The sequence below is a fragment of the Trichomycterus rosablanca genome, chromosome 14, assembly GCF_030014385.1.
Source record: "Trichomycterus rosablanca isolate fTriRos1 chromosome 14, fTriRos1.hap1, whole genome shotgun sequence".
Lineage (NCBI taxonomy): Eukaryota > Metazoa > Chordata > Actinopteri > Siluriformes > Trichomycteridae > Trichomycterus > Trichomycterus rosablanca.
Window position 1 is genome coordinate 19,780,241 of NC_086001.1, and position 60,948 is coordinate 19,841,188.

The 60,948-nt window shown below is 40.9% G+C and overlaps 2 protein-coding genes and 13 non-coding genes across 15 annotated transcripts; 10 read left to right on the top strand and 5 right to left on the bottom strand.

Moving 5' to 3' along the window:
* Nucleotides 1–5,193: 5,193 nt before the first annotated feature.
* On the bottom strand, nt 5,194–7,849 carry LOC134326944 (serine/threonine-protein kinase pim-3-like). The gene is made up of 8 exons (XM_063009034.1): nt 7,785–7,849; nt 7,322–7,697; nt 7,074–7,250; nt 6,309–6,466; nt 6,128–6,226; nt 5,895–5,972; nt 5,679–5,798; nt 5,194–5,596 (listed from the first exon to the last, which is right to left on the bottom strand). Exons 2-4 carry the CDS (start codon nt 7,656–7,658, stop codon nt 6,372–6,374), a joined length of 609 nt encoding a protein of 202 aa, XP_062865104.1. The 5' UTR covers nt 7,659–7,697; nt 7,785–7,849; the 3' UTR covers nt 5,194–5,596; nt 5,679–5,798; nt 5,895–5,972; nt 6,128–6,226; nt 6,309–6,371.
* Nucleotides 7,850–7,987: 138 nt separating this feature from the next.
* On the bottom strand, nt 7,988–9,049 carry LOC134326170 (uncharacterized). Its single transcript, XM_063008368.1, has 4 exons — nt 8,978–9,049; nt 8,852–8,899; nt 8,311–8,768; nt 7,988–8,153 (listed from the first exon to the last, which is right to left on the bottom strand). The coding sequence occupies exons 2-4, from the start codon at nt 8,867–8,869 to the stop codon at nt 7,988–7,990; spliced, it is 642 nt and encodes a 213-aa protein (XP_062864438.1). The 5' UTR covers nt 8,870–8,899; nt 8,978–9,049.
* Nucleotides 9,050–17,000: 7,951 nt separating this feature from the next.
* trnaq-cug (transfer RNA glutamine (anticodon CUG)) lies at nt 17,001–17,072 on the bottom strand. The gene has a single exon. It is a non-coding gene; the product is annotated as a tRNA-Gln (tRNA).
* A 359-nt stretch (nt 17,073–17,431) lies between these two features.
* trnaq-cug (transfer RNA glutamine (anticodon CUG)) lies at nt 17,432–17,503 on the bottom strand. Its single transcript has one exon. It is a non-coding gene; the product is annotated as a tRNA-Gln (tRNA).
* Nucleotides 17,504–19,481: 1,978 nt separating this feature from the next.
* Nucleotides 19,482–19,553, bottom strand: trnaq-cug (transfer RNA glutamine (anticodon CUG)). The gene has a single exon. It is a non-coding gene; the product is annotated as a tRNA-Gln (tRNA).
* A 17,497-nt stretch (nt 19,554–37,050) lies between these two features.
* Nucleotides 37,051–37,124, top strand: trnan-guu (transfer RNA asparagine (anticodon GUU)). The gene has a single exon. It is a non-coding gene; the product is annotated as a tRNA-Asn (tRNA).
* Nucleotides 37,125–47,540: 10,416 nt separating this feature from the next.
* On the top strand, nt 47,541–47,612 carry trnaa-ugc (transfer RNA alanine (anticodon UGC)). The gene has a single exon. It is a non-coding gene; the product is annotated as a tRNA-Ala (tRNA).
* A 1,933-nt stretch (nt 47,613–49,545) lies between these two features.
* trnaa-cgc (transfer RNA alanine (anticodon CGC)) lies at nt 49,546–49,621 on the top strand. The gene has a single exon. It is a non-coding gene; the product is annotated as a tRNA-Ala (tRNA).
* Nucleotides 49,622–49,712: 91 nt separating this feature from the next.
* trnaa-ugc (transfer RNA alanine (anticodon UGC)) lies at nt 49,713–49,784 on the top strand. The gene has a single exon. It is a non-coding gene; the product is annotated as a tRNA-Ala (tRNA).
* An 898-nt stretch (nt 49,785–50,682) lies between these two features.
* Nucleotides 50,683–50,754, top strand: trnaa-ugc (transfer RNA alanine (anticodon UGC)). Its single transcript has one exon. It is a non-coding gene; the product is annotated as a tRNA-Ala (tRNA).
* A 921-nt stretch (nt 50,755–51,675) lies between these two features.
* On the top strand, nt 51,676–51,747 carry trnaa-ugc (transfer RNA alanine (anticodon UGC)). The gene has a single exon. It is a non-coding gene; the product is annotated as a tRNA-Ala (tRNA).
* Nucleotides 51,748–51,934: 187 nt separating this feature from the next.
* Nucleotides 51,935–52,007, top strand: trnat-cgu (transfer RNA threonine (anticodon CGU)). Its single transcript has one exon. It is a non-coding gene; the product is annotated as a tRNA-Thr (tRNA).
* A 2,912-nt stretch (nt 52,008–54,919) lies between these two features.
* On the top strand, nt 54,920–54,992 carry trnaa-ugc (transfer RNA alanine (anticodon UGC)). Its single transcript has one exon. It is a non-coding gene; the product is annotated as a tRNA-Ala (tRNA).
* Nucleotides 54,993–55,178: 186 nt separating this feature from the next.
* trnat-cgu (transfer RNA threonine (anticodon CGU)) lies at nt 55,179–55,250 on the top strand. Its single transcript has one exon. It is a non-coding gene; the product is annotated as a tRNA-Thr (tRNA).
* A 456-nt stretch (nt 55,251–55,706) lies between these two features.
* Nucleotides 55,707–55,778, top strand: trnaa-ugc (transfer RNA alanine (anticodon UGC)). Its single transcript has one exon. It is a non-coding gene; the product is annotated as a tRNA-Ala (tRNA).
* The last annotated feature ends 5,170 nt before the right edge of the window (nt 55,779–60,948 follow it).

Consider the following 60,948-nt stretch of genomic DNA (forward strand, 5'->3'; position numbering starts at 1 on the left):
GCATTAAAATGTGGGTATGCCCTTCAGACGGAAAATGTACAAAAATAGGCTGGACGGCCAAGGGGTTAATCAACTGAGTAATCTCAAAAAACACCAGCGCATTCACATTTTACAGAAATGATGCTCACAGTGTTGAAGCTGCTTTGCTTATTAATCAGCACTTAGACACAAGTGTGACTTATCAGATTGTACCAAACAAGCTAAAATATAAAAATATAAAATATAGTGAGTGATAGGGGTGTGCTATATCGTATCGTTCACGATAATACCGGTATAATTTTTAAAACGATACAAAAAATACCATATCGTAATAAATGTAATATTCTGCATACTTTACGTAATGACGTCACACAGCTACGCAAATGCCGTACGTTCGTTACGTTGATCATTTGGGTACAGTAACAAGTATGGCGGAACGCGGCTCTGCGGTGGAGGAGCTCGTTCCAAAAACTCCAAGTCCACCATAAATTAATCTTTGGCAACCCAAACCCCAATCACCGCTTTGCCGGCAACTTCTTTGCGAAAGTATTTCTGCACGCAATTCAACAGCGCACCTCCACCAAACAGTGCAGGAATACTCTTAACATTAATGTCCACCACCAACACAGATGTACAGGGGTTGGACAAAATAACTGAAACACCTGGTTTTAGACCACAATAATTTATTAGTATGGTGTAGGGCCTCCTTTTGCGGCCAATACAGCGTCAATTCGTCTTGGAAATGACATATACAAGTCCTGCACAGTGGTCAGAGGGATTTTAAGCCATTCTTCTTGCAGGATAGTGGCCAGGTCACTACGTGATGCTGGTGGAGGAAAACGTTTCCTGACTCGCTTCTCCAAAACACCCCAAAGTGGCTCAATAATATTTAGATCTGGTGACTGTGCAGGCCATGGGAGATGTTCAACTTCACTTTCATGTTCATCAAACCAATCTTTCACCAGTCTTGCTGTGTGTATTGGTGCATTGTCATCCTGATACACGGCACCGCCATTGGATGCACATGGTCCTCCAGAATGGTTCGGTAGTCCTTGGCAGTGACGCGCCCATCTAGCACAAGTATTGGGCCAAGGGAATGCCATGATATGGCAGCCCAAACCATCACTGATCCACCCCCATGCTTCACTCTGGGCATGCAACAGTCTGGGTGGTACGCTTCTTTGGGGCTTCTCCACACCGTAACTCTCCCGGATGTGGGGAAAACAGTAAAGGTGGACTCATCAGAGAACAATACATGTTTCACATTGTCCACAGCCCAAGATTTGCGCTCCTTGCACCATTGAAACTGACGTTTGGCATTGGCACGAGTGACCAAAGGTTTGGCTATAGCAGCCCGGCCGTGTATATTGACCCTGTGGAGCTCCCGACGGACAGTTCTGGTGGAAACAGGAGAGTTGAGGTGCACATTTAATTCTGCCGTGATTTGGGCAGCCGTGGTTTTATGTTTTTTGGATAGAATCCGGGTTAGCACCCGAACATCCCTTTCAGACAGCTTCCTCTTGCGTCCACAGTTAATCCTGTTGGATGTGGTTTGTCCTTCTTGGTGGTATGCTGACATTACCCTGGATACCGTGGCTCTTGATACATCACAAAGACTTGCTGTCTTGGTCACAGATGCGCCAGCAAGACGTGCACCAACAATTTGTCCTCTTTTGAACTCTGGTATGTCACCCATAATGTTGTGTGCATTGCAATATTTTGAGCAAAACTGTGCTCTTACCCTGCTAATTGAACCTTCACACTCTGCTCTTACTGGTGCAATGTGCAATTAATGAAGATTGGCCACCAGACTGGTCCAATTTAGCCATGAAACCTCCCACACTAAAATGACAGGTGTTTCAGTTATTTTGTCCAACCCCTGTAGTACTACTATTACTTAGTACTATTACTACTACTGTACGTAGTAGTAATTGTGGCGCGCTACGAGTAAAGGCCCACCGGGCTCTGCGCGTTCTAGTGTTGCCAGGTTGGGCGGTTATCCGCCAAACAATTTAATAGCAGTTAAATAACACTTCTGTTTAAAAGAAAATATTCAGTTTTAAAAAGCTCCAGCATTGAAGAAGGTTATTAAAAGTAAAGTCAATTTTTAATGCTGATTTGGCTTAATAGTGTTGGTCAGTCTGTATCATATTGTTGAAAGAAAATTATTTTTCCATGTATTCACACTGGCATGTTCTGGGGTTCAACTGAGTGTCATCATTACACACAAGTTGGCAGCCACATGATAAAGTATTGCAAAGGAATATCTTTGAAATTCTTTCTCATAATGTTAAGGTTGCTATATATTTTTTTATTTGTCAGGGAAAAAAGAGAAAAAAAAGCTTATCATTAGTATGCGGGTCTTCTTGATGTAATTCTACATGGCACTCACTGTCTGTATAGGTAAATAAATGAGTGACCACATAAAAAAAGGTATCAGTTTCTGTGAGACCCCTGTGTGAGCAATGGTCTCAGTCTGGCCACCCCATGGAAATTGTCTGACTTCGCCATTACATTATGTTACATTATTTTTACTGGAAAGATAAAATAAAGAAAAGTGTGTGTAATTCTTACATACTTCCTACGTTTTTTACGATGTGTTAACTTACATTAATTCTAAATAAAACCTGAACATTATTTTTTTGCAATAGTGTTTTCTCTAAATAAATAAAATATTTTTCAGTGTTTTGCCAAAAATATCGTTATCACATAGCACATGCGCAAGTACAGCACAGCGCTTGTGGGGTGTAGACCACGATTACTTGTGCTAGTTCTGTCGACCAAGCAGATCACCATTCAGGAAGGTATATCAGTGCCAAAATACGAGCCAGTTTGTTCAGTAAAACTTTATAAGCCAACAGCAGCGAATAAACTCAAGAGTCACCTTAGATTACATGTTAACTTCCATCTATCCATCCAGCTTAAATACCATAAACACTACGTACAAAACATGTGGAGCTATTCTTACTACAGTAAAACACACTGAACTGACTTTTAAATTGAAGTTCTAAATGTTGTACAGAGATCGTTCCCATCTAGTGGTGCTAGATAAATTACAGCTTGTTGCTTGGGTACAGATTTGTGACATTATTATTGAATTGTTTGTTGTTGTGTTTGTTGTTATTTTTTGAAACTGTAAAGTTTTTATTTATTTATTTTAGTTTCAATACAATGTGACACCGGCAAGATAAAGAAAGCAAAAATAAAGTGTCCCAAGTGTTTTTGTAACATGTTGTAGACCTGCAATGGCGTTTACTTGCAATGGTTTTTGGTATACAGGAAAGAAAAGGCAAAATGCAGGTGAAAATGTGTTATTTGGCAACCAGCACTGTGTAAATATTGGACAGAACACATGATGGGTTATTTTAACTTGTTGGGTTGTGCAGTTTAACCATTGTGCTGGATTAAATACATGTAAGAAAATACAGCATTAAAGCATAATCTCAATAAAATACGCTACAATTTAACACTATAATATAATACAATACAGCAACAGTACGTCTGTGTCTGTTTCTGTTACTTATTCTGAATTGTGTTTGTTTGTAAACTGTGAATTAGTTCTTAATCTGGTCGTGATGTTAGTGAATTAAACCTACATCTCTCTGATGGTCTGATCGATGAGCTGTCTGTTCTGACCTGCTGCTTAAGCCTGGCTAGCTCAGACGGTAGAGCATGAGACTCTTAATCTCAGGGTCGTGGGTTCGAGCCCCATGTTGGGCGAGTATCTTCATTTAACATCTACGGAAACCAAAAGGACGTTTTTCCACTTTGGACAGCTGGTCTCCAGTGACTTATCAGGTGGATGTTTGTGCTTGTAGGACTGTTGTTTACTGGATGTTTTTCAGTTACTTATTTCCACTATTCTGTGGAGCTACACATTGTTGTGTCTCATATCCGTTTCATCAACAGGCAGGTTGTGCAATAAAAGGCACTCGTCCCTGGGTGGGCTCGAACCACCAACCTTTCGTTTAACAGCTGAATGCGCTAACCGATTGCGCCACAGAGACACGTGCACTGCACTCTCACTGGACGGTACACACAGGTCACATGACTTGCTAACTTTTACAGCAGGGCAGTTAAGTTTGGCTAATTGAAATAGTGGCATGTTTCTGACCTGAATGATCGGGGCATTAAAAAGATCTCACACTTGTCAGAGACAACGTTTTAAGCTCAGGTCAATAGGACCTGCTAGTTAGAGAAGGTTCACTTGTTTGTAAGTTTAAGTCCAAAAGTGGGTGTGGCCCATACAGGGATCGAACCCATGACCTTGGCGTTATTAGCGCCACGCTCTAACCATCTGAGCTAACCAGCCAGCTCAGCTATTTTCTGTAGATCTTTGTACATAATTCTACACTAAACTTTAATTCAATTTAAATTTTTTAGCAGGAGAAATAACTCAAAGCATGAACAAATTGAGACGTGTCCTGAGGCAGCTGAGGTAAACCGTACAGACTTCTCTATACTACCTGATTACAGTTTTACCTCACTCACTTTTAATTACTTCATTTTCTTTATTCTTTCACACTATTGTAAATTGTTCCACACTAACACACCATGTCAGTGTCACTGCAGTGCTGAGAATGATCCACCACCTAAATAATACTTGCTTTGTTTTTCAATGTGACCATTGACCAGGTGGACTACAGTCAGTAATTGTAGAACTAAATAGACTACACTGATCATTCATAACAATAAAACCACCTCCTTGTTTCTACACTCACTGTCCACTGTGTAGTGTTAACTGAACAGAGATCTGAACACAGTCGTGTAGTGTGAACTTGGTATTAGTGGTTAAGGTACTGGGCTAGCAATCAAAAGGTTGCAGGTTCAAGCCACACCATTGGTGGATTGTCTCCGTTGGGTCCCTGAGTGAGGCCCTTAACTCTCAATTACTAGAACTGGGGTAAGTGTAAGTATAAAATAGGAGCAGTAAATTGGTTCCTTTGCCATGTAGAGCCTCTTTTCCTCAAATATCTGGACACCTTTACTTCCTCTGTATTGTGTCCACATTCCAGTTCCCAGTTTGTTCCCACATCTCACAACTCAGATTCCCTCAAAATAAAGAGCAGCATGGAAAGCAACTGTAACTTCAATCTTCTATAAACCTTCCACTCTTATTCTGCCTCTGTCCCAACTTTTTATAGCAATCAGTGAAATAATTGGAAATCTTTTCTTTTAGAGAATAAAGACACCAGAGAATGAATGAATCACAGTTCCTTCTTTTTTTATTAAATTTTTACAGAACATCAGCTTTTTACACATCTGGATCTGGTCCACAAAGTCATACGGGCGTTGTCTATCAGAAATCCAATACACGCTTCCACATCGGTGGTATCTTCACACGTCTCCCATGTCTTGGGTCCTGACGCACCTCCACAGGTATACAAACTGTGAACACACATGAAAAACACGTCAACCACCAGACCTGCATCCCTGACAGTTAAATAAAGGTTCTAATCAGGGTTGGCCTTTAGATATCCTCTGTTTCCAGCCTTTCATGAAACCGTCGGAGGCTCCGCCATAAAAGCGTCTCCAGTGCAGCAGCCAGGGCTTCAGGTTTTGCGTACAAAGACTCGTCCAGAGTGAAGATTTCATCCAGGAAGCTCAGCATCTCAGTCTGAGAGAGAGAAAAAGAATAAATAACAGATTACTAGCAGACAGTTTTTTTCGAGATCATTTGTGGTGTAAAGAACACGCACCTGAAGATGGAATAAATAACGCTCCGTGTACTGCCGTTCAGTCCTTCTGGGCGTAACACACGAATAGATGAGAGCAATCAGCCGGTCCAGAAAGAGCCTTCATCTCCGGTACTGCGTCAACTAAACAATGTAAGAAAAGCCACATGGGTGTGTTTGACTACACTTGTAGTGCAGAACAGATTAATTCTAGACTCTATAGAGCACAGACTCTCTTACTGAAATAATTTGATGCATCGCTCTTCCCAGAAGCAGCACCAGCTCAAAGACGATGTCCATAAAGTTGACATGTTGGATCTGTGAGTAGAAGAAAAGTAGATTGTCTATTAGAATGGTAGGAATGTGGTTCTGACTGATGGCGTAGTCGCTATGGGTAACCGCATGGGTGGCATCCGGCAGTCGACACATATAGTAGTAAATATAGTGCCAGGTTCAGACTGAGTCAAACTCACCCCGATCTGTGTCAGCTCCACTTCGGCCCACATCCGATTAGTCCGATTCTCCAGCATCTGTATCAGCCAGTCGTACCTTCGCTGGAAGACTCGCAGATCCTAGGAGAGAAACGCCCAAGACGTTATTAAATCATTCGTACATCGCTTGAATTATTTGATACGTGTTTTTCTGTCATGTTACCCTCTTTTTTGCAGCCGCCAGTACGAGTGTAAAGATCTACACCGTCTGGACCTAGTCTTCAGGCTACTCATGGAACCACCCGTGCAGGAGGATCTGCCCGAGGGTGAGGCGCTTGCTGGGCTTCTTCTTGAGGCATTGTTCGATCAGATGGCAGCAGGCTGGCGAGTGCGACAATGCAGATTCAAATTATACGGTGTTTAGATCTGAAGAAGATACACTGATCAGGCATAACATTATGACCACCTTCCTGATAATGTGGCCTCCATGGACTTGTTTGTCCAGCACATCTCACGGATGCTCGGTTGAATCGAGATCTGGAGAATCCATGGAAGGGTGGATGTGGTCCTCAAATGCTTAGGTAGGAACTACGTGTCAGAGTGACCCAACCCAAAGTTTCCCAGCAGAATGTTGGCAGAACTTCTTCCCATAGTGCATCCTGGTGCCATGTGTTCCCCCAGGTGAGCGATGTGGACAGGGGTCACCATGGGCATCCTGACTGGTCTGCTGCTACCTTTGAGCTACAGGAGCTCTTCTGCCGGATCGGGGGCCACAGATGCATCAGCGAGCCTTGGCTGCCCATGACCCTGTCACTGGTTTACCACTCTACCCTCCCTGGACCACCCCACAAGAGCTGCAGATTTGGAGATGCTCTGACCCAGTCATCTATCCATCACGATTCACTCCTTGAGTCACTTCACCTGTCAGTGGTCATAATGTTATGCCTCGTCAGCGTATGTGCAGGTCTTAATGTATATATTTCCTTACCATGAGACACACCAGGTTTGAACACTAGATGCCCTTTGGTGATCTCCTTCTTAGACCGAAATGGCAGGCGTCCACAAACCAAGAAAAACAGCAGTACGCCCAGACTCCAGACTGTCGCAGGGCAGCCATAGTACTTCTTCTTGGTTATCCACTCGGGTGGCGAGTATACCCACGTGCCTACATGAACAAAGAAGACAAACTCGTACCCAAAGTCCAAACCAAAGTACCCAAAGTTGGTGCACAGTTACCTGAATACGTGTAGTACGGAGTATCCTTCAACAGGTCGCCGCATCCGAAGTCTATCAGCTTCACCTCCAGCGTCTCTGTGTTCAGAAGGATGTTCTGGAGCTTAATGTCCCTGTGCAGGACCCCGCGGTCGCGGCAGTGGAGCACCGCCAGGACAACCCGCCGCATGACGTGCTGGGCGAATGGCATCCTCAGCCTGCCCTTCTCGAGCATCAGCTGGTAGAGGTCTACGCAGGGGACGGGGCGCTCCAGAATCAGGACGCAGCGCTCGGGCGTGTCGAACCACTCCAGGAGCTTCAGCACGTACGGGCTGATGGGTGGCCTGGACACCATGCGCATCAGGGCCACCTCGACGGGGAGCAACTCTGTCTCGCCGGGCTGATGGTAGAAGAGACAAGGTCAAATGATTTAATGTGTATCCAGTCTATACGGTATTTACTTCATCTGAAAGGTAAAGTCACTTACAATCCTGGTAAATCTGAGGTGCTCATCCTTCACCACGTATTTGATGGCAACCTAAACACACAAGTAAATGATCATTAGTAGATTTTTAATACAAGGGTTGGGAGAGACTTGATAAGGTCCTGGTAGGTCTCCACGGGTGTCTGGAGCCGTGCTGACTGCACTTGCTCGAGGCGCTCCACAGGGTTCAAGTCTGGGAAGCCAGATCACAAAACAAGACCTTCTTCAGGAGTAACTCGGACCGCCGACACGTGGACTCCACGAGACATCCGAAGGCATCCTGTGGTATCCGGTATCACCAGGGACTCAGACCTTCTTAGTGTGCATCCCGGGTTTGTCTCAATAATGTCCCGGTAGGTTGTAGGGAGGATCCTGGGGAGGATCCATAGATTGGGAACAAAGGGAATTTAGGGGGCCAGGGTGTTACTCGGAAGTCTCCGTGAACCTATAAGGTCCTGGAAGGTCATCACAGGTATCTGGAGCCATAGGAGGACCCAGGGGAGGATCAACACAACAAACTGACACTCACCTGGTTCCCGTCCACCTTACGGACGCCTTCGTAGACCGAACCGCAGCCTCCCTTTCCCAGCAGCTCTCCGACGGTGTATCGGCTCTCAAAGCTGTCCGGGTTCGTGTCGGTCGTCTTCTCCTCTTCACGTCCTCCATCGGCGGTTTCTCCTTTAGCGGTTTCTCCTTCACCGGGTTCTCTTTCAGTGGGTTCTCCTTCAGCGGGTTGTCCTTTAGCAGTTTCTTCTTTAGCGGGGTCTCCTTCCGTGGGTTCTCCTTTAGCAGTTTCTTCTTTAGCGGGTTCTCCTTCAGTGGGTTCTCCTTTAGCAGTTTCTTCTTTAGCGGGGTCTCCTTCAGTGGGTTCTCCTTTAGCAGTTTCTTCTTTAGCGGGGTCTCCTTCAGTGGGTTCTCCTTTAGTGGTTTCTCCTTTATCAGTTTCTCCTTTACCGGGGTCTCCTTCAGTGGGTTCTTCTTCAGCATCTTTAACCCAAGTATCACCAATGATGCTTCATGTGTCATGTGGACCAAAAATAAGGGTCCAAGTAAAGGTTCGGCGTACTCACCCTTGTTATTGGGAGCATCACAGACGATTTCTCTAGAACTGATCCCACCTACGAACCCCAAGGGTTAAATATATAGTCACTAGAGTTCAATAGTGTGGGACTCGAATGTGGTGGTGTTAAGGTTACCTGGAGCTTCAGAAGACGCCCGCGGTTCCTGTGAGTCCTCCAACTGAATCTCCCTGTCCAATAACGTCTCACTGGAGCCTGATTTCAAATCGTCCTCATACCCCTTCTGATTCAGACACATTAAACTGGTGTTACAGAGACGAGAACCAAACCCCTCCCCTCCCGGAGTATAGTGGTGATGATAATTCACCTCGCTCTCGACTGTTCCTTCTTCTCTCTCAGTCAGGTTCTGAATGGCGCTGATCCACGCCCGTCTACCTGCCTCACAGTCGGCCTGGAACGTACAGCTCCTGTACACACACGGTGATTGATACAGATTATATAGGATGCAGACAGATAGACAGATTGAGTAGATAGATAAACAGATAGATAGACAGACATTCAGACAGACAGATGGATAGACACATAAATAAATAGTATGTCTATTGATCTGTCTATTGATCATCTATCTGTCTGTCTATCAGTTATCTATTTATCTATAATCTATCTTTTTGTCTATCTGTCTATCTAGCATCTATCTGTCTGTCTGCTTATTGATCATCTGTCTGTATGTCTATTGATCATCTATCTTGCAGTCTGTCTATCTATTTTTCTTTCAATCATCCTGTCTATCAATTGTCTGTCTATTGATTATCTATTCATCTATAATCTGTCTTCTTGTCTATCTGTCTATCTAGCATCTGTCTGTCTGTTTATTGATAATCTGTATGTCTGTCTATTGATCATCTATCTTTCTGTCTGGCTATCCATTTGTCTGTCTAATATTTGTTTGTCTATCCATATGTCTATCTAGCATGTCTGTCTGCTTCGTGATCATCTGTCTATCTGTCTATTGATCATCTATCTGTCTGTCTATCAATAATCTTGTCTATCTATCTATTGTCTGTCTATTGATCATCTATCTATCTGCCTGTCTGTCTTTCTATCTGTCTGTCTGACTATCTATTTGTCTAATATGTGTGTCTGTCTACTGATCATCTATCTGTCTGTCTATCTGTCCGTCTGCCTATCTATCTGTCTATTGACCATGTCTGTCTGTCTATTGATCATCTGTCTGTCTGTCTGTCTGTCTATCTCTGATGATTATAGATCTGGACTTACCTTGTGGGCGTGACCACCCGGAAGCAGAAGCGTCGCCCGGCGTCCTTGCAGCTCTGGACCGAACAGAGCTGCAGGTCTTCCGCCAGCACCGTGAAGTCACGCTGGGGGAATAGAACATAAAACCTTCTTATTTATACAGTCGATGATATAAACGCCGGTGAAATCATCCCAGACTTAAACACGACGGGGGCGATTAGGGGCGCATCCCGGCACAGAAGTCGACCTCTGCTGTGATGCACCTCAATTATGAGGGGCGTAAGACTGCGGTGCATTATGGGTATTTCACAGAGTCCAGGAGAGAGCTGATTTAGATCATGTAAAGTCATGTGACCTACCTTAAACCTCTTCTTGTAGAGAAGCTGATCGTTTTGTATGATGAACCACCGCCTGCAGAGATCAAACACATCATATATATATATATAATATTGAGTGTATATACAGTGTATCACGAAAGTGAGTACACCCCTCACATTTCTGCAAATATTTCATTATATCTTTTCATGGGGCAACACTATAGACATGAAACTTGGATATAACTTAGAGTAGTCAGTGTACAACTTGTATAGCAGTGTAGATTTACTGTCTTCTGAAAATAACTCAACACACAGCCATTAATGTCTAAATGGCTGGCAACATAAGTGAGTACACCCCACAGTGAACATGTCCAAATTGTGCCCAAAGTGTCAATATTTTGTGTGACCACCATTATTATCACTGCCTTAACCCTCCTGGGCATGGAATTCACCAGAGCTGCACAGGTTGCTACTGGAATCCTCTTCCACTCCTCCGTGATGACATCACGGAGCTAGTGGATGTTAGACACCTTAAACTCCTCCACCTTATACTTGAGGATGCGCCACAGGTGCTCAATTGGGTTTAGTCCATCACCTTTACCTTCAGCTTCCTCAGCAAGGCAGTTGTCATCTTGGAGGTTGTGTTTGGGGTCGTTATCCTGTTGGAAAACTGCCATGAGGCCCTGTTTTTGAAGGAAGGGGATCATGCTCTGTTTCAGAATGTCACAGTACATGTTGGAATTCATGTTTCCCTCAATGAACTGCAGCTCCCCAGTGCCAGCAACACTCATGCAGCCCAAGACCATGATGCTACCACCACCATGCTAGACTGTAGGTAAGATACAGTTGTCTTGGTACTTCTCACCAGGGCGCCGCCACACATGCTGGACACCATCTGAGCCAAACAAGTTTATCTTGGTCTCGTCAGACCACAGGGCATTCCAGTAATCCATGTTCTTGGACTGCTTGTCTTCAGCAAACTGTTTGCTGGCTTTCTTGTGCGTCAGCTTCCTTCTGGGATGACGACCATGCAGACCGAGTTGATGCAGTGTGCGGCGTATGGTCTGAGCACTGACAGGCTGACCTCCCACGTCTTCAACCTCTGCAGCAATGCTGGCAGCACTCATGTGTCTATTTTTTAAAGCCAACCTCTGGATATGACGCCGAACACGTGGACTCAACTTCTTTGGTCGACCCTGGCGAAGCCTGTTCCGAGTGGAACCTGTCCTGGAAAACCGCTGTATGACCTTGGCCACCATGCTGTAGCTCAGTTTCAGGGTGTTAGCAATCTTCTTATAGCCCAGGCCATCTTTGTGGAGAGCAACAATTCTATTTCTCACATCCTCAGAGAGTTCTTTGCCATGAGGTGCCATGTTGAATATCCAGTGGCCAGTATGAGAGAATTGTACCCAAAACACCAAATTTAACAGCCCTGCTCCCCATTTACACCTGGGACCTTGACACATGACACCAGGGAGGGACAACGACACATTTGGGCACAATTTGGACATGTTCACTGTGGGGTGTACTCACTTATGTTGCCAGCTATTTAGACATTAATGGCTGTGTGTTGAGTTATTTTCAGAAGACAGTAAATCTACACTGCTATACAAGCTGTACACTGACTACTCCAAGTTATATCCAAGTTTCATGTCTATAGTGTTGTCCCATGAAAAGATATAATGAAATATTTGCAGAAATGTGAGGGGTGTACTCACTTTCGTGATACACTGTATATATATAACATTGTGTATACATAATATTGATAATTATTCCTTATATATATATAGAATTCCTAATAGATACATAAGCATCAGTGTACAGACCTGTTCCAGGTTTTAAACACACTCCTGGTCCTCTTAAACAGAAACCCCTCCATCAGGAGTGCTTCCTGGGCCCCTGTGCCACCCCCGTGACCCGGGTCGCCCCCGGAGGATGCCCGGGGAGGCACCCCGCAACACAGCACACGCAGAAACCTCTGTCTCAGAGAAGCAGCCATCGTAAATGAGGAGAGAATCTAAATGCTGCTGCTGAAGAGCACAGGTCCACATTGTGATGTCACAGCGTTCCGAGGGAGCAGAGTGAATTTACCTTTACCATATATGGGCATGACTGGATTCATGTGACTGCACATATACTGACTTGATTTCCACTGTGGGACGGCTTCTGGAGGGTCCTGGGTTCGATTACCGGGTGAAGTTTGCATGTTCTCCCCATGTTCTGGGGATAATGGGGTACCCTAGGTATAAGTGTGTGTGTGACACACCCTGGTACTGACACACCTCATACCATGACACCCCCTGGTACTGGTACTGACACCCCCATACCATGACACACCCTCGTATTGACACACCCCCATACCATGACACACCCTGGTACTGACACACCCCCATACGATGACACACCCTGGTACTGGTACTGACACACACCCATACCATGACACACCCTCGTATTGACACACCCCCATACCATGACACACCCTGGTACTGACACACCCCCATTCCATAACACACCCTGGAACTGACACACCCCCATACCATGATACACCCTGGTACTGACACACCCCCATACCATGACACACCCTCGTATTGACACACCCCCATACCATGACACACCCTCGTATTGACACACCACCATACCATGACACACCCTGGGACTGGCACACCCCCATACCATGACACACCCTGGTACTGACACACCCCCATACCATGATACACCCTGGTACTGACACACCCCCATACCATGACACACCCTGGTACTGGTACTGACACACCCCATACCATGACACACCCTGGTACTGTTACTGACAAACCCCCATACCATGACACACCCTGGTACTGGTACTGACACACCCCCATACCATGACACACCCTGGTACTGGTACTGACACACCCCATACCATGACACACCCTGGTACTGGTACTGACACACCCTCATACCATGACACACCCTGGTACTGTTACTGACACACCCCCATACCATGACACACCCTGGTACTGGTACTGACACACCCCATACCATGACACACCCTGGTACTGGTACTGACACACCCCCATACCATTACACACCCTTGTACTTGTACTGACACACCCCATACCATGACACACCCTGGTACTGGTACTGACACACCCCATACCATGACACACCCTGGTACTGGTACTGACACACCCCATACCATGACACACCCTGGTACTGACATACCCCATACCATGACACACCCTGGTACTGACACACCCCATACCATGACACACCCTGGTACTTGTACTGACACACCCCATTCCATGACACACCCTGGTACTGGTACTGACACACCCCATACCATGACACACCCTAGTACTGGTACACCCCAATACTTTTAACTTTTAATAGTGAGCGCAACATTAGAAAATTTTAGAACCTCATCACTTTCATGCACGTATCTTTCTTTTACAGATTGAGTGTTTTGGTTTGTGTGGAGGTACGACTGGTTTCGATTCCCGGGTGAAGTTTGCATGTTCTCCCCATGTCCTGGGGATAATGGGGTACCCTAGGTATAAGTGTGTGTGTGACACACCCTGGTACTGACACACCTCATACCATGACACACCCTGGTACTGGTGCTGACACACCCCATACCATGACACTCCCTGGTACTGACACACCCCCATACCATGACACACCCTGGTACTGACACACCCCCATACCATGATACACCCTGGTACTGACACACCCCCATACCATGATACACCCTGGTACTGACACACCCCCATACCATGACACACCCTGGTACTGTTACTGACACACCCCATACCATGACACACCCTGGTACTGGTACTGACACACCCCCATTCCATGACACACCCTGGTACTTGTACTGACACACCCCATACCATGACACACCCTGGTACTGGTACTGACACACCCCATACCATGACACACCCTGGTACTGGTACTGACACACCCCATACCATGACACACCCTGGTACTGGTACTGACACACCCCATACCATGACACACCCTGGTACTGGTACTGACATACCCCATACCATGACACACCCTGGTACTGGTACTGACACACCCCATACCATGACACACCCTGGTACTTGTACTGACACACCCCATTCCATGACACACCCTGGTACTGGTACTGACACACCCCATACCATGACACACCCTGGTACTGACACACCCCCGTACCATGACACACCCTGGTACTTGTACTGACACACCCCATTCCATGACACACCCTGGTACTGGTACTGACACACCCCATACCATGACACACCCTGGTACTGGTACTGACATACCCCATACCATGACACACCCTGGTACTGGTACTGACACACCCCATACCATGACACACCCTGGTACTTGTACTGACACACCCCATTCCATGACACACCCTGGTACTGGTACTGACACACCCCATACCATGACACACCCTGGTACTGACACACCCCCGTACCATGACACACCCTGGTACTTGTACTGACACACCCCATTCCATGACACACCCTGGTACTGGTACTGACACACCCCATACCATGACACACCCTAGTACTGGTACACCCCAATACTTTTTTACTTTTAATAGTGAGCGCAATATTAGAAAATTTTAGAACCTCATCACTTTCATGCACGTATCTTTCTTTTACAGATTGAGTGTTTTGGTTAGTGTGGAGGTACGACTGGAAAGGTTTTTTTAAATTAATATTTACATTTACATTACATTTTATGTAATGTAAAATGTAAAATGTGGAGGTACGACTGGAAAGGTTTTTTTAAATTAATATTTAAACTGAATTCATTCATTAAGTCTCCTCTACTACAGCCGAGACGAACTTGAGAACAACAGTAAAGCTCTCCATCGTTTCTGTGTGGCAGGTCCTTAACTAAAGGGCTGTCAGTGTAGAATCGGGTATGTGGGTATATGCCCTGCCCTTGTGCATAGGCCAGTTAGCTCAGTTGGTTAGAGTGTGGTTCTAATAACACCAAGGTCGCAGGTTCGGTCCCTGTGCTGGCCACACCCACCATTGTATTTAAACTAACAAACAAGTGAGCCTTCTCTAACTAGCAGGTCCTATTGACCTGGGATCTTTTTAATGCCCCTTTCATTCAGGTCAGACACATGTGATTATTTTAATTTGCCAAACTTAAATGCCCTGCTGTAAAAGTTAGCAAGTCATGTGACTTGTGTGTACCATCCAATGAAATGTCTCTTTTTGTGTGTCTCTGTGGCGCAATCGGTTAGCACGTTTGGCTGTTTTCCTGAAAAGGTTGGTGGTTCGAGCCAACCCAAAGACGAGTGTCTTTTATTGCACAACCTGCCTGTTGATCAAACGGATATGAGACACAACAATGTGTAGTCCCACAGAATAGTGGAAATAAGTAACTGAAAACATCCAGTAAACAACAGTCCTGCAAGCACAAATATCCACCTGATAAGATTGGGACACTTTATTTTTACTTTTTTTTAATCTTGTCGGTGTCACGTTGTATTGAAACTAAAATAAATAATTAAAAACTTAAAATTTAAAAGCAAGTGTTTAGGTTCATTCATCATCTTAAATATTACAAACTAATCAGGCTCGTCAGATTTCAGACATTGTTCACGTAAACAAAAATCTCAAGTGGAAGCACAAGGTGATTCATTTTTAACATGAACAGTTAAAAAATAACAACAAACACAACAATAACAACAATTTAATAATAATGTCACAAATCTGTACCCAAGTAACAAGCTGTAATTTATCTAGCACCACTAGATGGGAACGATCTCTGTACAACATTTTGAACTTCACTTTAAAAGTCAGTTCAGTGTGTTTTACTGTAGTAAGAACAGCTCCACATGTTTTGTACGTAGTGTTTATGGTATTTAAGCTGGATGGATAGATGAAAGTTAACATGTAATCTAAGGTGACTCTTAAGTTTATTCGCTGCTGTTGGCTTATAAAGTTTTACTGAACAAACTGGCTCGTATTTTGGCACTGATATACCGTCCTGAATGGTGATCTGCTTGGTTGACACAACTAGCACAAGTAATCGCGGTCTACACCCCACAAGTGCTCTGTTGTACTTGCACATGCGCTGAACGCTACCATCCTGAAACTGCTAACGTTTCTAAACCTTTAGGTAGATGGCGCTGTAAACAATGATTGGCCCTTTGGTGTTACAATTTGGCATAGAGCAGTCATATGTGGAACACTATTCTCTACTCAGCATTGATAACAGTGTTTTTACCTAAATAAAATCAGGTTCCACCTTGATTTAAACTCCGATCACTGGATTCCAAGTCCAGAGTGCTAACCATTACACCATGGAACCACAAAGTGAGGTCTTATTTAAGCCCAAAAGTTAATAATTAGTCATTTAAGAGCAAGTTGGCTGTTAGATGACGCTGTAAACAATGATTAGCGATTATATTTTGGGATGGAGCAGTCACATGTGGAACACTATAACACTACTAGTGCTATTATGATATTCAAGCTGGATGAATGGATGGAAATTAACATGTCATTTAAGGTGACTCTAAACTAGCACAAGCAATTGTGATGCTCTGTTGTACTGCACATGTGCTGAATGCTACTATCCTGAAACTGCTACTGTTTCTCAATCTTGGACCTCACACCGGGCCCCAAATAAAAGCAGTAAGGTCCCACCGAGATTTGAACTCAGATCACTGGATTCAGAGTCCAGAGTGCTAACCTTTACACCATGGAACCCTGATACCACAGATACTAAACGTAATGATTCACCATTTGCTAAGTAAATACAGCAAAAATACACAACTTCAGACTTTACATGTGATTGACATAATTGACTGAAATCAATTAAAAAAACTGAGGTAATTAAGAAGTTTTAAACACTAAATAAAAGTAATTGTAGTTAAACATTGCCACCCAAGTATCAAAATCACAACAAAACGTTCCACTGTTGGAAAACTGCACTAAGGTCAGGACGCAGTTGGCCGGTAGATGGCGCGGTAAACAATGACTTGCTGCTTTGTGTTCGTTCTAATTTCATATGTGGAACACTATTCTCTACTCAGCATTGATAACAGTGTTTTTACCTAAACCAAGGCAGGTTCCACCGAGATTTGAACTCAGATCACTGGATTCAGAGTCCAGAGTGCTAACCATTACACCATGGAACCACAGAAGACATGGTTTTTTTTTAAAGAATTGAGCACAAAGGTTAATAATTACACCAATAACTCCACATGTTTTTATGTAGTGTTTATGGAATTTAAGCTGGATGAATAGATGAAAGTTAACATGTTAGATATCCCAAGTTGCAAAAACTCATTTCAGGGAAAAAAAAAAGCTAAAAACCTCTCGCACACAGCAAAGGATATGGGTGATAACAACATTTTTTGAAGCTGCTAACTGACCTGTGTACTACAATAAATTTAGACCGTGTAGAATAAAAGTATTAGGAATGTATGAGGTTAAAAGCATCAGCTTTTATTTATTCTTAAAAGAAAAATACATGAACCTCAGTCATCTCACACAAAGATCTGTTCTGCTCAACAACAGTAAAGCTCTCCATCGTTTCTGTGTGGCAGCTCCATAACTGAAGGGCTGTCAGTGTAGAATCGGGTATGTGGGTATATGCCCTGTCTTTGCACATCGGCCGGTTAGCTCAGTTGTTTAGAGCGTGGAGCTAATAACGCCAAGGTCGTTGGTTCAACTCCTGTATGAGCCAAACCCACTTTAGGACTTAAGCTAACAAACAAGTGATCCTTCTCTAACTAACAGGTCCTATTGACCTGGGCTTCAAACGTTGTCTCTGACAAGTGTGAGATATTTTTAATGCTGCTCTCATTCAGGTCAGAAACATGCCATTATTTCAATCTGCCAAACTTAATTGCCCTTCTGTAAAAGTTAGCAAGTCATGTGACCCGTGTGTACCGTCCAATAAAACAACTGTAACTCTGTCTCTGTGACGCAATTGCAGCATGTCAGAACAGACAGCTCATCGATCAGACCATCAGAGAGATGTAGGTTTAATTCACTAACATCACGACCAGATTAAGAACTAATTCACAGTTTACAAACAAACACAATTCAGAATAAGTAACAGAAACAGACACAGACTTACTGTCGCTGTATTGTATTGTATTATAGGGTTAAATTGTAGCGTATTTTAATGAGATTATGCTTTAATGCTGTATTTTCTTAAATGTATTTAATCCAGCACAATGGTTAAACTGCACAACCCAACAAGTTAAAATAACCCATCATGTGTTCTGTCTAATATTTACACAGTGCTGGTTGCCAAATAACACATTTTCACCTGCATTCGGCCTTTTCTTTCCCGTATACCAAAACAGTCGCCATTGCAGGTCTACAACATGTTACAAAAACACTTGGGACACTTTATTTTTGCTTTCTTTATCTTGCCGGTGTCACGTTGTATTGAAACTAAAATAAATAAATAAAAACTTAAAATTTCAGACATTGTTCACGTAAACGAAAATCTCAAGTGGAAGCACAAGATTCATTTATTTATAGACGGTGCTGTTTATGGTTTTACATTTAAAAACTTGAACAGTTAAAAAATAACAACAAACACAACAACCACAATGTAATAATAATGACCCAAGCAACAAGCTGTAATTTATCTAGCACCACTAGATGGGAACGATCTCTGTACAACATTTTGAACTTCACTTTAAAAGTCAGTTCAGTGTGTTTTACTGTAGTAAGAACAGCTCCACATGTTTTGTATGTAGTGTTTATGGTATTTACTGTAAGCTGGATGGATAGATGGAAGTTAACATGTAATCTAAGGTGACTCTTGAGTTTATTCGCTGCTGTTGGCTTATAAAGTTTTACTGAACAAACTGGCTCGTATTTTGGCACTGATATACCTTCCTGAATGGTGATCTGTTTGGTCGACACAACTAGCACAAGTAATCGTGGTCTACACCCCACAAGCGCTCTGCTGTACTTGCACATGCGCTGAACGCTACCATCCTGAAACTGCTAAAGTTTCTAAACCTTGGAACTCACACCGGCTCCCAAATGAAACTTGCCATTTGCTGAGTAAATAAAGCCAAAAAGTTAATAATTAGTCATTTAAGAGCAAGTTGGCTGTTAGATGGCGCTGTAAACAATGATTTAGCAGTAAGGTCCCACCGAGATTTGAACTCAGATCACTGGATTCAGAGTCCAGAGTGCTAACCATTACACCATGGAACCCTGACACCACAAAAACTAAACGTAATGATTCTCCATTTGCTGAGTAAATAATGCAAAAATATTCAACTTCAGACTTTACTTTTACATCTCAAGTGATTTAAACTTACGTGATTGATATAATTGACTGAAATCAATTGACAAAACTGAGGTAATTTAGAAGTTTTAAACACTAAATAAAAGTAATTTTAGTTAAACATTGCCACCCAAGTATCAAAATCACTACAAAACGTTCCACTGTTGGAAAATTGCACTAAGTTCAGGATGCAGTTGGCCCGTCCCTCCTTGTCGCTCTGAAGCAGATGATTTGATGTTTGTGCACCTGTTCAGCAGATCACAAGTCACTAATGATCACACAGAAGTCACTTGATTTTAATACTGTTTGTTTTTGAAATGAGATCCAACAAGCTCATGGTAAGGTGTCCAAATAATTTTGGCCACATAGTGTATCATTATTATTGCTGAGGAGTTATGTGTGTCTACATCACTTCACGTATCTACACTGTAAAACATTTCAGCGTCAATAAGTTATGTGAACTCATTACTTCTTTTCAACTCCAATTGTCATGACAAGTTTTGGATATTGAACTCAGGTTAATACGTTTTCAGAAAATATAACGTAAAATAATCAGTTGTCTTGACTACTTGTGAGTTTTTCTATGTTGTCAATGTTCATTTAACTTAAGTCTGTAAGTTATCAGTTAAAAAAAGAAAAGGGGAAAGAGTGGGCGATTCCTATAGGTGGGCACCATTTTTGAGTTAGACAGAACAATAATATTTTTTAAAACGTTTAAACCATGGGAGCATGGGGCTAACCAATATTTTTCACAGACGGAAAGCCATTAATATTAATACTGATAAAAACAAGAATAACACACGTTATACGATAGTGGACTACTTTCAGCGGCAGAGGGATACACCTGACTCTGGACTACAGTTTGAGACAAATTGAGTGCGGATTGATACACCGAGTGGAGTTTGGCAAGTTGGAGCGTTTACTACTGAAAGCATCAATGGCGGGAAGCAGGTGAGTTTATCAATGTTTTAAATCTGTGTGATAAAAAGTGAAATTGTGTACGCCGATCATTAAATGTGACTGAACTGACGGATTTACTTGTTTCGATATGTTTACCGAGGCCATGAACGCTTAACATTAGGTTAACAGTTAGCTACTACACCACTTGGGTCCATGGCAGATATTTTAAACAATGGTTGTGTTGGTTTGTGCTGTAATGAGTATAACGGAACATTAACAATAAACTTTGGTTTGCTTTTAAAAGAAACGTCTGCATGCGTGCTCGGGTAAGCTAATAGTGGTAAAGGTTATGTTAACTAGCTGGCTAATTCGTTAGCCATCCAGTTTCAAAGGTAAATAACGACTTATTTTTGTGCGTTTTTACACTGTGTTGATCTGCTGAGTGTTAAAGAATTTGTATTTCTTTTTAAAGTTGTAATTGGGTTTAATTGACCTATGTAGGGATGAATGAAGAGAGCTAAATATCTCCCTATCCAGATAATAATTTTATTCACATACATTTTTGAGAACACAATTCAGCAGTCTTGTTTTTTCTCTCTGCAGAGTTCTGAAGATCCCTTTCATGAAGTGGAAATGGTCAAGGAAGAATACTACAGCACTACAAAGAGCAGATTTATTCCTAAACAACATTTATGGAACCTGTTTGCAATAAATGTGTTCAGAAGTGGCATTGTTTTTATTTTGGGTACACATTGCCTTTTTAAAAGATGTACCAAGAGCCAAGGTGAAAACTTATGAAATATTTGTTGTTTAAATAAATGTTATTTATAAACAGAAGTTGTAAGTTGATTCATTATAAAGTTTAAAGAAACTGGGAAACATTTATTAGTCAAGTCTAGAAATGATGAACATAAGCACTGTTAACTTTAGACAATAAGTTATGTGAATATAGCTAAAGTTTTATTAACTTAAAAGTGTGTGTTAAAATAGTGAGGAATTGTACTTTTATTTGACTAGATAGCTCATTTTCTAAAATGAATAAAATAAACATAGTAAGTTATTTTGACTCAGTGCATCAAGTTGAAACAATCAATAATCTTTAGTTAAACAACTTTTTAACTTCTTGAGTTGTTAACAGTTTTCTTCAAGTTGAGTTTACTCAGCTTTTTAAGGCAGCAGGTGAACTTAAGTTTCTGGGTTTAACCAACGTGAAATGTTTTACAGTATACTTTAACAATAAAAAGATTGAAAGTACAGATCTCTATTAACAAAACATCTTGTGTATTAGCCAAGTACATACAGAACGTAATAAATGCTCAACATATTCACTCAATATGTAACTTTAAACTCAACTTTGACTTTAAACAACTGTTATTGTACATATTTGCACATAAGAATGAAATATCTTTTGTGTTGTTGTGATGTTAAGGTCGCAGATGGTTATTTAAAAATGATTGGCATCTTTAGCTGGATGAAGGCAGGTATAAACCAGGTTAAATAAAACCTTAACACACAGCATTATTACATCATGTACTCAAATGAAACGTGTATCTTTGTCTTTTTAAGAACAAGGGTCACTAGCCTATTTGAAGAACAATGAATCACCTAATATGTGTGTATACATTATACATTACAGCATAAAACAGACTTGTTGTACAGTTAGTCATTGTGTAACACTGTTAAACGTTGCTCATGTTTATGTATAAATAACTTTAGCGCCATCTTTTGATCATATTCCGCAATCACAATCACAATCACCTTTTCCTGTGAGGATGATCCCCAGCAGACTGACCGAGCACTGCAGGGGGTCAGATAAGCAATAAGCAGAGCTCCCATGCAGGGGCAGGGGAACATTCTATTTTATTTTGTTTTGGTAGTTTAGTTTCTAACTGCAGTTTGAAATGTTGGAAGGGGTGTCCCAATGTCCCAGTCCCTAGGTCCCCATGTCCAGTCTGGTTTGGCTGACAGTAAATGAGGTGTGTACATTACTAGATGATGGTGACTGCAGTGTTGAGTAGCGAGGATAAATATCAACAGGATAGTGAGAGTGACAGGGAGCCAAGTCATTTCCATTTCCATTTTTTTTTATTTTGTGGATTTGGCCCTTGTGAATGCGTGGATTGAGCAGATCTGGGATTGTAAACACTTTGTTGGATTTGTGTGTTTATGTTGGGAATGTTTGGTTTTCAGTGGGTCAGAAACAGTGATGCTGAGGTTGCAGCTCCACTTCAAATAATTTAATTTGAATAATTTAGATATAATTCATTTTTAAAATATTGAAATAAAAGAAAGGTTTGTGGATAGTTTAAAACCCGTATTGACAAACTAAATATTCAGATTTTTGTTCCTTGTTTTTAAAATATATCTATAAAAGGAAAGTTTGTTTATAAGAACACAGCTGAATGTTTTAAACCGAAGAACTCAAAACTGTACTCGAAGGTGTACACTCTGTGGGAGCCTAAACAAGAGCAGAACCATTATTAGTATTATTATCATCACTTCCTATAGTCACTATATATCATATATACATTTACTCTCCACACACACTTACTCTGACCCACACTGTAAAAAAAAAAAGCGTAAAAAAACGGTATTTTTCTGGCAGCAGGGGCGCCAGAGAATGTCTGTAAAAAAACAGGAAAAAACTGTAAAATTTAAAACAGAGATAAACTGTAAAAAAACGGTAATTATATTTACCATAATTAACATCGATCACTGTAATTTTACAGGAAATTGTCCTATAATTTCATGAAATCTTCTACTTTCAACATATATTAATTGTTAGAACAGTGTCATACACCTCTAAAAAAACAGAATATTTATCTTTATAAATGATAAAGAAAAGTTTAAGTACAGATAATTACTACTGTTTTCACAAAATATTTGCATATAAAACAAAAAAAAACATGTAATTTTACTTAGCAAAAGCCCAATTTTAAATTAACTGTCAGAGGTATTGCAAAAAATATCTGTTAAATTGTCTTTTTTTATTATCTAAATACATTAATAAACTGTCAAAATAAAAGCATTTTCTTTCTCTAAAACATAAGTTAACTGTACTTTTAAATTGTTATTCTTCATTTAAAAAAATATACAAAATACAAAAATTTGAAGTAGGTTAAGATTTGTCTGCATAATACTTACTGTTAAATTTTGCAGCTGTTACATGTTATATAGAACTTTATAAATGCAGTATATAAATAGCTTTTGTTAATTTCAGCTTCAAAATGGATCAAAATCCACCACAGTTCAGCTATTTTTGACCCAAATAATTTTCACACAAATGAACAGTAAGTGTAGAAACAAGGTTTTAATGTTATGGCTGATCAGTGTAAGAATCAGATGTCTAACACAATACAGCATACAATAAGTGCAATCAGAATTCATTTCAATGGAAAATGTTTAACAAAGCAGCACACAGTTAAGTGAAATGTCTGCAAAACATGGGCATGAAACACTTATAAATCTGAATTATGTACAAAAGTCAGTGCCAACATTGAAGTTTTCAGAAAGTGCAACCACAGTGGAATTCGATGAACAGTATGTCACAAGTGTAATACTCAGTATGGACTACATCTCACTGAACAGCTTGGTATTTAGTAATTGAGCTTTATGAGACAGTTTGTTAGCATCTAGTTCCAGAAACAGTTTTTGGAGTACATTAAAAGTGTATCTGAATGTAGGAGGGTAACTCAAGTTCTAAATCATAAGGTTATAAATATATAAGGCATAAATCAGCCCGGACTGCAAAGGCAAGGAACACACTGCCCAGGTCTTCTAGAACCACACCACCTTCTAATACCACTCCAGTATTGGCAGGGGGGTCCATGGCTTCAGCTCCCTTAACTCTAGTCACATAGATCCCCAGAACAGTCTCCTCAATCACCCGTTCAGTTGCAGCCATATTACCATCCTACAATGGAACAGAGAGGGAAAATCACTTTCTTAAACTTAAGTCCTAAATGGAAATTTGTGGACTGTTAACATAACTGACATCTCACTTCAACCTTTATTTTAACTCAGACGTACATTGACCCAAAAAGATGGAGTGGTTGATGTAACAACTCAGAGGAAACTTTGCTTACCAGGGCTCTAGACTAACGTTTTGCACTGGTTGCACTGGTGCACCTAACTTTTTTTCTTAGGTGCACCAGCACAAAAGTTAGGTGCACCCAAATTTTCGACCGCATCGCATTTAACACCGCAGTTTTACAGGTTCACTTTTTTTTTTTTTTTTTTAATCACTGTCCATACAGGCAATATTGACTTGGAAATAACTAACAATCTGGTCAACATGGCCTCGTCTGATGATCTGTTTGCTGCTGCCTGACAATGAAGGGCAGTGGGGAGAGGGGACACTTGGGCAGTGCATTTATCGAGGCATGTAATGTGTTTTATAGATGCATTGGGCTTTTTCAGCCTTTCAATTCGAAATGTATTAGAACCAGTCACAAATATACTATTGCCGGCCACTGTCTTCTTTACAGTTAATTATAGTATTACAGACTAATTATAGCACACTTATAAAAATTATAAAAATAATAGAGTAAATGTGTATGTATGTGTGTATATCTATTTATGTATGTGTGTGTATATTTAAAATGATATGTATATGTTTGTGTGTGTGTTAGAGTGTAATCTTAAATGCAGTGCATTATATTATCGGCTTTACTGAATCTTTTACACAGATTCCCAAAATCGCTTGCGGTGCACTCACTGTGTATTTTGACTACATGTATTGTAATATATTTTGGTCTTTTAGTTATTTTTATATTTTACTTAACGAAAATATTGTCGTGTTTTTACTTTCACTATCGCCACACTTTACCGCTAGCATTAGCCCCTTGCTACTGTAGAGGGTCGGCTCACCTAGCCGCTGTCCGGTGGGGATGCTGCGGGTCTTTTGCTGTGCGGTGGTGGAGGTGTGGGAATAAAGGCACACGACAGGGTCGAGTCACTTTAACTGTTTAGTCAGGACTTAAGTGAGCGTTACAACACTTTACACCGCCGAGCTCCAGAACCCGAACTTCCATTCTGGGGACATCCGGCGAGTCTCATATACAAAACTAAACTTACGGCAGAACGTCCGAACGCACGTGTATAAACCTGGTGCTGCATTCTGATTGGCTGAGCTGAATGTCGCTCACATATCACCGCTACAATATTGTCCCGCCCTTCACTATCTCTGATTGGTTTAGACCATGATATTGGCCTAATGTGTATCTGTTGTTTTTTTTTTCCCTCGGAAGCCTGGTCGCACCGGTGCGACCTGAGATTTTTTTTAGTCGCACCATTGAGAAATTAGGTCGCATGTGCGACCAAATTGGTCGCACTCTAGAGCCCTGCTTACCTTCACCCTCCTAGTGCTGATGGTATTGCGTGATTGGGGGAATCCTAAATTGTAGATGAAATTGGATCAAAATCAGCAAGACAAATATTTATAAAGAAATTACCAGCTTAAATAAGAAAATAGACATAAAATACATAAAACAAAAAAAGTAAAAGAACCAAACAGGATAAATAGTAAGAATTTCCACATTTTTTCTTCTTCACTTAATCTAGACGTAACTCAGTGTTCAGTCAAAAGTAGCTCAATATTCTTCAATTTAGCATAAAATGTAGAAAAAAAAATTACCAGTAAAAGGTCAGTCCAACTGCAACTGCACATTTCCAACCATCTGTAAACAGAAGATACAAGACATCATTATTTTGTTGTAAATAACTAAAATATTATTTCTATAGTAAAGACTTTAACATTACAAATTCATTGATTATCCAATACTGTTCACATGTGCGTGCTTTCGAGGATAACAGTCACAAAACTCAGGTTTGTAATGATACTAACGTTACAGAATCACTTTGTTTTTAAGTTTGTGCAGAACGTGAGCGCCAAACATAAAGCATGAAGTTCCTCTCAGGCTCGAGCTGCCTGCTCACATCTTAGCTAGCTAGGTTGTGTCCATGTTTTTTAATGCACTGGCACCGCAAATATTACACATCTTTTTATTTTCTACCTTCTTCTAATATACTTCCATATGAAGTAATTTAAGCCATTTTTACCTTTCGGGAAAGAATCTTACTGCCACAAGTTGAGAATACTGGCTGTTGAACTTGACTAGCTTAGCACTAGCTAGCACCACGGCAGTGCAACGTTATCACACACAGCGCAACCGGACTTAATATACAGTCAGCCAACAGCAATCCATTAAAATCTGCCTCAAGACTTCAATATGATTCACAGAAACCCTGGAAAGATGTTAATAAATAAATCACTATAAGCAGGTCCGCCGTTAGCGTTAGCATTTTTAAACAAATAAAGCATGCACAACAATAAAACTTGAATATTATTCAACTAAAGAGCTATATTAAACAATATAATAAGATAAACATCATGATTAGCATGCAATTAGACATATGGAAAAAGATTTTGTAAAGCTTCACATTACCTGAGATGCCACTGAAACACAATGTGCCTTCACGATGTATTGCATAATCCCCGGTGCGTCATATCCGGTTTCACCTGATAAACTCATTGCATTAAGTGGTTCCAAGAAAATAAAGCAACTAAGTTAAGTCTAGTCCATGAATGGTTCATTTATTTGAGTTAAATAAACACAATGCAGTCATGTTTAAATCTAAAATGTAATTGATTTGTGTCACACCAGCACATATTCTTTATGCAAAACCAATAGGCACTCAAAACCCTTTTTTTGAGTGTGTAACTGGTAGTGTGGAGGATATGGGTTTTCATGCAGTAGTGAGGGCACGCAAGGGTTAACGTCAGAGCCAATCACTGTGTGTTTACCTTGTTGTTTTAGCGCCCGTTTTTGCAGTGTTGTGGTGAACAGAGCGAGTGCGAGAGAAGAAACCAGTCCAGTCTAACCGTGAATATCTTAAGGTTTTGGGAAGTTTAGTCAAGTCGCTGCACCTGTTGTTGGGCTGAGGGGTTTTAGGGCTTGTTTAGTCACCTTGTGCAAAGGTACAAGAGAGGAGAACTGACTCAAAACGGAGATACAGTGTGTGTAATGGCGGACGCGTTTAACCTCGCAATAGACTGATAAAGTTTGAGGATTCGTCTGTGTTGTGTGTAAAACGTGGACTTAGGGTAGTGCTACAACTTCTGGAACGAAGTAAGGACGTGTTTATTTGACTTTACCGGAGCCATTTTGGTTTAAGTGGATATTATTAAACTACAACCAGACTGCTGTGTGAAGTGCAGGACAGAGCGCCAGTGCTTGTGACTGTTTAATTCAATTGGATACTCGTGTGGGGACAAAAGGGGGGACTGAGACATTGCAAGTGAACTGACTGTTGTCAGCTTTCTGTGTGAAAAACGATTTTTTTGTGCACACGTGTGTTCGAACTGCATGTTAAGAAACGGGGCAGCTGTTTGCTGTGTTGAACTGCCCTTTCCCTGCCATTTGGACATCCTCCCAGCTACTCCAGTCAGCAAATAAAGGGAAGTGATCAAAGTATTTTGTTTATCATCTTCTAAATGTTCTAATAGTTATTCAGAGACTTGTTATTAAGATATATTTTGTTTTCAAAAGTAACAAGAGCTTACTTGAGTGTTTTGTACGAGATGATATGTTCAAATGTAAGGAACTGAATAGTATTCATTACTAACAGTAGTAGCTGAGTAATTAAAATTTATAAAGCAAACGTTGCTTGTTACAGATATATGACAATTGTAACCGTCACATTTGTGTTTTAATTTGTTGCATTATAGCTATTAATTTGATCTATTTAACATAACTCATTACAGTTTTCTTAAATAAACATAATTTTAGTGTTAAAAGTTGTATGTTGCCTTATCCTGGAGTAGGGGCGTCTCACCTGTCCTGCTAGGTGTGCAGAAAGGGGGGGGAAGTTAACGGTTATATTAATACATATTGGTATGGTGTTAACAACAAAACTTCGGGTCGTCACCGTGTGTATTTTCCGAAGCCCACCTGCTGTCATCTATTAGTGAATTACATATTTCACGCAGATCAGGTACAACCATACTTATACCTATAAGTACAGAGACTAATTGTACTGGGGAGTGAAGACCTAGATCTGTACACTCTGCGGTCGTCCAGGGTAAGTTTAGTTTTCATTCTACCCCTACTAGGCGGGGTGAGATCCACCCGCTACAAATTGGCGTCACGAACAGGATATTACCAGGCATAATTTTTTTAGTAAATTACAGTTTTAGAGACTGTCCAAAAATGTCTGAGCTAGAAGAGTTAAAAAGGGAGTTTGCAGAAATGCAGCGAAGGCTGGCGGAACAGTCTGGAGCTTTGCAGCAGGCCAGGACAGAACAAAGAGAGGCGCTCTCTCTAGCAAAAGCTGTGATTGACCACCAAGTAGCTGCCCAGCGAACCCCAGCTGCTATATATATTCCCAGAGATCGTAAGCTTCCAGAGTTTGGTGGGAGTTCGACAAGAGCCGGTGACTTGAGTGTAGAAGAGTGGGTTACAGCAATGAAATCTGCTTTCAAGGTCATGAAAGTTCCTGAAGAGGATTGTATTGAGTTGGTTAGGCAACAGTTAAGAGATGAAGCGAGAATTACAGTCAAGTTCATGCTGAAAGGTGAAGAAACGAGTATAGAAGATATATTCTCTGTCCTTCTACAAACTTATGGAGATAAAGTTCCTATTGGTACAAGACTAAAGGAATTCTATGACAGAAAGCAGATGTCTGGTGAGACAGTGCGCTCCTATGCATATGATTTACAAGAAAAACTGAATAGAGTCGTACAGAGGGATTCCAGTCGCGTCCCTAATGCTGACGCAGTGCTCAAAGAACAGTTGGTTCTGGGTTTAAGAGATGATTTTTTGAGACGCGAAATGAAGAAGAGGGTTAAGGAGGAGAAGAGTTTGAGTTTTGCAGAGCTGATGCAGGATGCAATCACCTGGTCTGAGGAGGAGGAGGAAGTCCAGTCGCCAAGTAGCACCAGAGGTGGCGCTCGTTCCAGGGGTGTTGTAAATGCTGCAGCTGCTGCAACCACAGATAATTCCACTGAGTTAACACTTGAAAAGCTTCATGAAGCTATTCAAGAGATAGCTGCCCGTCAAGAAGAATTGTATCAGACTGTTCATGGTCAAGAAAAAGCAAAGCCTCTGCCAGAAAGACCAGGAAGGACACCCCTAAAAGATAGTGACGGAAGATACATTTGCTATTCATGCAAAGAACCTGGGCACATAAGCCGACACTGCCCACAGAGTGGAGCAGTTAAGAACAAAGTTGCAGCATCAAATCACATGATTGATACAGTCGAGGGTGTAACCAACAGCACTTCAGGTGCGCGAAATGGTTCAGACCCCTCTGTGATCTGGAGCCGAACGGCTGAATCTCTAACACACGAACTGACTAATGCTCTGCGAGAAAATGCTTTTGGAGACTGCTTGACCATTGAGGTGGAGATAGCTGGGATAAAGACAAACTACCTCTTAGACACAGGTTCGGAAGTTACCACAATAACTGAGTCTCACTTTCAGAAGCACTTTGGAGAGAAAGAGTTGTCCTCAGCTAACTGGGTGAAGCTTACAGCAGCAAATGGATTGGACATCCCAGTCCTTGGGTGCTTAGAAGCAGACATAGTGTGCATGAGCCGGGTGCTTCCTAAGAAATGTGTGTTTGTGTTGACTGACACCAGTCCTGACGTAAAAGACATGAAAGGGCTCCCTGGCATAATTGGGATGAATGTGATTAGTGGACTTCGAGACCTCTTTATGACAGGAGAAGGGGTAAAGCAGATGGATCGGTACAGTCAGCACGCTGGAGAAACCAGCGTGAGACGTGTATTAGCTAGAGTGGAAAAACAGTCCCAGTTTCCTTGCCCAGGTGGTAAGATTGGCTTTGTCAGAGTGGCAGGGAGAGAGACAGTCACAATACCTCCGTTCAGCGAAAAGGTGCTGGTGGGGCGCTGCAGGGTACCACCCAAAGTGAATTGTCAGGTGCTGGTGGAGTCTTCAACTAAGACTGATATCCCAAAGGGGCTCATGGTTGCTAACGTATTAGCTAAAGCAGCAGGGGGTAAGGTACCAGTACGAGTTCTGAATACAAGTGGGAGGCCTATAAAGCTAAAGCCAAGATCCAGGGTGGCATCGCTGCATAAACCACAAGAAGTGTTCCCGAAGGAAACCGTGGTGTTGGAGGAGGACAATGGAGCTTTACATGTTAGAGCAATCAGACAAGATAAAAGCCAATGCCAAGAGCGTGGTGTTGGGCAGCTACCTGTCCCCATTCAAGTGAACTCTGATGGCCTTACTCAAGCGCAGTATGAAGAGCTCCTGACGCTACTTGCAAAACACAGAGATGTTTTCTCAAAAGATGATAATGACTATGGCTACACCACAGCTGTAAAACACAGTATACCCACAGGTGATGCCCCCCCAATCAAACAAAGACATCGAAGAGTTCCACCCCAGGTGTTTCAAGAATTTAAGAGGCACGTGCAGAGCCTTGTCGACCAGGGGATACTCAAAGAGAGCTGTAGCCCCTGGGCATCTCCTGCAGTGATAGTTGTCAAGAAAGATGGAACTGTAAGATTTTGCTGCGATTACAGAAAGCTAAACCAGGTCACATGCAAGGATGCATACCCACTTCCACGAGTGGAAGAGTCGCTAGATGCGTTGGGTAATGCTCAATTATTTTCCACCTTAGACTTGACGTCTGGCTATTTCCAGGTCGCAGTAAGCGAGGAAGATCAAGGCAAAACAGCTGTTACCACCCCATTTGGCCTCTTTGAATGGTGCCGGATGCCATTTGGGCTATGTAATGCCCCAGCCACCTTTCAGCGCCTTATGGGAGTAGTGCTAGGTGACCTTACCTTTGATATCTTGCTAGTATATCTTGATGATATCATAATTTTTTCTAGAGATTTTAAGACTCATTGTGAAAGATTAGATCTGGTATTCAGCCGTCTAAAACACCATGGGTTGAAGTTGAAGCCCAGCAAATGTTTCCTTCTAAGACCAGAAGTAAAGTTCTTGGGACATGTGATCTCAGCCGAGGGAATCCAAGTTGATGAGGACAAGGTCAGGGCCCTAAAAACATGGCCTGTTCCAAGTACAATTAAAGAAGTGAGACAAGTGCTTGGTTTTATGAGCTATTACAGGCGCTTTGTGCCCAAGTTTGCACACATCGCAAAGCCTCTGCATGCCTTGGTGGCAGGTGGAACCAAGAAAAGGAGAGAGCCTATGCCAATCACCTGGAGCAGAGAATGTCAAGCTGCCTTTGAAGGGTTGAAGCGGTGTTTGATGTCTCCACCTGTGCTTTCATACCCAGACTTTGCACTTCCCTTTACACTTACCACTGATGGTAGCCTTCATGGCTTGGGGGCCGTGCTTAGCCAAAAGCAGGGGGGAGTTGAACGTGTTATAGCTTACGCAAGTCGAGGTCTGCGAGGGTCTGAGAAAAATGACAAGAATTACAGTGCATTTAAGTTGGAGCTCCTTGCGCTTAAATGGGCTGTAACAGAAAAATTCAGGGACTACTTGATGTTTGCCAAGTTTACAGTCATCACTGACCACAATCTGCTGCGCTATCTGGGAACAGCTAATCTGGGAGCTGTAGAACAAAGGTGGATGGCCCAGCTGGCTGAGTACAACTTTGATGTCCACTACAAGCCTGGTAGACAAAACACCAACGCTGATGCTTTGTCCAGAATTCCTTCTCGGGAGGAGCCAGAGACAAGTGACACAGGCAAAGACTTCATCACGGTAACATCAGAAGAGGTGCGTGCATGCTTGTGGACAGCTATGGAGGAAAGAGTCAAAGAAACTGTGGTGCAGGCTGCTGTTAGAGCCTCAACACAAGGAGGAGTCAGCGGATACAGTTGGAGTGAGGTCGAAGAGCTACAGAAGTCCGACCCTGTAATCAGTCCCATGTATGTTGCTGTTATAAAAGATAAACAGCCTAGCCCTGCTGAGCAACGTGTTATGGATGCAACGTTAAAGAGATTATGCAGACAGTTTGAACGATTAAAACTACGACACGGGGTGTTGTTCCGCTTTATATACCACCCTAAGGATGGGGAAGAGATTTGGCAACTTTTGGTTCCGGAATCTCTACAACATAAAGTTTACGAAAGTCAACATGAACATGGAGGGCACTTTGGAGAGAGGAGCACCCTTGAAATGATGCGGCGTAGCTACTACTGGCCAACTATGGCCAAAGATGTCCAAAGCTGGATTAAACAGTGCAAGAGATGTGCACTTGCAAAAGACGTGCACCCGCGTATCCGTGCCCCCATGACTTGTAGCAGTGTCAGTGCTCCATTGGAAGTCCTTGCAATGGATTACACATTGCTGGAGAGATCATCAGGAGGTTACGAGAATGTGTTGGTCCTCACAGACATGTTTACTAGATTCACTGTTGCTGTGCCAACTAAAAATCAAACTGCTTATACAACAGCCAAAGCTCTTCTAAAACACTGGTTTGTTAATTATGGCTGTCCTGCTCGCTTGCACTCAGATCAGGGAAGAAATTTTGAGTCTAATGTAGTTAAGGAAATTTGCAAGTTGTATGGAATATCAAAAAGTCGCACAAGTCCATATCACCCTCAAGGAAATGGGCAATGCGAAAGATTCAACAGGACAATGCATGACATGTTGCGAACCTTGCCTCCCGAGAAAAAGAAAGACTGGAAAGAACACTTGCCCGAGTTGGTGATGGTGTATAACAGTCACGTTCACTCATCCACAGGTTATTCGCCTTTTTACCTACTGTTTGGGAGAGATGCAAGACTTCCACTAGACGTCCTTGGTGGAAAAGATCTTGAGAACAGTGACATAGACAATTTGGATGACTGGGTGAAAGATCACCACGAAAGACTAAAAACTGCCACGGAAGTTGCTAGAGCTGCCACACAAGACTCTTCCAGGAGACGGAAAAGAGCCTATGATCGCAAATCGTATGGAGCACTTGTCAGACCTGGTGACCGTGTGCTGCTGCGTAATCACAAACCTAGGGGTAGGAATAAAATTCAAGACAAATGGGAGCCACAGCCATATGTAGTGCTAAAACAAAACCACACAGATACCCCAGTGTTCACCATACAACCTGAAAAGGGAGGGGACACAAAAGTAGTGCACAGAGATCAACTCAAGCATTGCACATTTCAGTCAACCACCAGACACCGCACACAGAGTTATAGGTGTAGAAATGAAGACCTTTCAGATTCGGACCACACTGATATTATTTGCATTCCTCAGGCTAGACAGACACTCGACACAGACATTAGAGAGAACCCAGTAGTGGAGGTCTGTGAACGCACCGAAATGGGAGGGTCGGTTGCGGTTAGGGGTACAGAATCAGGAGGGGAATCTGAACATGCTGATGAATCTGAGGAGTCTGATGCTGACCATATAAATGAGTTGAGACGCTCCAAGAGACAGGGTAGGGGTACACTCCCTTGGAGATATAGAAATGACTATGTTATGAAATGATTTTGAAGTGGCACTATGTAATGTTTTATTGTGATAGTTGGCAATGTTTTGTATTCTCATGTAGACATGTTCTAAGTCTTGTTTATTGTTCTGTGTTTCAGAGTTGGAGTCTGCTGGAGGATTGTCTGATATGGCAGGGTTTAGCAAGGGGGAATGTGGAGGATATGGGTTTTCATGCAGTAGTGAGGGCACGCAAGGGTTAACGTCAGAGCCAATCACTGTGTGTTTACCTTGTTGTTTTAGCGCCCGTTTTTGCAGTGTTGTGGTGAACAGAGCGAGTGCGAGAGAAGAAACCAGTCCAGTCTAACCGTGAATATCTTAAGGTTTTGGGAAGTTTAGTCAAGTCGCTGCACCTGTTGTTGGGCTGAGGGGTTTTAGGGCTTGTTTAGTCACCTTGTGCAAAGGTACAAGAGAGGAGAACTGACTCAAAACGGAGATACAGTGTGTGTAATGGCGGACGCGTTTAACCTCGCAATAGACTGATAAAGTTTGAGGATTCGTCTGTGTTGTGTGTAAAACGTGGACTTAGGGTAGTGCTACAACTTCTGGAACGAAGTAAGGACGTGTTTATTTGACTTTACCGGAGCCATTTTGGTTTAAGTGGATATTATTAAACTACAACCAGACTGCTGTGTGAAGTGCAGGACAGAGCGCCAGTGCTTGTGACTGTTTAATTCAATTGGATACTCGTGTGGGGACAAAAGGGGGGACTGAGACATTGCAAGTGAACTGACTGTTGTCAGCTTTCTGTGTGAAAAACGATTTTTTTGTGCACACGTGTGTTCGAACTGCATGTTAAGAAACGGGGCAGCTGTTTGCTGTGTTGAACTGCCCTTTCCCTGCCATTTGGACATCCTCCCAGCTACTCCAGTCAGCAAATAAAGGGAAGTGATCAAAGTATTTTGTTTATCATCTTCTAAATGTTCTAATAGTTATTCAGAGACTTGTTATTAAGATATATTTTGTTTTCAAAAGTAACAAGAGCTTACTTGAGTGTTTTGTACGAGATGATATGTTCAAATGTAAGGAACTGAATAGTATTCATTACTAACAGTAGTAGCTGAGTAATTAAAATTTATAAAGCAAACGTTGCTTGTTACAGATATATGACAATTGTAACCGTCACATTTGTTTTTAATTTGTTGCATTATAGCTATTAATTTGATCTATTTAACATAACTCATTACAGTTTTCTTAAATAAACATAATTTTAGTGTTAAAAGTTGTATGTTGCCTTATCCTGGAGTAGGGGCGTCTCACCTGTCCTGCTAGGTGTGCAGAAAGGGGGGGGAAGTTAACGGTTATATTAATACATATTGGTATGGTGTTAACAACAAAACTTCGGGTCGTCACCGTGTGTATTTTCCGAAGCCCACCTGCTGTCATCTATTAGTGAATTACATATTTCACGCAGATCAGGTACAACCATACTTATACCTATAAGTACAGAGACTAATTGTACTGGGGAGTGAAGACCTAGATCTGTACACTCTGCGGTCGTCCAGGGTAAGTTTAGTTTTCATTCTACCCCTACTAGGCGGGGTGAGATCCACCCGCTACAGTAGGTTAGAGCATCATTTTATATCTGTGGTGCTCTGGTTGGAATGTGCACCCAACATGTTGCACAGATGGACTGTAATACATTTTTCTGTTTATTGGGGAATGTGGGGATGGGTAAATTATGCTTGATTTAAATATTATAAATGTGAGAATAAATCACAGTTAATAACGTTTTAAATTTGACTATGTTACACAGTTTGTATAAATGCACTTATTTAACAATTCAATCTTTAAATTAATACAAATGCATAAATAAAGTAAAAGTTTAAATCTGTTTAAATTGTATTGTTGCCTGTCTCATAAGGTAGGCAATACCTTTGTTTTTCCAATTTATGTATACAAAGTAGTGGTTAAGAAATGCAAAATGACAAAATATTTCTTTCTTTGCTCACATATTTTCTTGCAATTGTAAATTTTTAAATGCATTATTAACAGTATTTTTATGTATTTGACAGTGATATATCGGCATAACAAAAGGTGTTGTTCTTTTTGAAAATTACAGAAGATTCTGCTATTTTTGTCAATGAAGATTACTTTATTTTTACAGTTAGTTTTGTTAAAAGTGTCATCTAAAAACTGTTAAAAAACAGATTTTTTATGTATTTCATTTATACAGATTTTTTTTTGGTAAATCACATGACACTTTTCAATATACAGTTTATTTTTGTAATTTTACAAAAAATTTCAGTTTTTTATAAAAACAGGGAAAAACTGTAAAAATGTACTGGGAAAATCTGTAAAATAATGTTTTTTTTTTTTTACAGTGTATGTACTTTGTTATAGTCCCTTTAAAAGATGCACTTTGACAATGTACTTAACCCTGGTGTGTTCTTAAGTGGCCCTCTACTATGTTTAAGAGCAGAGAAAAACCCCTAAATGATCTTTTTTTTTTACTTAAAACTTCTTGACTTTTAATAGTGAGCGCAACATTAGAAAACCTTAGAACCTCATCACATTCATGCACGTGTCTTTCTTTTACAGATTGAGTGTTTTGGTTTTTGTAGAGATGCGACTGGAAAGGAAACTGTAACAAACGACCTGGTAAATCATCAAGTTTTTAAAATTAATATTTAAACTGAATTCATTCATTAAGTCTCCTCTCCTACAGCCGAGACGAACTTGAGACCAACAGTAAAGCTCTCCATCGTTTCTGTGAGGTCCATAACTGAAGGGCTGTCAGTGTAGAATCGGGTATGTGGGTATATGCCCTGCCCTTGGATACAGGCCGGTAAGCTCAGTTGGTTAGAGCGTGGTGCTAATAACGCCAAAGTCGCGGGATCGATCCCCGTATGGGCCACTGTCTCTCTTGGACTTAAACTAACAAACAAGTGATCCTTCTCTAACTAGCAGGTCCTATTGATCTGGGCTCCAAACGTTGTCTCTGACAAGTGTGAGATCTTTTTAATGCCGCTCTCATTCAAGTCAGAAACATGCCATTATTTCAATTTGCCAAACTTAATTACTCTGCTGTAAACCTTAGCAAGTCATGTGACTTGTGTGTACCATCCAATGAAAAGTCTGTCTGCGTGTCTCTGTGGCGCAATCGGTTAGCGCGTTCGGCTGTTAACCGAAAGGTTGGTGGTTCGAGCCCACCCAGGGACGAGTGCCTTTTATTGCACATCCTGCCTGTTGATCAAACGATTATGAGACACAAAAACAATGTGTATTCTACAAGCACAAATATCCACCTGATAAGTCACCAGAGACCGGCTGTCCAAAGTGGAAGAACGTTCTTTTGGTTTCAGTAGATGTTAAAAGAAGATACTCGCCCAACGTGGGGCTCGAACCCACAACCCTGAGACTAAGAGTCTCATGCTCTACCGACTGAGCTAGCCGGGCTTAAGCAGCAGTTCAGAACCGACAGCTCATCGGTCAGATCATCAGAGAGATGTAGGTTTAATTCACTAACATCACGACCAGATTAAGAACTAATCCACAGTTTACAAACAAACACAATTCAGAATAAGTAACAGAAACACACACAGACTTACTGTCGCTGTATTGTATTGTATTATAGTGTTAAATTGTAGCGTATTTTATTGAGATTATGCTTTAATGCTGTATTTTCTTAAATGTATTTAATCCAGCACAATGGTTAAACTGCACAACCCAACAAGTTAAAATAACCCATCATGTGTTCTGTCCAATATTTACACAGTGCTGGTTGCCAAATAACACATTTTCACCTGCATTTGGCCTTTTCTTTCCTGTATACCAAAAACAGTCGCCATTGCAGGTCTACAACACGTTACAAAAACACTTGGGACACATTTTTGCTTTCTTTATCTTGCCGGTGTCACGTTGTACTGAAACTAAAATAAATAAATAAAAACTTAAAATTTAAAAGCAAGTGTTTAGGTTCATTCATCATCTTAACACATATTACAAACTAATCAAGCTCGTCAAATTTTAAACATTGTTCACGTAAACAAAAATCTCAAGTGGAAGCACAAGATTCATTTATTTATAGACGATGCTGCTTATGGTTTTACACTTTAAAACATGAACAGTTAAAAAATAACAACAAACACAACAACAACAATTTAATAACAATGTTACAAATCTGTACCCAAGCAACAAGCTGTAATTTATCTAGCACCACTAGACGGGAACGATCTCTGTACAACATTTTGAACTTCACTTTAAAAGTCAGTTCAGTGTGTTTTACTGTAGTAAGAATAGCTCCACATGTTTTGTACGTAGTGTTTATGGTATTTAAGCTGGATGGATAGATGGAAGTTAATATGTCAGACATCCCAAGTTGCAAAAACTCATTTCAGGGAGCTAAAAAAAAAAAAGCTAAAAACCTCTCGCACAAAGCAAAGGATATGGGTGATAACAGAACTTTTAGGAGCTGCTTACTGAGCTACTAAGCTAACTGTTCGTGTCACAAACACATTAATGTGTGCTACATAGTGAACTAAATAGTGAGAAAGATAATAGATTTATGTTCCCTACATAGTGCACTAGATTGTACATTAGAAAATAATTTGTTTTTTACTTAGTGCACTAAGTAAACTTTTTCTGTACTTTATTTTACAAAAAGTCAGAGTGTACAATGAGAGGGGGAATTATGTTTCTTATTATATAATTGTTTCTCAACAAAAACCCCAGACTTCATTAGTTTATTACATTAATAAAATTACTTTATATTCACCTATAAACTGTAGTGGGTTTTTACTGCACATGATGAACTAATAAACACAAAATCATTTATTAGTCAAAGCAAATTGATGATACATTCACCTCATAAATCATGATACACTGCTCTTCCCTGGCCCTGTATTTACTTGGTATCGGATCGATATCAAATTATGCAGTATCGCACACCACTAATACAGATGTGCTAATGGAGATGTTTTACTGCTAAGCTGCTGTTCAACTCCAGTCCAGTTGGTGGCGCTGGTGCGTCTTAAGTTGTTCTGCCAACCGCCATTAAACATTATAAGAAGAACAAGAAGCTGCTGTGTTTGTACTGTAGAGCCTCATCTGTAAGTAAAATATGTATTTAATTATAACCCTTATATTTCATTATAACCACATTCTAATTAATAATAAAACTAGAGTTCATAATAAAACATCACTGTGAGGATTTGAGGAGCTTTAACTCCAGTTTTATTTAAAAAAACAAACTATTAGCTGCTCCGCTAACTGTTACCATCACACATGATTCAGTACTGATGAACCGATTCATTGAACCGATCCAGCAAAATGAATCAATTGAGCGGAACTGATTGAGTTTCTTCATGATTAAATCTCAGTTTTATATAAACACGTCATATTTTTAAACTTTGTTTATAGTTGAACTTTGTTTACAGTTGAAATTTGTTTACAGTTGAACTTTGTTTACAGATGAACTTTGTTTACAGTTGAACCTTGTTTACAGTTGACAGTTGTTTACAGTTAAACTTTGTTTACAGATGAACTTTGTTTATAGTTCAACTTTGTTTACAGTTGAACTTTGTTTACAGTTGACAGTTGTTTACAGTTAAACTTTGTTTACAGTTGAACTTTGTTTATAGTTGAACTTTATTTATTGTTGGTATTTGTTTATAGTTTATAGTTGAACTTTGTTTATAAGTGAACTTTGTTTATTGTTGAATATTGTTTATAGTTGAACTTTGTTTATAGCTGAATAGTCTGTCTGTCTATTAGATCTTTAATAATGCAGTCAGCAGAAGAGGGAGACGTCACCCCTGTGGATCTACAACATGAAGAATTTCAGAAAAAAATAACACAAAAGGAGGATGATGATGATGATGATTTCTTCTGTAAGTAAATATAGAGCATGATGCCACTTTTCCACCGTGAGGTACAGTACAGTGTCTGGATTTAAGTTTTAATCTAACTAGGATTTATTTATGATTAGTGTTAGGATGAATCTTTTGGTTCAAAAAGGTCCTGAAGAAAGCAGTCGGGAAGTCCAGAAAGTACTCTTTAAAACACTTTATTAAGTGTAAAAATGATCTGTGAATATATATCAGAGCTAAGCCGACCGGCGCTCCTTACTCCTGCAGTCTAGAAAAACCACGTAAGAAAGAGGCAGACCTGAGCCCGCCATCCTTTTTTAAACTAGTCTAGGCTCCTCCTCCTTTACTGCTGGTGGAGCCAATGAAGTGTGCTAAAAAGCCCCGGGCTCTGCCTCCCCCCCTTTCTGTAGGAGTCAGGGAGAGAGCCTAGCCGGCGACATGTTGGACAAAAGACCACATGGCCTGGATGTCGTAAAGCTTGGAAAACTTCCCATATTAAATGTACGTTTTTATGTTCCGAAAAACCTAACAACCCCCCTTGAAAGCATCTTAATGCTTTCACAATAACTTTTAACTATAGGTTAGGTGTTTCTAGATCCCAGGAGATAAGGATAGCCGTCAGCAACCCCCCAATTTAACCCCTTCTGACTACATGGCCACTGGGCTGAATTTTATACAATAAAACGTTTCTAAAAATAAAAAGGCTACCAATTAAACTAAAGGAACCGTACCTATCGCAACAGCTCCTAACCCTGAAACAAACAAACAAACAAAAAATAATAAAAACAGGAAATCAAAAATAAAGTAATTTAAAAAATAGGAAATCAAAAAGAGAAGAAAAATAAAATAAACACAATGGGTGCGTGGCTTCTACAGGAAGTCCGTTCAGGTTGTCCTCCACCAGACGGAGCTGCAGATATTCAGAAGGGGCCCATAGCTCCTGTGTCTCTGCATGACTCCTAATGTCTTATGGATTCTCCCCTGTCGGCCTTACCTGTTTCCACAGCAGCACAAACATTTCCTAAAAATAGCAGAGTACCAAACATATATACATTGTAAACAATCCTGAACTAACCCCTTGCGTTTTGTAACTAAACTATGTGTGTTGCACTTAACTAGTGTTTTCAAAGATGGTCTATGTGTCTGCGAACTATATGTTTATGTTTTTGTCTCCTAGTCTAACTAAATTCTCCCCCCTCGTCTTGTTCCGCTCCGTTGATTCCGCTGGACTCTTCTTCCACATGGTTGGTTTTGTCGGGCTTTCTGCTGTGTTTAGTTCCCTGTTGGCTGGTTCAGTTGGTGTCACTTCTGTCTCTCGGAGTGGGTCTTCCAATTCCCACGAAGTCTGCCTCTGCCAGTCCTTCCTTCCTCTCGGTGTATGATCCGGTGCTGGTCCTCTCTCCTCGTCTTGTCGGTTTTACCTTTAATTAAGCAGAGTTAGTAGCACTTATACTGCTCGAAGTGGGTCTTCCGGCCCTCCTTCAAGGGTATCCTCCTCATCATCATCTACATGATATCTCGACAAATCAGCCAACACCATCTGGATAACTGGTGGATCCTGCCCCCCTCTGCTTCCTCTACTCACTACTTCTATCACACATTTTTCTATTAATATCCTGATGCACGGGATACCACAACAACAACATATCACTAAAATTACCAATCCTACACATACTGACCTCACCAAGACCCCGGTAAGTAGTTTCCCTGACCAGTTCTAGCCTCACTGACTTTACTAACCAATTGCTAACCATGCAATAGGAAACTTAATCAATTCCACTGATTATTCCACAAAGCAATTGCTATATTGGTTTTCAGGGCCGACTGCTCGACACGGACCAGAAAATAACTTACCACACAAACGGTTGGACTTTAACCAACCGACCTGAACCCGTTCAGGCTTTCACAGTTGGACTCGGACCAACTGACCTGGTACCAGGCTTTGAGTTTGGACTCTAACCAAACTGGCATGGACTCTAACCACACCGGATCCTTTGGACTCACCAGGAGTCAAGGCATGCCCACCATACCTTTGTCAGTGAAAGAGGAACCACACCTTAACATTTATCAGTAATTATTTCTAATTATCTACAAGAGAATTCTCAACATACCACTAAAATTGCCAATCCCACACTCTCATACTGACATCACTAAACCCGTAATAACTTCCTTCCATGGCCCAAACATCCCTTCTAGCCACTTAACCCATTCATACACACATACAATCATACAACAGACAAACATATAAGCTACTTACCCAGCCCTCACCGCAGCCACCCCACTCCCAACATCGGGATACACGGCCACGGTGAGCTTAGACACCACTGCCGCAAGGCTTTCTGGGTAAAGCCCGTGCCAGACCCAGTGGCGACGCTACACTGCCCCCTCCCTAATGGTCAACCGTCCCGGTGACCCACTCACCAGCGTCCACTGGGTGGCTCCATGTCTGGACCGCACCCCATTACACTGCCGAGTCGCTCTTCCACCCACTGCTGGACCGGGCACCCTGCCCCTGCAGCCACCTGGGCTAGCGCACTCCGACAGACCGGGCATATTGGCTCACCAAACCATCAGAGCCACCCAAACACCACGATCCCACTTCTGACACCAATGTGGCGCCGGCGAGTAAGGAAGGTTAGCGTCAGGGCCGCAAGTGAGCTGCCTTTGGCAGTTCATTCAGTGTTTTAGGGACAGACACCCATTCATACACACATCCCTTCTGAAAAATGTCCCCTGTTTATCGGTTCTGGTTTGTTGCTCCTGTAGACATTTTAGACCGCTTTAAACAACCTTTCGAGCAAAATCAGTAACACGTATTAAGAAAAAGATAAACTGATAGGTTTTAACGAGACACACCCTAGAACAGAAGATAATATCAATCATCTAACATTTGATTAGGGGGTGATATGTGTGGCGCAATGTGCTTGTAGTGGGCTGGTCAAGAAAAAAGTCCAGGGCTGAATTTTGTTCCCAGTCCAGCCCTGGTGTGAACTATCTACACTATATATTTCTTAAAGTTCATGACTGAGCTTAATGCCACCAACCAGTGACTGGAGCAGATACGACTCAGGTCCTGCACACAGTAAGTAGTGCTGATACACAGTACCAACCTGCACACCAGAGGAGCTCCAAACATCAAGTTTTCACTCATTAAATCATGTAGTTTGTGAACTTTGTGGATTGAATGTAGGATTTGTACGTGTAGATTCTGGGTTTTAGGAAGTTCAGCTACTGTGGTCGGTGTACCTTTGGTAATTCGTTTTTCATCTCAAATCCCAAAGTTGAAAAACAAGAAAGGGTCATTCCTAGCATTCGGTGCCATTTGAGTCCCCATGACGTAATATGGTATATTTTGTGTAAAAATAGGCTAATACTTATTTCTATAAGCTTGTCTTACATGATTAACCCCCGTCCACCATAGAAAACAATGAAGTGTTCCCAGGATTATTTAATAAAAAAAAAAAAAACACTCTGATTTCAGTGCAAGTAGGCTTAACTGCCATGTCCCCAATCATGTTTTCTCAAATTCATTTACAAATTTAAGTAATAAAAATCAAACAAATTCTACATTTTTCATTATTGTTGTATAGCCTTATTTATAATATCTCTCACCAAATGTTATATTTTGTTATTAATAAATTTTTTATATTTAAAGTCTTTAAAATAAATTATGTCCCTGAGTCAACTGTCCCCCCCTGTTACTGTGATGGAAAATTTGTCTGGACATGCCCCCTGACTCTTCCTCTAGTCACATGACTACCATACATAGGTAGTAGCATACATTTTTGGAGGGAAATCATCCACAAAAAAACAGAGTAGGTATCATACTTTATTCATTCTTTTTTCAATGTTTTAGAAAGGTTTACTGATGCGGTAAAGCATAACATGTCCACTCTGTTATGCTAATTTATAATGGAAAGTTATACATTTTTGTAATTTTAAACATATGGTTAATTAACAGGTTAAAAATCTTTGTCTGTGTTCGCCATGAACTAGCTTGCTGTATATCACATGAGCAGTATTGCTAACTTTAGCATAAAATGTCCCTCCTGTTACTGTCCACCCTGTTACTGTTTTGCACAGTAACAGGGTGGACACATAGTAATAGTGTGGAAGTAAGATGAAGTATTGGTATTTATTATTAATTTAATATGAATTTATTTGTTGAAAAAGATTAGTTAAATGGGATGCATATATTTGTCAGGGAATGGCACCATTGTCTGCTGCAGAAAAGCAGAGGCGCTACAGGGCACATCGTGATGCAGACCCTGAAAAAAGGCAGAGATACCTTAGTAAAGAGAAGGAGAGGTGGAGAAAGGACAGAGATGAAGGTAGAAAAAAAGAAGTGTCAGACCTCCGTGAAAGAGAGAAGAGAGCACAGAGAAAGAAATGGCGAGAAAGGAAAAGAAAGCAGAGTATATAAGTATTTGAAGTAAATAAGTATTTGATCCCCTACCAACCAGCAAGAATTCTGACCCCCACAGATCTCACCCGGTGGGGTAAGAATGATTCTGAGAAAGGTGAGGTCAGCCCAGAATTACATGGCAGGAGTTTTTGCATGGAGCTCCAGAGTGAGGGCAATTGACTGTGATCTTGTATTTCTTCCATTTTCAAATTATCGCGCCAACAGTGGTCTCTTTCTCACCAAGCTTCTTGCTGATGGTCTTGTAGCCCATTCCAGCCTTGTGCAGGTCTACAATCTTGTCCCTGACATCCTTTGATAGCTCCTTGGTCTTGCCCATGGTGGTCGAGAGATTTGAATGGAAGAAACTGATTCTGTGACAGGTGTTTTTTATACAGGGACAGAAATAATTTGTGTGCCTCATGGGCACATAACTCGTCTGTGGGGGTCAGAATTCTTGCTGGTTGGTAGGGGATCAAATACTTATTTCCCTTAATTAAATACAAATTAATTTATAACCTTTATTTAATGTTTTTTTTCTGGATTTTTTTTAGATTCTGTCTCTCACAGTTGAAGTGTACCTATGATAAAAATTATAGACTGTTCAAGTCTTTGTAAGGGGGTAAACTTACAAAATCAGCAGGGGATCAAATACTTATTTACTTATTACTTATATGAGAGCACTAGACTGAAAAATGTTCCTGATAATTACTTTAGGTGTTCAGTACATTTGATGGTTGAAGGTGGGGGATGAGGGTGGGGGACACAAGTTGCTTCTTTTTAATTAAATTTACTGTTGGTAACTGTATGATGTCCACCCTGTTACGTCCTGTCCACCCTGTTTCTCGTCTGTCCACCCTGTTACCTGTGTGGGTTTTTTAATATTAATTAAATAAAATCAACAATTATTATGCATATCTTTGTGGTTACCTGGAGGGAATGAATCCGCAAAATGAAATAATTAAAAAATGGAGCCAAATTCCATTGAAATTCCTTTTTATGCTAAAAGAAATGTATTCAAATTACATTGTGCCTTTAAAAACAACGTATCTTTTTTTAGATAAAGCTTGTTTATAAAAACGTTCTTAAAAATAATTGCAGGATAAACTGAGGGACATTTAAGCTTTTAGAAAATATAAATATTAAAATAACTGTGCATTTAAAACACTTATTAATAGAGAAGAGAATGTCCTGTAACAGGGGGGACATTTGTCCTACGTCACATGCAAAAAATTTGGTCAAAATTATCAAAGTATAATATCCTGAGCTGGACCAACATATATTTCTTATAGTTTAACAAGCCCTCCTTCAGATAAAATGATAAAACCATGAAAGTTTTTGCACTTTTTTATAGAAAGTTACCAACCTGAAATGGCACCGAATAGTAGGAATGACCCGAAAACGGGTCGTTTTTCGTTTTTTGTTTTTCGTTTCAAAAACCAATATTGAAAAACGGGAAAACGGGGCGTTATTCGTTTTTCGTTTTAAGATCAAAAATCAAATAACAAATAAGCAGAAATTGAAAAACGGGTCGCATTTTAATTTTCCAAAATCAACATTTTTTTATCAGTTCAACCAGAAATAAAAGTGCGAGCGCGTGCACGTGCTGAGGTGCGTATACATGCTTCATATAAAGTGTAAATCAGGTACAAGTGTTGAGAAAACGGAGCAAAAAGTCATAATAACGTTACACCGCGTCCCCTGTTCTATTACCGTATAGAACTCGATTCTGTACTACAGGCAGAACTATGTCCCGGTGAAACTATTACAACATCTAATGCTTTTTTAAATCAGCGTTTGGATGCATTTTCATGCAGTAAATCAATCACAATCAAGATGTCAGTACAAGTGACTCAAGTGAACCGAATCACATCACTGAGTGACTCAGACTAACCCGAGTCCATAAAATGAACCGAATTTACCACCACTATGTGACATGTACGATCAGTTATGCCTGTATTACAGAATTGAGTCCTATACGGTAATAATAATAATAATGTAAAAAATAATGCAGCATTCTTTTTTCTTAGAATAGCCCCCTATTTCTTTAGGATAAATAGTTCCTGTGTGAATTACAAGGGCAGGAAAAAGTACGGCAGACACAAAAGTCAGAACAGCGGACGCGGTGTAACGTTATTATGACTTTTTGCTCCGTCTTCTCAACACTTGTACCTGATTTACACTTTATATGAAGCATGTATACGCACATCAGCACGTGCACGCGCTCGCACTTTTATTTCTGGTTAAACTGATAAAAAATTTTGATTTTGGAAAATTAAAATACGAGCCGTTTTTCAATTTCTGTTTATTTGTTATTTGATTTTTGATCTTAAAACGAAAAACGAATAACGCCCCGTTTTCTTGTTTTTCAACTTTGGGATTTAAAGTGAAAAACGAATTACCAAAGGTACACAGACCCAAAAGGCCAGGGAGCACATACTTTATGAAGGTATGATTAACAACGTGATCCCAACAAAACATGACCAGGTTCAAATTTTATAAAACACATAATTTTCTTTTATTTATTTGTTTTCAAGAATGACAGACTACATAACTACAAAAGAGTTATGACTGCTCACCTAGAGGGGGAATCACTGGATATTGTATCAGTAAATAGTTTTTTTCGTTTAATGAAGTTTGTCATTTACTGTCTATGTTTTTTGGGGTGAGGGGGTTAAATTTCTGATTGCAACTGTATATAATTCAGTCAGATAAGAATTACTCATTTAATGTTACTTTAGTTTTTTCTTTGGTGTTATTTATCTATGTACAAGGTTAAATGCAGCACCTGCAGGGGGTAGTTTCATGGGAATAGGAGGTTCCTCCAAGCAAACGGCCAATGTGTGATATGTGCAGGTATCCACAGCTTTTTTTCTCTATTAAATTGATACTGTCATTTCAACACATTCTAAAAAAAATTGGAACAGGGCAATTTAGTCCTCGTAATAAGGTTAAAAAACAACTAAATAATGACGTGATTTCAAATAGGTGATGTGAACAGCTGATTATAATCATGAATTGGCACAGATCATGTTCAGATGGAAGGAAGAAAAAAAGCTTGTTAAGGTGGTGTACAGGCTTAAAAGAACAATCTTATATTTTTCTAAATGACCGCTTCAGTTTATACTAACAGCATTTACTTTTACTTCTACTTTTAATACTTAAGTACATTTAATATCAAATTACTTTTAATACTTAAGTACATTAAACATCAGATACTTTTAGACTTTTACTCAAGTAATATTTTAAAAGGTGACTTTAACTTCTATCTAAGTAAATTTCTGGTAAGATACTTGTCCTTTTACTCAAGTATGGCCTTCAGGTACTTTATACACCACTGGAGGTTTACCCTGGTAAGCACAAGTCAGTGATGTAGCTCAGTGGTAAAGCGCATGCTTTGCATGTATGAGGTCCTGGCTTCAATTCCCAGCATCTCCATTCAGAAGCTTTTAATTAGGGACCATGTCTTGCCTGTCGGTCTTATTCTGTACAATAGATCTATAGAGCCACAGCAATCCTGCAGTGTCAGAAAAGGGGATGTAGGGGATGTAGTGGTAGAGTGCATGCTTTGCATGTATGAGGTCCAGGGTTCAGTTCCCTGCATCTCCAGCTTGTTGTTTCACTCACTTGCAACAAACTTCAAGTTTGCTTCCACACCCGATAGCTTTAAGTATTAGCACTTTCAAGCACACATTAGTCAGACTCAATCACAAGCTTATTTTAAACTTCACCCAGCTGACTGAGCAAAGGTACAGGAGTTAGATGAATTTTGGATGGGACTTTCTATTGGCTTGCATGACATGATGGTGCTTGTTAACCGAGTGTTTAATGTCTTTTGGAGCCAACCGGTTCAAAGAGCCAGTTCTTAACAGCTACCACAGAAGACTATGCAAGTGTGCTGTTAAATCTGCAATCCCTCACTTGACAGAGGCTAGAGATTCCTGCTCCTGGTTCTGCGAATTGGTTACTCGTTACTACAGAATGAAACGACAAGAATTTTTTAGCTAAATAATGTGAGATGTGTGACAGACTGCAGCAGGTTTGGTGAATCTGCGCTTGTAAATTACATCAGCGGTTAAACGCATTAATGCCCAGATGCAAACGTTTTGTAAAAGTGCATCGTTCACTCAAAGATACGGAATAATCGTCATTTCAGAATCTCCCCGTCTAACACACTGATGTAAGTTAGGAATGATTAACAAAGTAAAGCCACAGCACCATTGTTTTTATTATTATTATTATTATTAGCATTAACATTGTTCAGATATCTATCTACCGATTACATTCGAACCACAAATAAAACATTTCACTTCATTAGTTTGTAATTAATTCAGTGCAGACATGATGTGTCCCATCATTTTTAAAAACTCACCTACAGACAAATATTTCCTCAGATAACTTCTGTATTACACTAACAGAGGAAATATTCATGGTGCTGAGGAACATGCACGTCTTTAACCCTTTAATGGTCTCAACAAGAACTCAACTTTCAAAATTGTATGGATGATTTTTCAGCTGCTGCTTCAGGTTGACACATAATTTAGAAATGGTGTTTTCTTAAAGTAAGAATACCAATGTTGTTTACGTTTAACACACGCCAATCAGGGAGTAGATACAGCCCAAAAAATATTATTTAAATACAGCTTATTTTACCCAGCTATTTAGATTATACTAGAGTTTTGCTTTTAAATTAATTCTGCCAAAATTCAGTTGTATTAGGTTATTGGGATATATATAGTATCTATAACTTGAATTTACTACCCAAATAAAAAAAAATGGAACAGTATAGAAAATGCAAATAAAATAGATGCAGTGTTTTTTACACTTACATCGACTCTTATTCCATCTTTTATGAACCCAAAATATTTCATGTTTTGTCTGGTCAACTTCATTCTTAACATACACATACATGCATTTTAAGCTACAACACATTCTAAAAAAAGGTTGTATCAGGGCAATTTAGTACAACTAAATAATGACGTGATTTCAAATAGGTGATGTGAACAGCTGATTATAATCACAAATTGGCACAGATCATGTTCAGATGGAAGGAAGAAAAAAGCTTGTTAAGTTGGTTTACAGGCTTAAAAGAACAATCTTATATTTTTATAAATGACCGCTTCAGTTTATACTAACAGCATTTACTTTTACTTCTACTTTTAATACTTAAGTACATTTAATATCAAATTACTTTTAATACTTAAGTACATTAAACATCAGATACTTTTAGACTTTTACTCAAGTAATATTTTAAAAGGTGACTTTAACTTCTATCTAAGTAAATTTCTGTTAAGATACTTGTACTTTTACTCAAGTATGGCCTTCAGGTACTTTATACACCACTGGAGGTTTACCCTGGGAGGAACAAGTCGAGGATGTAGCTCAGTGGTAAAGCGCATGCTTCGCATGTATGTGGTCCTGGGTTCGAACCCCAGCATCTCTATTCAGAAGATTTTAATTAGGGACCATGTCTTGCCCGGCGTTCTTATTCTCTACAATAGATCAATAGAGCCACAGCAATCCTGCTGTGTCAGAAAAGGGGATGTAGCTCAGTGGTAGAGCGCATGCTTTGCATGTATGAGGTCCAGGGTTAAATCCCCTGCATCTCCAGCTTGTTGTTTCACTCACTTGAAACAAACTTCAAGTTTGCTTCCACACCCGATAGCTTTAAGATTTAGCACTTTCAAGCACACATTCCAGTGCTTACTCGTGCACAGGGACGTTTTTCAGTGTGTGACCTTTCTTTGCTGTGCTGCCATGGCCATGGGCTAAGGCGTCGCTCTAGGAAACCAAAGCTCACGGCTCATTCCCAGAGTGTGTCTTATTCGTGCTTTGTTTTTGAAGTCACAGACAAAACACTCCTTGAAACATACACTTGGCCGTTAAAGACCCAATCACAAGTGTTTTCTTTTGTAAACTTCACCTGGCTAAAAAGATCAACGGCTATAGGACAGCACAAGAGAACTTACCTTACACATCAAAGCTGTAATTCCACAGCAGCATTTTACTGCTACACAGGGATTGTAGCTCAGATTAGAAACACAACTCTTTTCCTAATTTCCCTTGCAGGTCTTATTTACCACATTAATGCTGTGCTTCCACACCAGCACATTTCCTCTACATAGGGATGGCAGCTTAAAGGTACTGCACGCCATGCTTGTATGAGCTCCAGAGTGTCACAATCCCTTGAAATATCCAGGTACTTAGTCAGACTCAATCACAAGCTTGTTTTAAACTTCACCCAGCTGACTGAGCAAAGGTACAGAAGTTAGATGAATTTTGGATGGGCCTTTCTATTGGCTTGCATGACATGATTGAGCTTGTTAACCAAGTGTTTAATGTCCTTTGGAGCCAGTTCTTAACCGCTACCACAGAAGACTATGCAAGTGTGCTGTTAAATCTGCAATCCCTCACTTGACAGAGGCTAGAGATTCTTGCTCCTGGTTCTGCTTCTCTTTTTGCAAAGACTCTCATACCCGTTGGAGGTTTACCCTAAGAAGCCCAAGTCGGGGATGTAGCTCAGTGGTAGAGCGCATGCTTTGCATGTATGAGGTGCTGAGTTCAATCCTCTGCGTCTCCATTCAAAAGCGTTTTAATTAGGGACCATGTCTTGCCTGCTGGTCTTATTCTCTACAATAGAGCTATAGAGCCACAGCAATCCTACCTTGTTAGAAAAGGGGATGTAGCTCAGTGGTAGAGTGCATGCTTTGCATGTTTGAAGTCCAAGGTTCAATCCCCTGCGTCTCCAGCTTGTTGTTTCACTCACTTGAAACAAACTTCAAGTTTGCTTACACACCCGATAGCTTTAAGAATTAGCACTTTCAAGCACACATTCCAGTGCTTACTCGTGGACAGGGACATTTTTCAGTGTGTGACCTTTCTTTGCTGTGCTGCCATGGCCATGGGCTAAGGCATCGCTCTAGGAAACCAAAGCTCATGGCTCATTCCCAGAGTGTGTCTTATTCGTGCTTTGTTTTGTCACAGACAAAACGCTCCTTGAAACACTTGGCCGTGAAAGACCCAATCACAAGTATTTTCTGTTGTAAACTTTACCTGGCTAAAAAGATCAACGGCTATAGGACAGCACAAGAGAACTTACCTAACACATCAAAGCTGTAATTCCACAGCAGCATCTTACTGCTACACAGGGATCGTAGCTTAGATTAAACCGTTCAAATATCCGGGTAGTTGTTCCAGACCCATTCACATATCAGTTTTAATCTTTACCTAACTAATTGGGCAAAAGGGCCAGGGGTTTGGTTATTTTTGGCCAGCCTTTCCATTTGTTTTATTGACACGGTGCAGCTTGTTAACTGACTGTTTAATGGTTTTTGGAGCCAACTGGCTTGCAGAGCCAATTCTTAACAGCTACCACAGATTACTCTGCAAGTGTGCCTTTAAATTTTCAATCCCCTGCCTGCTAGAGGCTAAAGATACCTGGTCATGGGTTTTTTTTTTTGTTTTTGCAGAGAGTCCTGTACCTGCATTGGCGCCTGTTCCGGGGGATGTAGCTCAGTGGTAGAGCGCATGCTTTGCATGTATGAGGCCCCGGGTTCAATCTCCTGCATCTCCAGTAGCTTGTTGTTTCACTCTGCTAGGAAAAAAGCTTCAAGTGTGCTTCTAAAGCCGACGGCTTTAAGAACGGTCACTATCAAGCTGGCGTTCTGCTTGTTACTCTTGAACTTTAAGAAGGTGCTCAGCTTCCAGGTGTTACTTTTGCACAATAATGTGTTTTCAACTTTCAACAGAGGCGTTGAAGTGGCCAAGATGGCCAAGTGGTAAGGCATTGGTCTCGTAAACCGAAGGTCACGGGTTCAATCCCTGTTCGTGCCTTTAACATGCATGCTCTCATTTTAAAACATGGCCAATATGCTCTAGTTCACATTCCCTCTAGGCTAATTTAAGAAATACAACTAATTTCCTATTTTCCCCTGCAGGTCTTATTTACCACATTAATGCTGTGCTTCCACACCAGCACATTTCCTCTACACAGGGATGGCAGCTTAGAGGTACTGCATGTCGTGCCTGTATGAGTTCCAGAGTGTCACAATCCCTTGAAATATCCAGGTACTTAGTCAGACACAATCACAAGCTTGTTTCAAACTTCACCCAGCTGACTGAGCAAAGGTACAGGAGTTAGATGAATTTTGGATGGGACTTTCTATTGGCTTGCATGACATGATGGAGCTTGTTAACCGAGTGTTTAATGTCTTTTGGGGCCAACCGGTTCAGAGAGCCAGTTCTTAACAGCTACCACAGAAGACTATGCAAGTGTGCTGTTAAATCTGCAATCCCTCACTTGACAGAGGCTAGAGATTCCTGCTCCTGGTTCTGCTTCTCTTTTTGCAAAGACTCTCGTACCTGTTGGAGGTTTACAGTGGTGTATAGTAACGAAGTAATAATACTTAATTACAGTACTTAAGTAGTTTTTTGGAGTATCTGTACTTTACTGGAGTATAAAAAAATTCGGCAACTTTCACTTTTACTCCACTACATTTCCGAACCACAAATAAAACGTTTCACTACATTAGCTTGTAATTAATTCAGTGCAGACATGATGTGTTCCATCATTTTTAAAAACTCCCCTACAGACAAATATTTCCTCAGATAACTTCTGTATTACATTGTGTGATAAAGCATGTTCCCAGACTACCACAAAACAATAGAAAAGGGCACTCTTTATGGGTAATGTAGGGTGAATGGTTGAAAGCACTGAAAAGAATTAGCAGGAGCACAGAAGTTGTTCTTTTTCCCCGTCACCTTCATTTTTGGCCACAACAATCAAAATATTTACAAGCGCGCTATGAAAAAAAGAAAAGAAAACTCAACCTCTACCACCAGAGGAAACAGACTTGTGACTGCAGTCACTTAAGTCACATTCATTGATGTTTACAAGTCACAGGCCTAGCATAGCTTTTAGCCCTTCCCCAGAAAAAAGAACCCCCTACACCTTTTCCAGAGCTGTATTTAAACAGGTAGCTCCTCCCCTGGATCATACCATACCTCATACAGGTAAAGACAAAATATATAACAAAATAAATATCTAGTTCACAGAGCATCAAATATGGCAAAATGTTATAAGTTACAAACAATAATCAAACCCATTCAGTAACAACATTTCCAATATTTACAGCATATACTTATCTAACATTTCTTCTCTTTTACAGGTTCTTCACCCCTCCCCTTCTACAGAGGATGGACTCACCCAGGTAAGTAAAGCTAAGGAGTTTTCCAATAGTACTCTTTTAGGACCCCACTGGTGAGTGTGAGCAGTGCCAGAATACAACAGGTGAGTGTTTACACTACAGTCCATGTTGGTAATGTGTCAGGGTACCTTACATCATTACACACTGACAGAGGAAACATTCATGGTGCTGAGGAACATGCACGTCTTTAACCGTTTAATGGTCTCAACAAGAACTCAACTTTCAAAATTTTATGGATGATTTTTCAGCTGCTGCTTCAGGTTGACACATACGTTAGAAATGGTGTTTTCTTAAAGTAAGAATACCAATGTTTTTTACGTTTAACACACGCCAATCAGGGAGTAGATACAGCCCAAAAAAGATTATTTAAATACAGCTTATTTTACCCAGCTATTTAGATTATACTAATGGTTGAGCAGATCATTAAAGGGTTAAAAGTGCCACACGTTTAGTTAAACTTGCTTGAGTTTTGCTTTTAAATTAATTCTGCCAAAATTCAGTTGTTTTAGGTTATTGGGATATATACAGTATCTATAACTTGAATGTACTACCCAAATCAAAAAAATGGAACAGTATAGAAAATGCAAATAAAATAAATGCAGTGTTTCTTACATTTACATCGACTCTTATTCCATCTTTTATGAACCCAAAATATTTCATGTTTTGTCTGGTCAACTTCATTCTTAACATACACATACATGCATTTTAAGCTACAACACATTCTAAAAAAAGTTGGAACAGGGCAATTTAGTCCTCGTAATAAGGTTAAAAAACAACTAAATAATGACGTGATTTCAAATAGGTGATGTGAACAGCTGATTATAATCATGAATTGGCACAGATCATGTTCAGATGGAAGCAAGAAAAAAGCTTGTTAAGGTGGTTTACAGGCTTAAAAGAACAATCTTATATTTTTCTAAATGGCCGCTTCAGTTTATACTAACAGCATTTACTTTTACTTCTACTTTTAATACTTAAGTACATTTAATATCAAATTACTTTTAATACTTAAGTACATTAAACATCAGATACTTTTAGACTTTTACTTAAGTAATATTTTAAAAGGTGACTTTTACTTCTATCTAAGTAAATTTCTGGTAAGATACTTGTACTTTTACTCAAGTATGGCCTTCAGGTACTTTATACACCACTGGAGGTTTACCCTGGGCAGCAGAAGTCGGGGATGTAGCTCAGTGGTAGATTAAACCGTTCAAATATCCGGGTAGTTGTTCCAGACCCATTCACAAATCAGTTTTAATCTTTACCTAACTAATTGGGCAAAAGGGCCAGGGGTTTGGTTATTTTTAGCCAGCTTTTCTATTTGCTTTATTGACACGGTGCAGCTTGTTAACTGAGTGTTTAATGTGTTTTGGAGCCAACTGGCTTGCAGAGCCAATTCTTAACAGCTACCACAGATTACTCTGCAAGTGTGCCTTTAAATTTTCAATCCCCTGCCTGCTAGAGGCTAAAGATACCTGGTCATGGGGCTCTTTTTGTTTTTGCAAAGAGTCCTGTACCTGTTGCATTGGTGCCAGTTCTGGAGGATGTTGCTCAGTGGTAGAGCGCATGCTTTGCATGTATAAGACCCAGGGTTCAATCCCCTGCATCTCCAGTAGCTTGTTCTTTCCCTCTGATAGAAAAAAGCTTCAAGTGTGTTTCTAAATCCAATGGTTTTAAGAACGGTCACTATCAAGCTGGTGTTCTTTTTGTTACTCTAGAACTTTAAGAATGTGCTCAGCTTCCAGTTGTTACTTTTGCACAAGAAAGTTTTTTCAACTTTCTGCCAGTTACCTAGAGAGGTGCGATGGCCAAGTGGTAAGGCGTCGTTCTCGTAAACCGAAGATCACGGGTTCAATCCCCGTTCGTGCCTTTAACATGCATGCTCTCATTTTAAAACATGACCAATATGCTCTAGTTCACATTCCCCCTTGGCTAATTTAAGAATCACAACTCTTTTCCTAATTTCCCTTGCAGGTCTTATTTACCACATTAATGCTGTGCTTCCACACCAGCACATTTCCTCTACATAGGGATGGCAGCTTAGAGGTACTGCATGCCGTGCCTGTATGAGCTCCAGAGTGTCACAATCCCTTGAAATATCCAGGTACTTAGTCAGACTCAATCACAAGCCCGTTTTAAACTTCACCCAGCTGACTGAGCAAAGGTTCAGGAGTTAGATGAATTTTGGATGGGACTTTCTTTTGGCTTGCATGACATGATGGAGCTTGTTAACTGAGTGTTTAATGTATTTTCCTGCTCATGGTTCTGCTTCTCTTGTTGCAAAGACTCTCGTACCCGTTGGAGGTTTACCTGGGAAGCACAAGTTGGGGATATAGCTCAGTGGTAGAGCGCATGCTTTGCATGTATGAGGTCCTGGGTTCAAGCCCCAGCATCTCCATTCAAAAGCGTTTTAATTAGGGACCATGTCTTGCCTGTCGGTCTTATTCGCTACAATAGCGCTGTTGAGCCACAGCAATCCTACTGTGTCACAGAAGCGGCTGTAGCTCAGTGGTAGAGCGTATGCTTTGCATGTATGAGGTCCAGGGCTCAATCCCCTGCATCCAGTTGTTACTTTTGCACAGGGACATTTTTCAGTGTGTGACCATTCTTTGCTGTGCTACCACTGCCATGGGCAAGGCGTCGCTCTCGTAAACCAAATCTCACAGCTCATTCCCAGAGTGTGTCTTATTCGTACTTTGTTTTTAATGTCACAGACAAAACGCTCCTTGAAACATACACTTGGCCGTTAAAGACCCAATCACAAGTTTTTTCTTTTGTAAACTTCACCTGACTGAAACGGCTATAGGACAGCACAAGAGAACTTAATACATCAAAGCTGTAATTCCACAGCAGCATCTTACTGCTACACAGGGATTGTAGCTTAGATTAAGCCGTTTAAATATCCGGGTAGTTGTGTCAGACCCTGTTAGAACATCAAGTTCTTTTGAAGAAAATCTTGCTGCTCAGATCTTCTACTCCAGTGTCGTTTACTGAATATGAGAAAACAAGCCTTTGAATTCTTAAGTGTACACTGGGAGAGACTTAAACACACACACACTTATAATAAGTCTTCCAATTTATTAGGTATATGAAGCAGGCTTATATAGTCTGTGTCTGCGTGAGAAATGTGAGCCTATGCCTAAACTTAGTTGAATTTTAATGGTGAGATAGCTCGAAGCTAAGTTAATGGTTAGGGAGCTGGGTTTAGAGAACACACAAAAAACCTATATAAATAGGTGCTATGGTTAACTATTGCTGGGATGTGTAACTCTGTTGCAACACAGAGGTCAAAGGAGAAGGACAAATGCCAAAAGTTTATGAACACTTTTTTATTCTATCTATCAGTTCCCCTTTTTTAGGTCCAAAAGGCCTGATCTAAATAATACAATTGTTACTGGGCCTGGGAATGAGATTCTGTGAATGGAAATTTTATATTTTATTAGTTATTTGCATTAAACTTATACGTTTCTGCTTTCTTAGTTCAATCAGCAGAGGTAGAAGAGACTTTTGGAAGGTTTCTTAGGTCCAGAGATATGTTGACCTTGGCATGGGCATCTTGCTTCCGTGGGAATGCATGGGTGTCAGGACTGTGTGTGTGGGGGTGCACGCGGGGTTTTGATACGGGTGCATTCTTGTGGAAGTACGCCATGTTTCTAACAAACTGACTATTCTTGTAGGATGATAAACAAGTTTGGTTTGGGAAGCTGACCTTGAGCTGGGTTGCTGAGCAGAGTTAGCCTGAAGGGGCAGTAAGCGGGGTATAAATACTGTGATAGGGCAGACATGCCTGTTTACAGGCACACATGCCTGTAAAGGCATGTGTGCGTTTGCATTGAGATTGGCCCTCAGCTCAGCTTCTTTTATCATTATCCCGGTTGTCTGTGTCAATCTTTAAGGGTTATTTTGAATTCCCACAACACATTCAGGTCAGAAACATGTGATTATTTTAATTAGCCAAACTTAATTGCCCTGCTGTGAAAGTTAGCAAGTCATGTGACCCGTGTGTACCGTCCAATGAAACATCTGCACGTGTGTCTCTGTGGAGCAATCGGTTAGCGCGTTTGGCTGTTAACCGAAAGGTTGGTGGTTCGAGCCCACCCAAGGACAAGTGTCTTTTATTGCACAACCCGCCTGTTAATCAAATGGATATGAGACACAACAACAGTGTGTAGTCCCAATAGTGGAAATAAGTAACTGAAAACATCCAGTAAACAACAGTCCTACAAGCACAAATATCCCCCTGATAAGTCACCGGAGACCGACTGTCCAAAGTGGAAAAACGTCCTTTTGGTTTCTGTAGATGTTAAATGAAGATACTCGCCCAACGTGGGGCTCGAACCCACTAACCTGAAATTAAGAGTCTCATGCTCTACCGACTGAGCTAGCCGGGCTTAAGCAGCATGTCAGAACAGACAGCTTATCGATCAGACCATCAGCGAGATGTAGGTTTAATTCACTAACATCAGTTTACAAACAAACAAAATTCAGAATATAGCAACAGAAACAGACACAGACTTACTGTTGCTGTATTGTATTGTATTATAGTGTTAAATTGTAGCGTATTTTATTGAGATTATGCTTTAATGCTGTATCTTCTTACATTTATTTAATCCAGCACAATGGTTAAACTTGTAACGCTTCTTACCCGGAGTGAGAGACCAGGTGCTCCGGATGATCGCAGAAAAGTTAGAGGGCCGGGCGAACACACACACAGACACAACTGTAGACGTTCCAATAACGGCTCCTTTATTACTGCAGTGACCATATAAAGCCAGGCCAAACAACTACTACGATTCCCTTTACACATAAAATAATTATAGTAGGAACACCATGGTAGCGTTACTAAACATGTATATAGAGAAGTTAGATATAAGTTAGCTCTATTACAACAGTGCATATACTTAGCTCCGCCTTCCCCACACTCAACTCTCACGAGATGTCTCTTAAAGACACAGTACGCTGTGTCTGTTACATTTTCCCCCGGGTTAAACAAAGGCTGACCCCAGCCGTACACAGTGAGGAACAGTAACTTAAAATCAGATCAAACATGTGAAAGATGAGTTTTCTAAACAAATAGGATATGCACACAGAATATACAGAATATAATTTCGTACATTGGTGTACACTACAATACACAAATAACCCAGAGATGTAGTTTCTTAAAATGAGCCAGATTGGAATATCTTTTTTTTTTATAACAAAAACAACAACAAAAGCATAAAACTGCGTTGTTAAAGGTTGAAACAACATGCAACCCAAAACTGTGTGCCCTCTTTACAACCTCATTAAATGTCTTTTAAACCATAACAGAAAATGGACAGAGCACTGACTAATAGTTAAGTCTGTCACTATGGTAGGGGTTAGTCCACCTATTAGTTGACCAATCAGAAGTGACCCTAGGCACTCATCTGGGCCTAAGATTATACTGACCAACTGTGTCAGGACCAGAGTCAGCCAAGGGATCTGCGGCATGAGAAGTGTCTGGCAAGAAATGTGGTTCAGTAGCGTCATTGTCAATGTCATGTGAAACCAAGTCAGCAACCTTATTGTTGTCAGCATCAGGAACCTTGTTACGAGCTCCTGGCTTATGGACAATGCTAAAATCAAAGTCCTGCGGTCTAAGACCATCTTGCGAGTCGGCCCAAAGGGTTAGGGCGTGACATCAACCATTTCAGGCTACTCTGATCCGTGAAAATTGTCACATGCAGGCCTTCAATGTATAATCTAAAGTGCTCTAGAGCCCAGATGACTGCCAAACATTCTTTTTCTGGAGTAGAATATGACTTTTCTGCCTTATGCAGTGAACGACTTGCATATGCCACAGCAATGTCTTGACCATCCTGATCTCTCTGCATCAGGGCAGCACCTAGGCCAGCATCACAGGCATCGGTATGAATGAAAAATGGGCGTGAGAAATCAGGAAATCTTAGCACTGGTGCAGAAGTCAGGTGATCTTTCAGTGTATTCATGGCAGATTCGCAACTTCAGTCCCATGTGAACTTTACATCATTCTTCATGAGTGCAAACAATGGTTCAGCTACTTGAGAATAACCAGAAATGAAGCGACGGTAGTAACTCGTCAATCCCAGGAACTGTCTCACCTGCTTCATATTCCCTGGGGTTTTGAAGTCCATTACAGCGCTTACTTTGGATGGGTCAGGCAGAATACCATCGGGGGTAACGCGGTAGCCGAGAAAGATGAGTTCACTGAGACAAAACTGACACTTGCTTAGCTTTATGGACAAGCCAGCAGATTGGAGCCGGGCAAGGACTTCACCCAAGTCTTTCAAATGCTGCTCGAAAGTTGGGGATGCAATGACAATGTCGTCCAGATACACGGCGCAAGTCTTGTAAATTAGGCCAGCAAGGACTGTACTCATGAGCCTCTGGAAGGTTGCCGGAGCATTACATAAGCCAAATGGGAGGACCCTGAACTGGTATAATCCACAGTGTGAAACAAAAGCAGTCTTGGCCCTTGTATCCTCATCTACCGCCACCTGCCAGTAGCCTCGTGCTAAGTCAATAGTAGAGAGAAATTTTCCTCGAGCCAAGAAGTCTAGTGATTCATCCACCCTTGGAAGTGGGTAAGAGTCTTTCACTGTAAGCTGGTTCAGACCTCTGTAGTCCACACAGAACCTTGGTTCTCCACAAGGTTTTTTCACAATTACAACCGGAGCAGTCCATGGACTGTGAGAGGGCTCAATGATACTGTCTTTAAGCATTTTATCAATTTGATCCTCAATAATTCTCTTCTTTTCAGGTGATGTGCGAGAAGGTGGAAGGCAGATTGGCCTAGCATCAACAGTATCAATGACATTCTTAGCCAAAGATGTGTGACCGAGGCGACCACTAAACAAATCACCAAAGTCCTCCAGTAGGTTCAACAACTTTCCTTTCTGGTTTGAGTCTAGTCAGGCTTCTTCCACTTTGCTATGCAGATCATGAGTTGGAGCATCCAGACATGTCATGTACTCACTCTGGAAGGTCTCATCAGCATTGGGGGCATAATTAAGGTTGTCATCATTAATTGTCACTGTTCTGGATGGAATGTGGATACTGACTGAAGCACGTAGCAAAAATCCATACCCAGAATCATTTGTGAGTTTGGAATGATGACGAATCTATGGTAGAAACGCTGCCCCTGGAAACCTATTGACAGCCAAGTAATGCCTGAGGGTTCGCAAGATGCACCATCAGCTAACTGTATTGGTGGGGTTGTCCAAGGTTGAGCTTTGGATGTACTAGAATCATTCACAGGGACAAGGTCAGCACATATAGCAGATAAGGAAGCCCCTGTGTCCAGTGTGGCAGGCAGTGCTCTACCTTTGAAATTTACTTTGGTTCTAAAAGGTGTGTTCCAGAAAACTTCTGAGGAAACATCCTCTACATGTCCTAAGACAGGCTGAGTTGACTGGTTGGCACAAGGTGAGTGAGGCATTATTTTCTAGAGGGAGGGTTGCCTCTGAAAAACATCCTCCCTCCTCTGAAGTTTCCCTTCTGACTGCCTGGCATTTCCATGACACTAGGACGCTTTTCGCCAGACATGGTGTCTTCCCCAGGATCATCCA

Bases quoted from the DNA above. Each gene is read 5' to 3' on its own strand.
- LOC134326944 (XM_063009034.1), bottom strand. From the start codon at position 7,658: ATGCGCATGGTGTCCAGGCCACCCATCAGCCCGTACGTGCTGAAGCTC. The intron at 7,251-7,321 runs GTAACTGTGCAC...TTGTTCATGTAG, and splicing joins TCCGTACTACACGTATTCAG to GCACGTGGGTATACTCGCCA. The intron at 6,467-7,073 runs GTAAGGAAATAT...CGCACTCGCCAG, and splicing joins CAAACCTGGTGTGTCTCATG to CCTGCTGCCATCTGATCGAA.
- LOC134326170 (XM_063008368.1), bottom strand. The intron at 8,154-8,310 runs GTGAGTGTCAGT...GATCCTCCCCAG, and splicing joins GTAAGGTGGACGGGAACCAG to GATCCTCCCTACAACCTACC.